Source organism: Onychostruthus taczanowskii, unplaced genomic scaffold (genome assembly GCF_017590055.1).
Source record: "Onychostruthus taczanowskii isolate IOZ18803 unplaced genomic scaffold, ASM1759005v1 scaffold12, whole genome shotgun sequence".
Lineage (NCBI taxonomy): Eukaryota > Metazoa > Chordata > Aves > Passeriformes > Passeridae > Onychostruthus > Onychostruthus taczanowskii.
In genome coordinates, this window is record NW_024498351.1 from 1,306,785 (window position 1) to 1,367,732 (window position 60,948).

At 37.7% G+C, this 60,948-nt stretch overlaps 1 protein-coding gene across 2 annotated transcripts; it reads left to right on the forward strand.

Annotated features, from left to right (window-relative positions):
• The first annotated feature begins 7,043 nt into the window (after positions 1 to 7,043).
• SEC24B (SEC24 homolog B, COPII coat complex component) lies at positions 7,044 to 51,974 on the forward strand. 2 transcript variants are annotated; one of them, XM_041427921.1, is made up of 24 exons: positions 7,044 to 7,298; positions 12,593 to 13,297; positions 20,922 to 21,107; positions 25,874 to 25,978; positions 28,923 to 29,003; positions 30,698 to 30,879; positions 32,431 to 32,615; positions 33,748 to 33,850; positions 34,736 to 34,862; positions 35,483 to 35,592; positions 36,494 to 36,606; positions 38,007 to 38,125; positions 38,529 to 38,584; positions 38,907 to 39,113; positions 39,477 to 39,600; positions 40,225 to 40,383; positions 40,797 to 40,970; positions 41,615 to 41,725; positions 42,928 to 43,103; positions 44,672 to 44,809; positions 47,000 to 47,104; positions 48,165 to 48,257; positions 49,845 to 49,948; positions 51,146 to 51,974. In XM_041427921.1, exons 1-24 carry the CDS (start codon positions 7,175 to 7,177, stop codon positions 51,258 to 51,260), a joined length of 3,702 nt encoding a protein of 1,233 aa, XP_041283855.1. In that variant the 5' UTR covers positions 7,044 to 7,174; the 3' UTR covers positions 51,261 to 51,974. The 2 variants fall into 2 exon arrangements, with proteins under 2 accessions (XP_041283855.1, XP_041283856.1); XM_041427922.1 differs by lacking the exon at positions 25,874 to 25,978.
• Positions 51,975 to 60,948: the final 8,974 nt, after the last annotated feature.

Genomic DNA, 60,948 nt, shown 5'->3' on the forward strand with positions numbered 1-60,948 from the left:
ACTAAGAAGCAGCAATGTCATGCTGTCCCAAGTCCTAGCAACCATCCACAGAAATACAGTTTGCCTTACAAAATAATGCACAAAAATTGTGCTACTTGTTCTTTTGTAAACAAAATGGTTCCCACAGGTGTGATTTGAATCTACACTATTTCTAGTACAAAGTGAAACCACACAGCACCAGCTGCTCTAAAAAGATAAGGTAGCAGAGACCTACTTTCACTTCTTTTTAAAGCAAAATCATCACATCAAAAGTAAGCTGATCTTTGTGCATGAAAATGTACATTCTATGTTAGAAAAAATATTTAGGTGTAGGTACTTTATAACTGAAAGCAAGTCACTGAATTTTATTGGTACTTTTATAATTTCACATTGTGGGGTCAAAAATGTTGCAGTCTTAGTAAAAGATGTGCTAAACAGAAGTGCTCACCCCACTTCCCCCTGTTTCAGAGAATTTGAAATTAGAATGCCAACACTTATTTCAATGGAAGTCATTTCACAAAGATAAAATGAGAATTTCACCCACTATGAAAAATAAAATTAAATTAGGAGGCAACAGCTGGGAACAAGCTACAAACAGTAAAAAGCCAGCATTCAAAAAAGCTCAAAGTAAGATTGAGTGCTAAGGCAGTCAGAGCAGCTATAAGCCCAGAAGCATTTTTTCAGATGAATAGTTTACATGTCTGAAAAGTTTACAGGTAAACATATCCTTCTCCATGAATGCTATTACTTAGTTTGTGCTTGAAAATTAATTTAATCATCGCTGTTTAATTTTTTTTCATGCTTATAATGCTATATGGTTCAATCTGTAAGTTTTTCATTAATTATATTTATTTATTCTTCTGCACATTGAAAATCACTCTCCGGGTTCCCTTGGCTGAAAACAATGCACTGCTACTCATGAAAATCATCTGACCTTAAATAAGTGGTACTTGATGGGGTACTGCTCTAGAGGGAAAATACATCACTTCATGTGATGCCTTTGAGCAATATTTTTTCTACTAGCACAGAGCTTCATGTGCCTCCTCCAGCTGATCTCATGAGAGGGCAAAGGCAGTCAGTGCAGCGTCTGGCCTTGGTCGGCCTCTGTCCGTGATATTTAATTGGCATGATGAGCTTCCCAAATACTGCCAAATATTGTGAGAGGAATTTTTCAATTTGTTTCAGAGGACAGCAGTCTCTTCAGATAAAGACAGACACAATTCCAGCTTTTTACGTTGTTTCAAATGTACACAAAACCCCAGAGTTTAAAAAGTGTTACTGCAAAGTCCTTGAGGTTTACAGCATTAAGCTGCTAATCCACAGCATGGGACTTTTAATTGTGCTTAAATCATTTAATTATCTTCTATTTTAGTTTTGGATGGTTTGATCCACAGTTCACATGAGTCTATCTTGTTGCCATCGTTCATGTGAGAAATCCTTTGAAGCCAAGGGTGCTACCATGTGACTGAGCTCCTCAGGACCCGTGATGCACATAAACAGTGAAGCCTGTGCAGTCAGATAATGCAGAGGAGGAACTAAGTCTTCTGGTTGGGTCTGCTGGTTTCTTACTGATTGTTAAAAATACCCAGCACATTGGGGATAAGTGACGCACACATCCAGGAAAACTATTTTTGGACACAAGTTCCCAGATGTAGAGCATGTTTCTCTCTTAGAAGTAAAGGCAAGATTTGCTTTGGGTGCAAGTGTTACATCTGGAGGCACAGGAAGAAGAAGGCAGCTCTAGTGGTTTAGATGAGTCATTGCTCCCTCTTAATGGAAAACTATAAAATATGAAACTGCCAGAGAATAAAATCTTTCAGGGGTTTATTAGTTTTACAGGCCTTGTAAAGATTACTGGAAAATCATAAAACTTTGATAGCTGAAAACTGAAAGGGTTTCGTGAGCTTAAATTCAGCCCCTTTGGATCACAGCATCACTATGCCTGCACAGCTGGGATGTGGCTCATCAGCTGCAGAAATTTCCCAGACTGTCTTGCTTTTCTTTAGCTGTGCCCCAAGGTCACACAAAAGCTTGTGGCTAGAGTTTCCCTTTGAACATAATTTCCTGAAAGTATTTGGATCTCAGGATAGAGCTGAGGCTCTTCCTTAGTGGTAGCTTGCCTGGTGATTTCTAAGTATTGTTGCCATAGACTGAAGTTTGCAGCTGATGAAACCACCCAGGAATATTACAATCGTAGATACAGACATATGTGTTTATTTACACTCTGTACTCAAGAGGCTTACCAGGCATAATTACCAATCAGGAGTACCAATTTAAGTGAGAACTTATGTCATATATCCAGATATTAAGAGGTATCATGGAAATTATGGACCAGAGTATGAGCAGAGACAACACCCGCCACCAGCAACTATCAGCTGCAGCAGTTAGCAGAGCTCATTGCCTTGGTCCAGCAAAGAGCTAAATAATTATTTTACATCATCTACAGCCACACCAGGTTGATGACAATTAGACTGTTGTTGATGCCAATGTAGTCAAAGGTAGCTGGGTCACGACCATTTATTTTATAATTTATATAGTGATTGGGAAACATGATGTCCAAAGAGAGTGTGCATGTGTAAGGTTTTCCTTAGAGCTGGTGAAACCACAGCCAGGTAGATCCTGCTGGTTTTTGAGCCTTTTGCATTACAGGTATAAATACCCCAGGGAAAAAAAAAAAAGGGGGGGGGAAGGCAAAAAAACCAAAAAACCCCTCACAATAATTAAGCACAGTTCAGTCTCATGTACCCAGCCAGAATGCATGCCAAGTGCTTCAGGCAGACAAACATTCTCACTGCTGAGACACAAAACTCCTCTGGAGCTATCTGGATAATTAATAAAATAAACTACATGGAAATTAAATCTGTACATGTGTAAGAAAACTGAGCAGTATCACAACTGATATCTTGTTCTCTGGCATGTTTTAGAAGTTTGAAAGATTTTTATTTTAAGTGAAGCATGACTACCCTGGGGCCTCTTCTGCTAATTAGCCAGCTGCAAATGAAGTATAGCATAGCTCCCACCCAGAGGATGCAGGGATTTATCCATCAGCCAGATGCTGAGGTCACCCAAGCAGAGGCACACTTCACAGTGACATCAAGAGTCTTGATTTGCCATTCTCATTCTGGAAAGCAATCACACTGCAGTGACTGGAGGCAACCTACACAAACACAGTGATGTTAACACAATTGGAGACTCTTCTTGTGGAAATGTGAAGCCTTATTACTTTGCACTGAAGTGGCCCAGTTCCTGTTAGAAATACAGGACAATAATTAAAAATGTATTAGTAAGACAGAGTGACCCACAGCTATATTTTGTTGATGGAAGTTACAAAAGCACCTAATTTTCTTTTTTCAGAAGGAGTTGTTCTCCTTCTGAAGGGTGTGACAAAGCATGTGACAAAGCGGAAGAAACTTGTCTTAGTTATGCTAAAGTTCAAAATTATTTCTCACCCAGTTTATAATGATTTGTTCCTAGGTTTTCCTCCACATAAAAATTACCTTTTTTTCTTAGGTTTGGAAATTTAATGCCTCACTTACCAGGTTAGGGGCAACAAGATGCACTTTCACATTTGTTCTGCAAACCCAAATGGCAGAGGGACTTTTTTTGTGTCCAACAAAGGTCAAAATATCTCTGCTAGTAATTAAGTCTCATCAACTGGCCAAAGAATTTATTACTCCTATAATAAGCTTGTTGCTAGACTAGGTGGAAGCAATGGCCTAGGTGACACAGCTCCTGTGCTATTTGCTGCATGGTAGCATAAAAAGCAGACATGAATACTCATTTCTGGCTAATGCTTTCAGATTCATTATAAATGAGGAAAACAAAATTAATGGGTTTGAGTTTATGGTGAATTTCCATTAGAGGATTGTGCTCTAGCTGCCAACTCATCTGGATTTCCTAGGAAATAATGGTTTGACCACAGTGTCATTGTTGTTTGTAGAAAATAATCGATCAAGCTGTATAAAAGGTTTCATAAAAGCATTCAAAAAATGGGAAAATTCCCAGTTGCTTCCTCTTGCTTTTAGCACAATGATCTCTAACTACTTCTGCTTGATCCTAAATTGATGTACAATTTCCAAAGACTGTGATATAGGATATATTTATGGTTTCACACTCCCAGGAGCTAGAGAAATGAGACTTTGGAAAGGAAAAACCTTTGTCAAAACACAGATTCATATGTGCTGCATGCTGTGACAAAATATAGTTCTAATACAAGGAAGCAGTTACACACCCTCTCAAAGAGCATTGAGAATGAAAAGACAAATCAACTGCTTGTCCAGATATCTGAATGATTTTGCTGTCATGGAATCATTTCTCAAAAGTACTTTGTGTAGGACAGAGTATGGGTTACAAAGAAAGGAAAACATGGGTTACAACAAGGGAAGAACAACTTCAACCACAGAATTTGTTAACCCTGTCAGAACAATACAGCCCTGAAGGGACTTCAGGAGATCACTTGCTGGTTGACAGTCCGATTCTCAAAAAGTTTGTGTAACCCCTGCTAAGACTCCTTCAATTACAGCTATGTCACACCATTCCCATGCCACTTACTCCTTTAGTAGCCTAATAATGTTTATTTCTTTATAGCTTACCTAAAAGTTGCTGTATTTTGAGCCCATAATTTCTTGTCCTAGCTATTAGGTCATGGAGAAGAAACTATTTCTTTCAGATATGGATCTACAATCCAAGGACTAATAGAGGCCTACACAAGACACCTCTACATAGTCAGATAGGGTGTGAAGACTGAGAAACATTCCCATATAGTCAGCTCCTGCAGTATTAAAAGATGCCCTGCGTGCTTTGTAATAATTGTGACAGTCAGAGCTGGGCCATATGCTAAGCATACAGGCAAAGTTATTTAGAAAGTACTTAAGGACAGACATGCATAATAACCAGTAGGAAGAACAGCAAACACACAGGGAAGGGACTGGTCAAATGTATGCAAAAAGTAAAGGTGACTCAGTGTCGCTGGACTTAGTGTTGACAATATAAATCACCAGTATATTATAGTGCTTTTGACTTTTTGCATAATTAATTAAATAACCTGAGCAATTAACCCAGTCTTGAGTAGTGTCTGAGTGAATTATAGGTGACAGACAGGTGATAGAGACAGACAAACAGTCAAAATTAATATGGTTTAGTGTGTGGTTTAGACTGTGGAAGGTGCTAAACTGAACAGAAATCCTTCGTCAATGGCAGCAAAGGGGGAAGGATGTGCTGGTTTTGGCAGGGGATGGAGTTCATTTTTTTCACAGCAGCTGGTGTTTGGACTATGTTTTAGCTTTTTGCTGCAAACAGTCTTCATAAAACAGAGATGTTTTCATTACTGCTGAGCAGTGCTTATACAGTGTCAAGGTCTTTTCTGCCTCTCACACCACCCCACCAGCGAGGGAGCTGGGCAAGCACAAGCTGAGAGGGGACACAACTGGGGCAGCTGATCCCAGCTCACCCAAGGGATATTCCATACCATGTGGTGGTGTGCTCAGCATATAGAGCCGGGCGAGGGAGAAGAAGGGAGGGAGGCATATTCAGAGTAACAGTGTTTGTCTTCCAAATAACCATTACAGGTGATGGAGCCACCTGCCTGACCACAGCAAGTGGTGAAGGAATTCCTTGTTTTGCTTTGCTTGTGTGCACAGCTTTTGCTTTAACTATTTAACAGACTTTATCTCAGCCCATGAGTTTTCTCACTTTTACAATTACAATTCTCTTCCCCTTTGCAGCTGGATTGGGGGTGGGGGAAGGGGCTGTGTGGTGCTCAGTTGCTGGATGAGGTTAAACCATGGCAGAGGCTCTCCAACACTTTCCTTCCTGTTTAGAGAATATGAAGTATATATTCAGCACAGAGACTGAGAAGTCTTGCCTTATCTCACCGTGCCATTTCTTGTGAAGGCCTGTCTCTATAGATAGCATTTATCCACATTTGGAGACAGACAGAATGCAGTGAGCACTCCTAGCACTGAAAGAAAAGCCTTGCCTCAGCTCACCCCATCGCACTAAGGCTTTTCTGTCTGTACAAGAATAATTACAGAGGGACAGCTTTCACCTCACCTCACCTTGTGAGGCCTTTTCCCCTGTGCAGTACACATCACCTCTCTGTGTGTTCCAGGATACATTTATACCCAAAATAGCATATATTAGCTATACAGACAAAAATGTCTCAGGCAAAATAAGGACAGGTGTATGTATTGCATATGTACATGTCTGTGTCCTGAGGCAGGGACACGGAGCAGCCTCAAATCAGTCAGACTGAAAGGGACCACAGTGGCTCGCTCATCTGGTCCAACCTCCCTGCTCAAGCAGGGTCACCCTAGAGCACATGGCATAGGATTGCGTCCAGATGGTTCTTGAGCATCTCTTGATAGTCAAGTGAGAGAGAACCCCACAACCTCTCTGAGCAATCTGCTCCAGTGCACAGTCACTACAAAGGTCTTCCTCATGTTCAGGTGGAAATTCTGTGCATCAGTTTCTGCCTATTGCCTTGTGTCCTATTGTTTGGCATCACAGAGAAGAGCCTGGCTCCATCCTCTTGGCACCCCCACTTTAGGTATTTATACACTATATTGATATATATTTAGATATATATCAATGAAATCCTCTCTCAGTTGTCTCTTCTACAGGTTTAACAAGCCTAGCCTCCCTCAGCCATTCCTGATGCTCCAGTCCCTCAATCATCTTTGTTGCCCTCCACAGGTCCCGCTCCCGGAGCTCTGCGCCTCTCTTGTGCCGAGGAGCCCAGAACTGAACACCACACTCCAGATGTGCCTCGCTCCGGCCGAGCAGAGGGGCAGGATCACATCCCTCCAGCCTCTCCTCACCGCGCCCCGGCCTGCCCACGGAGTCACAGCTAAGGCACAGAGCCCCGCCACACGCAGACTAAGCGGGCCGGGCGGCTTCTCCCCGCCACACGGGCCGTTCCGGCCGGGACCGGGTGAGGTGACTGCCCGGCGGGATGCGAGGCCCGGCCTGCCCTCCCTGCTCGGCCCCCCCTCCGCGGCCCGGGCAGCGCCGGGCGGGGCGCGGCCTCACGGCGGAGCCGCCACCGGGGGGCGCTGTAGGCGGCGGCGCTCGGGCCCTCCCGCGGTTCCCGGCCTCGCTCGGCGCCCGGCTGTGGATCGGGGCGGCGGAGGACAAGGAGGGGGAAGGAGAGGAGCGGGCGGGAGCGGGACGCGGTGAAGAAGCGCTGCGAGGAGCCATGTCCGCGCCCGCCGGGCTGCCGCCGCGGCCCGCAGCCGCCGCCGCCGCGTTTTCTCCGGGCGGGCCCGGCAGCTCCCTGGAGGCCGCGGCCCCTGCGAGCGGCGCGCCGCGCTGCCAGAACGGTGAGGGAGCTGCGCGGGGCCCGGGCGGGCGGGGAAGGGCCGCCCGAGGGGCCCCGGGACGAGCCGCGCCGCTCCCGGTGGGGTGAGGCCCCCGTGGGCCCGGGGGCCTGCGCGCTCTGCCTTCCTCCCGGGGGGCGGGCGTGGGCCCGTGGATCCGGCGCGCAGCGGAGCGCTTTGGCTGAAAGGCAGCGGGAGCCGCCGAGCCGCTCGGGGAAGGTGCGGGCCCCGCGGCTGCGTGCGGAAAGAACTTGAGAAGGGGCAGCCTCTCTGCTTTGCTGAAGGGCCGAGGGAAGGGGTATCCGCACCTTCATCTCCTCGCGGATGTGGATCTGCCCGGTGCTGTGGCGCCTGTTTTGTGGCGTTTCAGGAAGGCTCTGGAGGCCGAGGCACCTGCAGGCCTCGATGCTGGCTGCCGTGCGTGAGAGTGGGCAGAAAATCGCGTATTAGGGGCGAAAGTAGTCACTTTGTAGTTATGTATGAACTTAAAAGTAGTGGGTGGGTAGGCGTTCGCACAGCTGGATCTTGGGATTTGAGCTGGACCAGTGAAATGTGGGTCACTGAAAAACAAAGGCAGAATAGTTTGAAGTCACAGAATCTTGACGCCCATTTCAGGTAGAGAAGTAGTGAGACTGGCTGCAGTATGAATGAAAGTAATGAGTGTACACTTCCGCATTTTTAAATTGGTGCGCTATAAAATCACCTCTTTATTGACACAGCACATTAACTCTTCAAAACCCCTACATAATAATTTTCTTCGTGTAATATTGGTTTGGTATCTAAATTTGGCCTCTTATTTGCATCGAGTTTTAGCTCATACTGCTAAATCTTTTGTAGTCATGCTATTTTCTGCACAGGTGTGTTTTCTGTGCAGGGTAGGGACCTACAGAATTTTTCCGTGAGGATTGTGAGCTTTTCTTGTGTCCAAAGGGGGTAGTTAAGGGCTAAGCACTTAAATGCCTGTACAGTAGATGCTGAGGCAGTCACTGAAGAAAATGAAAGTGATTAAATGCTAGGTTTTAAGGAGATACTGGTGCCTCAGTTGTATCCAAACCGGTATTGTGATGCTGGGGTTTGTAAAATTTGTTCAGAAAATGCCAGTTTACATGGCTTTTAGTCAGAAAACATGTCACTATCAGGATACAACTGCTACAGCCTGAGTAACCTGGAAGTGTTTTACAGAAACAAATAGAAGCTGTCATCCTATCTTCTCTTTGTGTTCTTAGCTTAATAATTTTAAAGAGCCATTGTTACTGTTTGTCGTTTTAATTAATTAACTCCATGTTGCTGCTAATATTGGTAGAAACACCTTGTGTAAAACCAGGGTACAGACCATTTATTTTCTGCAAAACTCTCTTTAATTCTGAGAAATGTAGCAGTCTTAAATCATTATTGCATAACTTTGGGTTTTGTGTTCCTTCAGATGCCTTTGATGGCTTTAGTCAATAACCCTGAATTTTTCATGTTGTGACATCTAGCAATGGCATTGCAAAAATTTTTGATTTGGTCTGTCTGTTGTCTTAGTATTAATCTCCTGAAGTTACAACACAGGATTTAGGTTTTGGGGGTTTTTTTTGATGGAAACAGGAAAGGAATTAGAGGGGAATAGCAATAGAAAAAGACTAGTGGAGAGTTCAAAATGCAAGATCCTGATGTGAATTGAGCTGTTACTGTATTGGCTGAAAGAAAACACAGGTGTATGTTTTCCTTTAGAGTGCTCTGTGTTTTAATTTGATAAAATGTGAATTTTTTAGGTAAAACTATGTAGTTGCTGCCATCTAATGAAATAGAGTGCTATTTCCAGAAAATGAGGAGCCTGTTGTACATGGAATGATATTAAAAAGGATGTTTAGGTTTGTTATTAGTAAATTTTGCCCGATTCAATGACCGAGTCCATTTGAAATCCTTGGAGACTTCAGTTTTTGTTAAATTTAGGCGTGATTGTTTTGTTGAGTTTTTAAAAGTAACTTCTTGAGTGTATGGTATTGTTTTCTTCCTTCTCTCTTACAAGTTTGGGAAGCTTTTTTGTAGTCTTAAAAGTGGCTTTGTATCTAAGTGGAAAATGACCTATTTCCTAATTTCAGCATAACAAAACGGTTCTTGTTAAATCACTACTGAAGGATGAGGTATTTCTTCGGTAGCGATGGAGGACTTCAGCACTAACAATTTAATGTATTGAAATGCAGCACTGAGAGGATAATTGTATTGAATTCCCATGACTCTTTAGAAGAGTTTTGTCTGGTGCTGTCTACAGCTGGTTTGTAAGGCTGCCATTGGTGTTTCTACTGGCATTTTGGAAGCAAATATTTCATTATGTTGTTTAGCCTTGTTTTTCATCCCTCCTCAGACTGGGGACAGTTTTAGTCAATTTAACAAAGAGAACAGAGATGTGAAATATGGAAACCTCTGAATATTTTGTGAACATGGGAAGCTGTGTGAATCCTCCTGAAGGAGACACCAGCTCTGTGGCTGAGCTGCAGTGAGAGCTCAGCACTGCCTTCATCTGCTGGTTTGTTTGCCAGCTGTAAGTAAGGGGCAGTGGTGCTGGCCCCTGCCCAGGGGGTAAAGGACGTGTGAGGAGGCTGTGGGGTCTTCTCTGGAGGTGGGTAAGGTTTTGGAAAGCTCACAGATGGATTTGGATAGAAAGGCATTTTGGTGGTGTAGCATCCATAGACTCCATGTAGGTAGGGTATATGGCTGAATTATACTCCTGAGGGAATGTGTGGACATGAAAACCAAACGTGTCATTAGCAAGTAAAACTTACTAATTCATCTGGTAGTATAGCCATAGCATTGCTCCTTTTATTTTTTTCTGGGAGTTTGGAGGCTTTTGCATTGTAGCTCCCCCCTCCCTTAAAAAGAATTAGGATATTTTGGGGTTCACCTGTTAATGACTGTGCACATTGTAACTTTATATAATTGCATACTTTATATAATAAGTATTAATTTGTTCGTAGAAGGAGAGGTGCACTGCTTTTTTTCAAGAGATGACGTTTTAGAGATAAACCTGCTGTGTGCAGCTGAGGTTTTCAGCTCCCTTATGGAATTTTTTGAGATGTTTGTTAGATGTTTTGGAAGGATGGAATACGTGAGACATCGGGACTGATTGTGCAATTAACCAGATTTTGAAATGACACTGAAGATATATTCTGATTTTCAGTGTTAAGAACTGTCCAGTTATCTAGTCAGCATTAGTAGCTTCAGCTACTAGTTGCAGTACAAAAATTACGTTCTGCTCACATTCTTTGTAGTCAAATGGACAAAAGACTCATTTTAGATAATGAGAATAATCTGTAATTGTATAACTTACTTTCAAAGGACCTGCAGCTTGAAATCAATATAATTTTTCAAATGTCTGTCTCAGTGAGGTTCTCATGTGTTTATTTATAGATGTTTCTGCTTAAAAATGTGAATAAAAAGGACTCTGCATTCTAACATGTAGAGACTGATATCTTGTAATGGTAATTTAATCTCTGTTTGTGGTCTGTATTTTAAAACAAGAGCTAAATACTAGAAGACTTTGCAGTAGATTATTTGATATGCAACCTTTTATTTAGGAGTCAGTTGCTCCTAAACCAGTTTCTAAGTTACACCTGCTCAGTTAGTTAAATCTGCACATATCAGTAGAACAGATACACATTTTATTTTCAAATAAAATATGTTTTCTTGCCACCTTAGGTGGCATAGCTGCTTAAAGTCATAAATCTTGACACATGTAAATTATTGCTGTATTTTTGGGTTTGCTTATTCAGACTTTAAAAAGCAGGTCAAAAGTCTGGCAAAGTTCATATGGCTGTTAATGGCTTGCTGACTCAAAATAATTTTCCTTTAAAGGAGAAAAAACTATGCAGCTCTGTAAAGCAGCTCCCACTTTTTGAAGAAGAAGGTGAATCAGAAGCATAGTTCATACATGCTCTCTTCAAAACTTGAGATAAATTTTTTTAAGCTCTTTATGCTTTTCTCCCAAATGCCTGTCTGTCTTTTGATCCAGCAGTCCAAGTTACTGTTCTGCAATTTTTTAGCCCCTTTCTCTTCTGCTCAACTTCCTGTCAGTTGTGAAAGGGCACTTTTAATTTTACCAGAAAGCAATTTTGGGCAGTGGGTTCCTTGCTTTAGGGATCTGTTAACAAATCCATTATTAAAATTGCCTTGCAAGTTAATCATAGGACATCTGGAGGCTCCTTGGAGAACAGTGATTTTTCAGAATTTCAAGACAAGAGAAGTAATGCTTAAGTTTTGTAATCATTGTAAATATAAGCAGGGGAATCAATTATTCATAATTACCTCAGCTGCCATTTAATTTGTGGGTGGGCCAGTGCTGTGTTTATGTTTTTATTGGCCAGGGAGTGGGAAATAACACCGTAATCATTCTGTGTGATGTAAGCAATAGGGTGTGGGAATTTTAAGAAAGCAAGTTATCCACTCAAAAGCATCTGTGGTTCACTAAAAATAAAAACAGGGTTAAGGAATGGGGCTTGAGGAGGAACTTTGAGATTTCCCATTGAGCAGTTGGCTGAGAAAATCAGTTTGGACATAGTTAACATTTGGCCTGTAACAGGCAAGTCCTTGTTTGACCCTTGCTAGGCCAGTGTGTAATTAACCTCTGCTATTGCAGAGCCAATTGCAGTGATACCAGAGGTCAGTTTCTCTGATACCAACATCTCTTACACCTGATGTGAGTATCACAGAGTAAATGAAAATGACGTGCTCGTCAAATACTCTGTAGTTTCATAAAAACATCCGTTTTCCTGAAAGCATAATACATACCAACAAATACAACTGTCCTGCAACTCTTTGTCTTGGTCGCTGTTGAAGACTTGCAAAGAAGAATACCTATGTTGTTATGTATTGACATACTGGATTGACTGCAGCTTTTCAGTTTCCATATTCAGGCAGTTTCTGTAAGGCAAACTCTTGTGTTCAAACACTTACAAATACCAGTTTGGTACTTATGGTTGCTCACTATTTTTTTAAATATTAACCTCTTATAAACTCTTAAAAATATTCAAAATACGAACAAGAGGCAAACAATCTTGGCATGGAAGCCTCTTTCAAGAATGGAAGCAATCCATTTTTCTTCTACTTCTTTGTGTATTTGCAAATTACTTGAAATACTTTTCTGCTACTTCTTTGGGTATTTGCATGCATTATACTTGGTTTATTCTCTCTCTGCTGATGAGAATCAAACTCAGAAATAGAAAAGAAGAAAACAATTGTTTGTTAGTTCAAGTGCAGAGTCCATTGGCACTACTAGCAGATGCCCCTTTAATACATGTGATGTTTTCTCTTCATTTCAGGTCCTATGCAGAGTCAGATGCAGTTCCCCTCTGGCTATGGCTCACATCTTCCAAATTACAGTGCGCCTTCAGGACACTATTCCCAAGTGCCCAATAAAGCTGCTGCTTCACATCTGGATAATCAGTACAGAGCCAGTTACTACCCTGGGTACTATTCAGCACCAGCACAAAATGTTATGACATCTGTGGGTAGCAGCGTGTTGAACGCACAGGAGTCACACCAATTGTACAACAACACTCCTCCCCGTTCAGGGGGCTCCAGTGACAGACCTGTTCAAGGAGCAGTATCGTCTGCATCCTACTTGCATGTGAGTGCTCAGCAGTCATATTCAGCATTTGATAATCACTACAGCACTTCTGTCAGCTCTTCAGTTGCATCTCAGGGATTTCCCCTTAATTCTGATCACTACGCTATGCCCGTGGTTTCTGGTGCCATGTATCCTAATGTTTCCTATCCTCCCGTGGCTGCTGGAGGTGTGTATGGGCAGACATTTACCTCTCAGAGTCTACCTGCTGTTGGACAGTTCAAAGAGACAAATGCATTTTCTAGCCAGAGTACATCAGTACCTCATTCCCTTCAACAGCACGTTCCTGTGGGATATAACACAACATTATCAACTGTTTCATCTGCTCAGGCTGTGCAAGACAACCTCAGCAGGAATCTCACCGGATCGGTTCCAAAAGTAAACAACCAAATAAATACAGGTATGGTATTACTTGAAAGATAGTGAACTGCCAGATTTGTCTGGGAACGTATGTAATTGTGTGCTCTTGTTGGCTTGTTTGTGTTCGCTGGGTGGAATTCTGTAATGTAATTTTGAGTTCTGTCACTCATTCTTGTAGCTTTTCTAATTTGGTTACCACAGTTCTCACAATAGCAGCTATTTGGTTCTGTTGAGAGATACAGAAAAATACACTGTTTAGGGGATGGTTTTAGATTATTTGTGTGGTTTTCATGTGAATGGCCACAGAAGGAAACTTTTTCATGCAGTTCTGAAGGAATATGTGATTTCTGAAATATGTCTGTTATTCACAAAGATACTTTTTTCTTTTCTGGCTAGAGAATTTCTCTAAGTCATGGTTGTTGTTTCTTTAAATTTTGCCTTAGTGACACTGTGAGAGACTGAAATGTTAGTGGTAATAACTCAAAACAATCAGCCATTTGTGGAGGCAGCAGGGTGCTTTGCTGAGGCCAGGTTTGCACACTTTTCCCCTGGAGAAGGAGGAGAGTTTATGGGGGTGTGGTGTGTGATGGGAAATCAGTCCACACGAGACAGGGAGGGTGAACACCCACCACCAGTGGCTCCAAGCTGGATCTTGAGCCAGGTAAGAAGCAGGCCCTGTGAAGGCAGGCTGGTACTTTTTATCATTTCGATTGTCCTTTCTTACACAATTGTCACACATAAGCCTGAGAGTGTTCATCCCTTCTGATGGGGCATAACTGACTCAAGTGCGCTGATGTGAGAGGCAGCTTCGTGCCTTAGAAGGGGCCAAAACCATCAAAGACCCCCAAAACGCCCCCAGACTCAATTTCCAAAGGAGTGGGCAAGATCCACAGTGTTGTAAAAAACAGTGTGAAGCTCCCCTGCCTGCATCCAAGGGCAAGTGCTTGGAATTCCCATGGACACCTGAACATAATTAACCCACTGAGCTCTGTTGTGTGGGACCCCCACCACCAGGAAGACCAGAAGAATCCCCAGACTAATCCCCTGCCTGAATCCCCAGATGGTGATATCCTGCTATTTATCCAACACATATAATTTGTACAGATTGCTTTTCCATGTTAAGTTTAGGTGGCCTGTCCACCTCAGTGAAAATCAGTAAAATTTAGTCCCGTTTGAATGGTATGAGACACCTCATGATACAAATCTATTGTCATCCCCATGTGCTGTCCACACCTGGTGTCAGGTGGCTTGTATTCACTGAAACTTCATTGGTGCTAAGGTGATAGAACAGCACATGCTTTACCCACAGACACACACACAGTATCTGTGGAAGTGTGGAGCGCTCTGAGGCCGGGGCCTGGGCTGTCTTCTGCCTTGACTTGGAGTGACCCAGGGCCCTCAGAGGTTTCTCTGGTACCATTTCCCCTGCACTCGGCATGGAACACTCACAAATACGATGTCTGCCACAGTTGTGAGTTCCTGGATGTGATGATGTTGGTGTTTGTTCACTTTTTCTACAGTGGCCTCTTCTAAGGATGTGTCAATACACTTTTGTCACACAGTCACATCCACCACGGATGCTTGAGTTTCTTTCAAAACATTGTCTGGCTTGTATAACTCATTGCTGTCATCTCTTGTATGCGCTTCCTGAAATACTGTCCAATCTTGCTTTTTTGCTTCCTTTGATAATATTTCACATATGTAATTGTGCCTTTTAATTCTTGTATCCTGCACAACTGGGCAGTTCCCAATGGTGTGGGAGCATGTTTCGTTCTCAGCCTGGCAGTGCCTGCAGGATTTGGGGTATTTTTCTTGTCTAGCCCTTGTCTCTTGATGGGTCTTAATCTGTCACTTGTCACTCCTTTTCTCTCTTCTCTTTCTATTTTATTCTCTCTCTTCTTCACATTTACTGTTAGATAAAATTCATACTATTGACTTTCACATACAAACTTACTTACACCATAATTCAGGAAGAGGTATCTCTGTAATAATAGGATCTTAATAAACACGTGCATTTTCCCACAAAGTTCAGGAAAAAAGTGGGTCCCTACGTGGATTTCGAGTCATTTGGGGCTTTTTAATTAATGTTTTTGATAAGCATTTTAAAGAGTTAGGAAGTTGGAACTGATTTTTGCAAGCAACAACTTGATGATTTTAGTATGGATATAGCTATAAGGTTGTGAAGGTGCCAGGTGAGGGCAAGTACACTCAGTCCTCGTTAGTTCTTTCAGCTTCTGTTTCATAGGAAAACTGAGTACCAGTTCATGGGGTAGTACTTAGTAGGAAGCATGGAAGAGAGTGGAGATGTGGGAGTACCTTCACAAAGGAATATCTTGCTCTGCAGAGGAGAGAGCAATAGTCTGTGCAGGGTTTGATCTGGTTTTCTTTCTAAATTGGGAATTTTCTGACTTCACGCACTTTTGACTTGTAAGTAGTGCCAGACTACAGCTTGCTTTCTCTGCTGAAGACAGATATTACATAACTGTAGGTTTCTTTTTTAATGCTAGGTATTTCAGATCATAGTGTAACATTGAAACTGTGTTAGGAGTCCTAGTAGCTGAGATATTTTCAGACCAAGGACTTAAGAAAGAATATGGGTTTGGTAAAGCTTTTTATTTGGGAAAAGCAGTTAAGCTTAAATGAAGCTCATTCAATCCACAGTTTGAATTTAGTTTCAATATTAGTTTCCTCCCCCCTCCCAAGATTAGGATGTAGAGTGTCATTTAATATTACTAGATTTGAATTCTGTACTGATGAATGCTCTGTGTAATTTTCTCCAGTATTTTCAAACCATGAAACAAAATATCATTTAAAAAAAGAACTGTAGGGAGCTCCTTGAAAAGCTCCTGAAGTTACCAGCATTTCATGGTTGTGCCTAAAAATGGATTCTTTCAAGGATTGGCCATAAAAGTTGACTCTGTTCAGTGCAGAATGTGCAGCTGGACTTGACAGAATGCAGGTGTCTTTTCAGAATAGCACAATATGCAGTAGGCATATGAAAACAACTTTTTTTTTCAAACTGTTACTGTTTTATTTACGTTTTTAATTCCAAGTCTTGTTAATTTTATTTCCTGTAGAGGTGTCTTGAAGTGATTTGTTCATAGTAAATTTTTTTGCAGTGAGCAGCTGTTTTAAAGATGGAACAGTGGAGCTGACCAGACAGTGAAGAGCAACAGGAGCAGTGGTTTTATTTTTGATCCATTCAACACTGCTCTTAAGGGGATGATTGAGTTAGTATATGGCCTCAAGGAAAAGTAGTGGTATTACACTTGGATTTCAAAGAACTAATGGTAGGCTTGGCTGTGATAATGCTTTTCCATGTTAAGTTATAATGCTGTGTCATGGATGCTCACTTTGCAATGACCCACTGTTTGTGTTGTAGTTGGGTAGTGCTGCAGTCCTTGGCTGGTTTGCTGCACTGTAGGCCTCAGTAGTTACACCACATGCAGACTCTTCCTGGGCCTGTAAAGCTGCTGATAGAAGCATGTCCTGTGCTACAGTGCACAGGTTTCTGGAAGTGATTTATCTGCAAAATAATTTTGTTCTCTTTCCCCTGAATCCTGGTTCATCTTCAGAACAGAAGTGATTCCATATTTCCTGACTAAGAAAAGCAGATAAACATAACAGCTGACAGCAATGCTGAAGGAAGAGCTGGTTTTAGTAGTAAAACCTTGAACACTTTATACCATTTTTGATGTCTGGGGCTAAACAAACTGCCTCTAATGATATCTGATTTCTTTTAATCTAGAATTCAACATCTTTGGCTAAAAATCTAATTGCTACAACCCCCCGATAACAGAATATGTACATAAATAATTACAAATAAATGCATAATAATAAAATTCTAAAGTAATTATAGTAATCATTTGATCCTGGCATAATTGGTTTGGTTTTGAGATGCTTTCTAAATTTCCCAGTGCAGTCTTAGCATTCTCAGATGGAGTCATTTTATATATAGTATTCTATTTGTTTCAGCCTTTAAGAAAAGGAGTTGGATTTTGAAAATTATTTGCCAATTTCTGTACATCCTTGGATGTGTCTGAATACAGTACACAAGGAGCATAAGGAAATAATGAATGATCTGTTGGAAGGAAACTTTCTGAATATTGCATCCTCCCTGCTTTCTTCAGGAAAAAGCAATGATGGGAAACAGTTGCCATCTGTTCTGTGTATAGTTTTTTGCTAAACTACTTGGAAAAAAAAAAAAGATGTACTGAAATTCATAAGTGGGCTTTCTATGACTGTGTAAAGAAACTTGGATACAGTGTCCTGTAAGAGTTTGCTGTCATTGCCCCTGTGCTGTGAAAGATTCCCTTACAATCTTTAAATTATAAATAAGCACATTTCAGACAGTCAGTCAAGATGCTACAGTTTTAGTATATTTTTCCAAAGCAGTTTTGTACAGTCAGCACTGAAAGCTCTCTGTGATGAAAATGAAACCTTTATGTAGAAGAATGATGTGTTAATAAAATCTGTGTGTTCTAACAGGACTTACTCAGGAAACTTAGGCTGGTGAGAGTTTTTCAGAAGTTGTTTGATTTCTAAATTGTTTTTTTCTTGAATCAAAAAAGTTGTCACCACTGAACTGAAATTGGTTTCTTTAAACATCCAATTTTATGAATAGCCTTGCAAAGCCTCTAGCATGTTGAATTTACTAAGATCAAACCTCTGAACTTCTGTATGTCGTGTACTAAGGAGATAGATCTGCAAGAAAGTCTTTTCCTAAAACTTTAGCAACCCCTTTCTGAAACAGCTGAAGTATTTTCAGCAAGCTTGCTAAGAATTCACTAGAAGAAACCAAATTTATTTTAAGAGGATTTTTGGTTTTTGCTGGTCGTTGACTGCTCTTGGTGAATAATAGCCAGTGAGAATAATTGTCTTTGCTTTAGGAAGTATAAATAAGGTAGAGTATAAATATCTCTAATTCAAGATTTTTCTCCTTGGAGGTTTAACTAGTTTAACTCTGCAAGATGACCCTTTTCTGTCTTTAAAATCTGTATTTTGGCAGAACAGTCTTGGTAAAAATCTGTTCAGGAATGTTAATGCTATATAAATTACATACTTTGTATTATTTTGGGGTTTTTGTCTTTTTTTGTCAGTAGCTTTCTTAAATGTTTTTCCAGTTCATTTCAGCTGAAATCTGAGCACTGTCGTTATCCTTGATGCGTTTCAAGTTAGCATGGATGTCAGCCAGGATGGCGGAATTTTACTGGACTCCTCCGTGAGGAGAGGGAGCTGGGGAGCTCCTGTGGGTATGTGGCATGGGTTTCTTTGCATCCTGGTATGGACAGTCTGCTTGAGCAGGGGACACTCTAATTCCATTATCTCACGCGCATACTTCCCCTTATGTCAGATCAGGATGTAAAGTCCTTGCTGCCCCAGTTCCATAGGAATGTAGGCTGTAATCCTGTAAATCTGCTAATATAGGTGTGGTTGAAAAAGGGGAAGGACTGCAGCCAGTACTGAAAGTCAGGGCGGAGGATGCTGTTGGAAAACAGGCTGCAGGGAGGCTGCATCTCTCTCCTTTCTCTCCTTAGAAATTGTGTTTTGTTGGGTGCAGGGGGCACGTGGGGTTGTGAGGGCAGGAAATCAAAACCACAGCTGAAGAAACTCAAGAAGGGTAATTCTCACGTCTTCTGAAATTCTGAGGAGATGCTGTGGTGATCTTTTAAACTATGACCTCTAGGTCTCCAGTGAGAAATTAAATTACAACTTTGTAATGATGTATAAGGAAAAATGATAAATTGCAACACTAATTTGCCCAGTTCTGCAGGTTCTTTCTGTAACGTGCCTTTTAGCTGTAGATCATTATGCTTGATTAGTGTTAGTGCAAGAGTTGTTCATGGTTGAGAGGCATGGAAGGAAAACTTCAATACACATTGAAGGTGAGGAAATGTGGTTTTAAATGTTAATTTTGTTCAAGCGTTTCCTTTGATCTTGGTTGTTACAGCTTTTAAAACCTTTATGGAGTCACCAAATAAAGTTTAGCATTTAATTTTGCAGGTTGGATTTTTGTACAAAGAAAAGATACATTCTATTTCTCAGTGTTTAGAAACTTTTTTTTTTTACAATGTATTTAAAGGATTCACATAATTTTGAAGGTAATTGGATAACCTTTGCTTGAGAGGAGATATTGATACTCGTCAGGAAGGTATTACATCTTCAGCTAATCCACGTGTAAATTGGTTTTGGCTTTGAGCACGTGACACTGACATTACAGCATTTAACACTCTCTTCAGCAGTGCTTGTTGCTGCCAGCATGGCTATGTTGACTTGTATGGAAAATACCATCACCCTACAAACAACTCTACAGAACCTGGGTGAGCACATGGATGTGGCAGAGAACTTCCCTTGTCATCTTGCATATCTTGCCTGAGGAAGCTACTGTATTAAGAGCATTCCTGCTGACAGGTTCTGAAGCTCCATGGGGAATCTGCAGGACACTGTGTAGTAGCAGAGGTTATAGCAAGTCCATTGCAATAAAAAAATGCATGTTCATTGGAAAAAGACATAATTTCAATTTTAGACTTTCAAGATAAGACTTGCAAAAAGCCGTGTGTATGCTCAACATCAGATTTTAAAATTGAAACGTATATAAAAGATAATGAAGAATGTCCTGTAAATTTTGTCTGTAAACGATAAAAACAGAAGGATCATTTTAAGCTGCCTCTTCTTCTTCACCCTCTAAAGGAAATCTCAACTTGCCCGTGAAGTTCTTTGAGATATCACGTTCATTATTCAAGGAAAAGTCTGGGACTGTAAGAACTGCACAGCTATATGTGCAGAAGATGCAAAGTTAATATTAGCTATGCATCCTCTAGCAAATTTGGTAACTTGAGCAAGTACTCTGCAAATAGAGAGTTTTGCTCTTGCTTAATTTCTGTGTTTGTTTACTGAGTACTTTTGGTAAAACCATTTCCTTTCTCTTCTTTTTAACAGCTTGGTCAGTCAGGGTTTTTTAGAAAGAATCATAATACAGATTTTCTCAATTTATAAGCAAAGACCAACCCTTAGTTGAGAGCTAACTTAATTGAAATTATGTTGTCCTTGTCTGATTGGAGTTTCAGCTGGACTATGTCAAATCTCTCAAAGCATTAATCTGACTTTTTTTTAAAGCAGATTATATCTAGTCCAGATGTCTAAAACACATCAGAAGGTTTGTGGAATACTCAGGGTTGATTGAAACAGATTGCTTGGAATATGAGTCTCATAACTGAGTATCCATATTGCAAAGCACCAGCACTGCAAGGGAGGCACAGTACTGTCTACTGCACAAGGTTTCCTTCCATGGGAAGAATGTTGAAGGGTGTATTTCAGGTGGACTACATTCCACTTATCTGGGAACAGTAACTTATAAAAGTTGTGGGGATGTGTCAAAAAGAAGCTATAGCTTAATCTTGCTCATACTGCGTTGTGCTTTTTTTTTTATTTTTTTTTTTGCTGTTGTCAGAGCAATTTGTTCATTATAATGGAGTTTTAGCACTGCAGGTATTGAATTTTTTTCAGCAACTGATCTTTCCATAGATACTTGTTTGAAGGCATCTCTCTTTGAAGAACTGTAGTGTTCTTTGTAGTTACTGTGGAATCAAATGTGATTGCTTGTGCTGTGTAATTGTCTATGCAATTACATACAAAGGGTTCCTGCTTTCTGTTGTTGTTTTCAGGTGGCATTGATTCTTCACAGCCCGTGCACTCAGTGAGCCAGAATGTTCCATTTACCAAGCCTGGAGTTGGAACATCTGCTTCCTCTGCTGTGATGTCGTCAGTAAGGTCACCTGCTCCAAGCCTGTCTTCAAAGCCACCATCTTCACCATCTGTTACACAGTCACCAGAGCTGGCCCTTCAGGAAGGTATTAAAGGGGAATGGGAAGTCACACTACAGGCTTTTGCTGTATTCCACATGAACACATGAATGCTGGAAGTTTTATTGGTGCTTTTCTGTGTTTGACTGGAGCACATCTGTGGCGTCTCATCAGGCTCCCTGAGCGGTGGTGTTTTATGTCACCTTGGTTTTAGATTCTTAGTGCTTGTGTTTGATTTCCTTTGTCCATGTGTTGCCTTTAGCTTGTTTGTCTTGTTGGCAGTCTTACATGTCTCTTGCTCAAAAACACCTTCTTTTAGTTCCCTTATTCTAAAAAAACTGCTCACTACTTTAATTTCTTAGAGGAAGGTCTTAAAATTAGCTTGTAATTAGTCTGTATTGGAAAATGAATGTAAACTAGAAATCTCCTCGTTTGTGGAAACAGTGAGTTTGAGGATTAAGTTCAAACTGGTAGAATTGTTTTCTTGCTGCCTAGCTGTGAGTGCCCATGGAAAACTGCTGCAAGAATTCTTGTAGGAAAACCTGAATAAGCTCCTTCCTATTCTGATGTTGGCAGCATCTTGACAAAGAATCAATTGGCTCTTGAGCCTTCTTCAGTTTACTTAAACGTTACACTGATGTTTTAACTTGCCTCTTGATTATTACATGTTTCTGTATCTAGTATTCAAGTCTAATTGACTGCATGGTTTTTTATATTTATTTTGACCATGTTTTCTCTTAGCAACTCCGGAATTTTAAATTCTTATGGATAGAGAACTCTGCCTGAGGGGTGGAAGTAGGCATTAATTTTGTCAGAACAATATGGTATATCTAGTGTTCAGAATAATTGGCAACCGCATGGTGTGTGGTTGTCACAGTGTATTTTTTCATTCTTAAATTACAGATTCCTCTGACGTAAATAACTAAATTACCCCTTTTCCTCCTTTTTCTGGTAGAATGCAGATGGCAGGTTTTTTGTCAATCATTTCTATATATATTAGAGGAAAAAAAATTAATTGCTGTAAAGTCCTATGTACAGCGTATCATTTTAAAGAAAGTATGTAAGTTTTTGGAACTGTGGCTCTTGCACAGTTTTGTAGTTGATTTTGGTGCTAGATAGACTTTGTGTTGTAGGTGTGCTTGCTAGAAAAAAACTGTTGCTTCTTTTCCCAAAGAAATTGCAAACCATGTTTTTAATGAGAAAAAGGATTTTAGCTCTTTAACTGAGATTGCCTTGATCTCCATGTGTGTGTTCTGGAAGTGATTCCTGTGAAATGTGTGAATACCTGGTACAGCAGGTAGAGATCAGTGCAGTGCCTGCTGAACTTCTCTAAATTCAAATGCTTCCACTAGGTGAAGGTGAATGCAGTAAGTAGCTGAATGAGCACATTTTAAAAACAGCAATATGTTGGCAGTATAAAGTTAAGTTGTCAGGAGTTTTTGTTGATCTAATTTTATCTATTTACATGTCATCACACAATAAGTTTCTATGTTCAGATGGTGGTTATATGAGCATTGGAAGACTTCAAACTCTTCACTAGTTTTGTTTGAGGAGTCTGAAATAAATAATGTGTTCTTGTTTTTTTATCAACAACTTTTTTATCAAAAATTAAATGTGGTAACTGTTTGTGGAAGTGAACCTACTGAAAAACCAGAACACATGTGCTAAATATTTGTCTGGGTTAGAATTCCAAGTATGTTTCAGCTGCAGTAATCAGATGGACTTGATTTTTTAAAGTATGTTTTTAAATTAAAGAATACCATTGTCTTCATGAAAGCATTCTGAAAAAACCCAGTTTGAATTAATGTTTAAAAAGGATTTCATTGTTTTAGGCTCCTCTTGGGGCATTCCTATAAAAACTAAAAAATTCTAATTGTTTACTTGACTATCTTCGAACAGGACAAAAACCTTAAAATGTATTGATGCCTATTTAATCTTACATAACTATCTGTACAAATTTAATGTGCACTTTATGTTTGAAAAGCTTTTATGGTGTGGGTGATTGAACTTAAAATACCTAAATAGTAGGTTTATTTCACAGACAAATATGTTGTTATCCCAACTTATCTTCTGTGTCCTGCCACCTACATTTCTAGATGTCTGTAAATTAGAGTGGGATAAAGCCTTTGAGTGCAGTATTATTATATGGCAGGTACACTGCTTGCAGGGTTTAGAAATTTCCAGTCTAAGAAATCTGTGATGATTTAAATTATGTGGTTGCGTTTTAGGCCAGATTTATGGAATAACGTGACTCAAAATAAATAATGATTTCAAAATTGTTTTTTGCAGTTTTAAAAGTGGGAGATTTTAGCACCATTATCAAATCTGTAAAAGATACTAAGCAGAACTGAGTTGTCACAACAGAAAACATGATTAGACACATGATGGCACTTGGAATTGCAGACTGCAGCCACCCATTTCTGCCCTCAATTGCTTTCTCCCCTGTGTTGGCCTATTATTGGCATTGCTGGGCAGTGAACTAGAATGGGAGACTTTCCCACCTGACAATGACTTTTTAAACGATGTTATTTTTTAGCCAGATCTATTCTCCAGAGGGTTTTTTTTGGCTGAACAGTTGTACTAGCACAGCGCAGTCTCAAAGGCAGAAATCTGTAGTACTGTTGGCAATGAAAATAAATATATGCAAACTCATAAGGCTGCTGAGAATCAAACCAGCCTGGTCTTCACAGCATTCATAGTGACATAATTCATGATTCCTAAACTTCTATGTTGCTAGCATATTTTTTCACTCTCTTTTCTTCTGTATTCTTTCTGAACATTTGCATCCTTAATGCATGTGACCAGTAATGAGTAATCCAGTCCTTTTCTCTCATCTGTGCATGCTTGGAATTTTTGCATTGGCATGCACTTTCCAGGTAGATACCCTTTCTTTCTTCTTCTTATCCTTGTACATGATGTCTTTACACTCTCACACTGGGCACATCTACTTTTACTTTGGTTCTTGCTGTTACAGTGCAGCCCTTCTTGGCATCCTGACTTTTTTCCCCTTGAATGTTAATTATTTTATGGTAGTTTTTTTTTTTTTTCTCTCTTCCCAATAATGCAGTTGTTCTGTTTTATTCCTCAGTAGTTCTCCCAGGCCTGAGAAAAGTAATTTTCTTTTAGTCTGTTAGCTCTAGTCTGTTCTTGCACAAATGATTTTCTTGTATTCTCCTTCCCAAGTGCATCCAGTAAATTTATAAAAGATGGGACTAGAAATTACTCAAATTAGCCTTGTGTATGGAGTACACAGTATGGAAAACTGTGTTTCCAGTATGGAAAAACTGAAGCACGGAATATACTCAGTGGCACTTGATATTTTTCATTCATTGTTGTGATTATTTGAATTACAGAGGAATTTGATTGAAACTGTACAACTGTATTAATGCACTAGATAAAGGAATATGATGCCCATCTTTTCTTGTACCAGTCTCTCTATGAAAGTTCACCTTCTCAAGAATATTGGTATATAGTTTTGCTTTGTTTTCTTTTTGCTTCCAGTATTTGAGTAGATACTCTTCACCTTGATTCTCCTAGGGTTTTTAAAGTAAAATTAAAATGCTCCTCTTGGGTTTGGTGACCCTTTTGAAAGAGCCATGAAACTAACAGCATTTATAGACCATATTTTAAATAGAATAAAGGTTGATACAGTTGATTGAAGTAAGGGATGGGCATATCATTAATTACCATGATGGTTTCAAATTATACATAACACTTCTGTAACGCTTTATAGTATTAAAATAAAGAATGCTATTCATTGGTGCCACAGTACTTCTGCAGAGGGATGGAAACCCAAATTCCCAAATATTTGAAGAGTTTTGAATATTTATGATATTTTCTTACCATAGCAATCCATTAGATTGAAAAGAGAGAAACGGGGATTAATTGCATTTATTTAGGATGTCACTGCCTGACTAAAAGCATATTTAAAATCCTTGCTAACCCTGGCTCGTCACAAGAGAAATGTAAGATTTCTTGAAGATACTGAAAATGCATCAATAGCAAGTAATGTAGGAAATCAATTATAAGCCATTGCTGCATGCTTTACTCTGTTTTGAAATGGTATGTTTGTGTTGCTTTCATGTATTGCTCACATATGTTTAGAGTAGATATTGTAAAAGGAAACAAAAAAACCCCAAAAACCCTAATAGGTTGTGCTGTGGAGGTGACAGCAGTAACAGTTGCTGCACGGTCACCAGACACTAGATGTGCATGGTGTAATCACGTGCTTATGGGCCCGAATTTAGGCACTCATGTAAACATAAGACAACCCAAATGTTCAGGTTTACCTAGCTTTAATTTCCCTGTTCGTGTTGTGCTCTCTGTATGTGTGTTTGTACTCCTGCGTGTGGCAACAGCAGTATATTTCATTCATTTCTGACAGAATTCCAACATGAATCATTCTTGTCTTAAAAGGGACAGGTGTGCCAAGCAAAAGTTAATTCTAAACGTTTTCATAACATAATTTGAATTTATGTGGAAATAACTCCTTTATTTCTGTGTATTAATTTATGAAAGTACTCTGCTGGATAAACTGGTATTAAAAAGATAGGTAGGAAGTCTGTGCGTTTAATTTCCTGATACACATGCACATTCACATATATAAAATTATCTGCTAACTTCCATGTGCTACTAATATTTTACTGAACTAGTCCACTAAAAACTGCTTCTAGGGTTGTAGATTTAACTTGCTGCATGCTGGGATTTTCTCTGGAACAGCTGATTTCTCTCACTTTTAATGCAATGATTTGTGACTTCCGTTTCTCGTCTTTCCTGTCTGTCTGACTCTGATGTTTGTGCTTTCCAATTCACAGGCATGCAGTATGGTGGATATGTTAATAATCAAGCTAGCTCTGCACCAGCTCCCTTGTCATCAAGTTCAGATGATGAGGAAGAGGATGAGGAGGATGAGGAAGCAGGTTGGCTTTAGCTTTACACCAGTATCTTGTTCTCTTCCTACTCAAGGTTTTCCCCATATTTACATCCCCTGAAACTTTTTCTTCCTTTAAGACAAAGCATCACCCTGACTCTTCAGCTTGAGAATTCCCAGCTGTTACTAGTATAGTAAACAAAAAGGACTTCAGTAGTGACCAACAAATAGGTCCTTTTTTTGTCATGTTAATATCAGATGTTTCATTAATCTAAAAAATATTTACAACTTGCAAGACTCCCATATTTTTAGTATTTTGATTTGCAGTGAGTTTTAACTGAAGGTAACTAGCAGTAGAACTTGCACTGATAATTGGTCAGGTTAAGCTACCAGACGCCACTTGTATCACTACATTAAACGGTGTTTACCTTCTCATTTTATGCATAAGGAACTCGTACAATTGAGGTAGTAAACATTGAGAGGTTGTGCTTTTTAGGACAGTAAATTAATCTGTGCTGATTTTTTTCTCCTTCTAAAGTGTATGTCTCAATGGTCAGGCTCATAGGTTCAGTTTTAATGTGCTTGCTTTGTAGAAAACTTTAAAAGTTTGTTGATTTGGTTTTTTTTTAAGAAGCAATTTGTCCTGATTGGTTGAAGTGTTACATACCTGGTTGCATTTTGCCTGTTTTGTCAGAGTGACCCAGTTTTGTGAGTTTAATGTTTCTCACCGGTTTACTCTCTTCAATTTTGGTAAACTTTCCTTTTGGAACTTGAAGAAGTCTTTACTGGCTGCATGAGTGGTAACAGTATAAAAAGCTTTTTTGAGATAAACATGAGACTACTGCCCTTGTTGATAGATGGAAGTATCAGCACATACCTTGTACTGCTGGCTTTTAGTATTGATTGGAAATAGGAAACTATTGTAGCTTTTTCTTTCGTTTTATGGTACATGTTGTCAGGAAAAAAAAAACAGTGCTAGTTATATTAAAATAATGAAATCATCACCTAGAGTGCTGTGAAAATACTGTAGTGTACACGTAATAATTCTGTGAAGAATGAAACAGACCAGTGATGATATCCAAGTCATAATTAAGAACAGTGTGTTGGGTTTGCATGCCAAGGTTTCTGTCCAAATTATGTTGATTGGGTTTTTTATCAATTGTAACCTTATTGTCCTTACTTTGTTCCCTAAACAAATTTTCATACTCCCTATCATCATTCTCTCTCAAGTCACTAAAATCTGTAGCCTTGGAGGGATCATTGCATTTAAATTCATGTTATGGAAAAGAGTGAAAGGGCACCCAGGTTCCATACGGTGGCTGTCTAATTAACAAGCAGCATCCTGTTTTATGCCCTGTCAGTAGTAGCTAATGCAAATCCTAAACAGATTTTAGTAGAGAAATTTCTGGCTCAGACTGTCACAGTGGTTTTATGAAGAATAAGTACTGGCAATCTGGTTGCTTGTGTTTGTGTAACTGCTCAACTGTTTTGTCGACCTAACAAAAGTATATTTTGACTTTTCTGTAGTAAGACATAGCAAAGCTTTAAAAGGCCTAATCCCAGTCAGGGTAAAAAAAGTCATGAATCTTGATTCCTTCAGCTTCTAGAACAGAAAAGAAAATCTTGCAATTATGTTATTTAGTAACCTCCAGGATTTAAAAAAAAAAGAAACTTACAGTGAAAATCTGAAAACTAAGATTGTGTGACTGTCACAGAATTAAATTTTTGTTTAAATAATACGTTATTGTTAGTCTTATGGATTTTTAAAATAGCTTTTCTATTTCGTAGTTGAATGCTTTAAATGCAAAATGCTCAAGAATTATCTATACTGTCAGGATGGTGCCATGGTATTTCTGTGTCCCAAATGCCAGTGACGTTATGTTTTCATATGCAAAGTGTTTTCACTTGGAAGTCTCAAATACTCCACCATTGAAGTTGTCCCTTGAAATACTTTCAGCTTTGCAGTGGGATGTGTGGTCTTGGTTGATCCTTCTGAGTAGAACAGTATCAGTGAATCTTTTCAGTCTTTTCTGCCACAAAAATTATATATACAATTTTCTTTTTTTTTTTCTCAATTCTTAAATATACACTTTTTTTTTCTATCTACACTTCATGGCTTGGTGTGTTTTAAAGAGAAGATACCTTTAATCTCCTTGGCCCTTTTTTCATTGGAAATAAATGGATGTGAAATCACGTTGGAAGAGATGTTTTAAAATAATTCTTTGTTTGCCAGATGTTTTACAATAAGATATTCAAGATCTGTGCATAGGTTGAACTAAAAATTAAGCAGTCAAGTCTCTTCAGTCCTAACAGCTATGTATCTGCTCATTGTGATTTTTTATATCTGCCTAGTTAACTTCTGGTACTTAATTTTACATAGTTACTTTTTACTTAGCTACTTTAGGCTGAGCCAAGAGTAATTGTTTATACCAACTGAAGTTCAGAATCTTGTCAATGATAATGAAAAATAGAATCTTTAGACTGAGGAAAGCTAGCTGTGAGTTAGAATGGTGCAGTAAGGAGGGAAGAATTACATCCTTGCTAGTTTGGCTTAAAGGTGGTTAATCACTCTGAAAATTATGGGAATCTTCTGTTGTTTGCAGTTGTGAAGAAGGCCGTTAATGGACTGTTTTTAAAATGTGCATGGCCTCAGTTGGTATAGTCTAGAAAGAACTCTTGGTATAATATAAAATTATTTTTTATTTCAAGAAACAACTTTTTTTCATTGTTTTTGTCTTTTTGCCATTGATCTCTCTTGCTGTTTGTTGGGCATGTGCTTGTTTGTTTCTAGTATCTTGCTGATTATATTTTCTCCCTCTCCTCTTTACAGTGGTAATAATTTTCAAGTCTTAGGGCTGAAGTAGTGGGGTTTTTCCCAGGATCTTTCTTGACAGTTTCTTATCAAAGGTTTTAGAAAAAATATCTCAGTCTTTTATTTATCAAAAGTTTGCTATTTCTGATATCCCTAAAGTTAAACTATTTTCCTCCCCCAGCACTTGATAGTTCCTCTACTACAAGCAGTGCCTCTCCTGTTCTGAACAATTATGATGCTCTGGAAGAAGGTGGCTATCCAGGTAAGCAGTTTGTTTTGAATTATTTATTCAAGTACATAAATGTGGTTTTTTGATTGCTTCTGGTGTTGTTTATTGTTAATTAACAAGTAGATTAAAGGTCGTGCCTATGAAAGGAACAGGGGAAGTCATCAGAGGAAACATACTTGTCTTTTTAAATAATTTCTCACAGTTTTACCACTGAAGTTCATATAACCATTTAATAAAAGTTCCCTGAATCATATGTCGTACTTTCCATTGTAGTTTTGAGGGTAGTGCTGAAAATATGCTAAGTGTGAAAGCAGCATCTTTTTTCTAGATTATGCTGTGTGCTTGATTGTGTTGTTGACATTAGGAGCTGATTAGTTGCTGACACATCACAGAAGTTTTGGGAGACCAACAATATCAGCATGCAGAGATGCTTGGATCAGTTTATTGTCTTTTACTTTTCTTTATTTAAAGAAAATGGCTGCTGTTTTGCTTACTCTTAGCTCTAAAAATATCAGGACTGTCAGGTTAGTTCTAAATGAACCTACTGGCTCACTACCTTGGTCTTGAAATCTGTAGAGCTGTCATATTGAGAGCAAGAGGAAAAGATGCTATTCAAAGTATTTTAGCCACTATTTTAAATGAATAATTGGATTAACTTGGAGGGCCTACACCCTCCTGGCTCCTTTACTTTGTTCTGGCCCCTGGGAGTGTCATAGTAGTTTGCCGTGGTTTGATGGGTTCCTGATTAAAATGAGATCTCAGTTAGAAAGCTGGTATTGTTATCCATATAGAGTCTAGCAGGACTACAAATCCTGTACCCTCTGGCCTAATAACTAGCCATTTTGGTTCTGCTGAAAACATTCTAAAAATAACTTGTTCCTTTTTTTTTCTAACAGAGTCAACATTAGGTTTTTTTAATATGTTGCTCTTTTTTTGTATTTATTGTTTTATTGTGTTTTTATCCCTCATGGAGTGTTCATGACAAACATAGTTTCTTGGCAGTTGGTTTCTCGAGTGCTTTGTTCCTTTGCTTGCACTTTTCCCAGGTGACTTCACCAAACTTAAATTCTTTTGAAACTTAGCTCACATCTGTAGACATTTTGAAAGAATACTTTGATCTCTTTACAGCTGTTAAGTTCACTGTGGATTACTTTCAGTTTGACCTTGAAAAATAGCAGAACTAAGCTGTGCTGCAGGCATATACAAGAGAAACTTGTATCAGGTTAAAACTTCAAAAGAGACCATGCTTTATTTCTCCTCTGCCATTTATGAATACTGTCCAAACATAAGGTTGAGCCAATGGAAATATTCTCTAACTCTAGGTATGGCTTTTCATGAAATAATCGTAGAATCAGAGTGATTCTAGTTTTCAGAAGTGGTGGGGAGACTAAACATGAATTGTCTCATTTGTCATTCATATCAAATGCATATATTGGAATAAAATGTGGTTCTATTTTTTTTCAATTCAAATGACTTTTTTTCAAGTTGCCTCTTTTTGTAAAGTAACATTTTCTTTGTAGTGACACAAGTCCCTGGTCATCTTCCATACACACTGTCGTTGTCAAAATTCTTGAAGTAATCTTTCTTTTTAATTACTTTTTTTCAGTGCAGAAAAATAACTTGATGGATAATGAAAAAATAGCAATGTTGTTTTGAAGCATGTAGGAGTTTACATTTAAATTAAGAAGGAAATAATAATATTCAGTACCTTTCTTTTGTCTTTCCAGAGACACATTCTGTGACTAGCAGCCCAGTTCCCTCTCCGTCAGTCCTCCAAACATCAAAAGCTTCTAAGCCCTTTGGTTATGGATATCCAGCACTGCAGCCAGGCTACCAAAATGCAGCACCACCTACTCCTGTGCAGCCCAGTAATCCAGGACACCATTCTGGTTTTCAGCACTATGCACAGGCTTGTATTTTTTATTTAAAAATTACCTCATGAAGTAAATTTCTGGGAAAACCCTCTTCTGTGTGATGTATTTCCCCTTTATTATCATATGTCATATTTTTATAGTTTCTGAGACAATAAACATTAGGTATAATATTGATGTCATAGCTCTGGTTCTAGACTTACTGGAAGGCTTTTGGATGAAAGTTTTAAGTATACCTCCAACTAGTCAGGCTTAACAAGTCTGCTTCACCAGTTATTAGCAAACTCCTCACTGTTGAGGTTTGATGTTTGAAAGAGCTGAACTTTGTTGGTAGGAAGAAGCATAAGGAAGTACTTGATCAGCATTTATCAGGGCATTGCTATAGGCTGTGATCTCAAGCATTAAATGACCTTAGGAGCAAGGCATGGCATAGGGTCCAGATAAAAGAGCTCTCTAGAGCTTGTGCTGGCTGTGTGTTGTGGAGCAGGCTGCCTGCTTCTGCTCTGTTTTCCTTATAAAGCTAGCTCCAAATACCCAAGAAATTGTGTACAATCACCTGATTCCTGTTGTACATGTGAATCCCCCAAGAACAGTGGCAAAAAAAGAACCAAGTCCTGAGGCAAGACACAAATGCTGAAGAAGTGCAGAGGAATGTATGTGTGAAGGGGTCTAGAAAAAGAAATGTACTGACAAACAAGTCCTGGTCTCTGAAGTAAGGGCTAACTGGCAAAGACAATGAAACTGCTGTGGTAGGTGACCAAAATTCCTTTCTGGATATAATATCCAGTAAGGCTCTCACTGTCACAAGCATAACGTAAAATGTGACTTGGAAGAAATGTTTCATTAATTTTTTTTTTAATTTAAAGGGTTGGCTTCATTTTTACTGTAATGTGAGATGAAATTAGGCTCTTTCAGGAGTACACAGTACAAGAACAGCAGTTGCTTCAAGTGAATTCAGGTTGGACATATGAGGAGAACCTATAAGGGAGTGGGGAAGCACTGGAAGGGATTGTGCTGTGAAATTGTCAGTCCTTAGATATTTTGAAAACTTAGCTGGATGAATCTGTATGAGCAACCTAAAGTAACTTTTAATTTAGCCTTGCTTGAGCAAGGGGTTAGACTACCAGACCTCAAAGGTGGCTTGCAACCTAACCTTTTCTCCTCTTCTATGGTGTTTTAATTTAAAAATAAATATTTAAAGTCTGTGTCTGTATCTTGGAAAAGTTGATTTTAACAAAAGTTAAATTGCAGAGCAGAGTGGGAGAGAAATTGTGTCAGCCTTTTTAGTAACTTGTTTTCTTACTTCAGGAGAGATTGAAGGATTATGTGTAACTTCTGGTGTCAATTTGTGTAATGAATTTGAATTTTGTCCCATGATACACATTTGGAAGGTGTGTCACATTTGTTGTAGCATTTTTAAATTTCCGCAGTACAGCACTCCTTTTGATTGTTTGGGTTTGTTACTAATTGTTGCTGTATCTTTTTTTTTTTAATACATGTCTGGATGGGAGGGCACTACCAGAAGATTGAAGGTTGTTATTTAAACGTGTTTGTGTGTTTACCTGTTTGTCATGCTCTTAACTTTACAGCAATATCCAGGTGTGAACCAGCTGTCCTCTTCCTTAGGAGGATTAAGTCTACAGCATTCTCAGCAGCCAGAGAGCTTAAGACCAGTAAACCTTACACATGATAGAAATATTTTACCCGTGTCTTCAGTTCCAGCACCTGTGCCTAACTTGAATTCTGATCTTAGGAAATTAAACTGCAGTCCAGAGTAAGTTTACTGTGTCTAGGACAGTGTCTTGTATTCTTTTAGTGGGTAATAATTATTTAAAATTTCAAAAAGTGTTTCAGCTGACTCCTGATTTGAATCTTAGGGATGAACTAATAAAATCCCTTTTAACTGAAAATAAGTTTATCCTCTGAATCATTGCACAAATATTGGAACTGTCCTGCCATCAGAATATATTATATGCAGTGAGTGTAGCTAGTTTCTTAGTATTTTAATAATTTTTCCATATCTTCACCTTTTTATGCATTTAGAAAAAGGTATTTTAATAAACTCCTTAATGTTACACAATATGTTTCTTAGAACACTTTGTAGTATTGCATAGGATTTTTTTCACAAAAGTATTATGATTATGCTTGAATACACTTAATAATTTATGAGTATATTTTACTATGATAATTCTGCAATCAGGTATCCTTTTACCTCTAATTAACATTGAGTAGTATTATCAACTATCCCAAGTCAAGTGCAGTGGAAAGTGCTTTCCCCAAAGATTTTATTTGTAATTCCAAAATAAGTATTCTTCATTGCCTCAAAGTGACTCAGCATCCTTATTCCTGTAGTGACAGTGCATGGTCCCACCAGACAACAGAAATCAGAAAACTGAAGGCCTGGAAATCATTCTTACATGAGGAACACTTTTGACAGCACTATCTGTGCATTGGGCTTTTTTAGTGTCCCTTCATGTTACACAGAACTAAAGGTTTTGACTCTCTCAGTATCTGGGATTTTTTTTCTACTGTTTTCTTATATAAATGTGACATTCTGAGTACTAGTTAAATACTCTCTTAGTTCACTGGGGTAATCTTTATAATGAACAGAAAAATACATGGTTTTCATTGAGTGTTGTATCTGAAACAGTTCTGTCTCTTAATTGCAAGTTGGTTTTGGTATACTTGCATTGCTGAACTACTAAACTGGAGCAGGGGCGTATTTTTTTTGTTTGTTTCTTTACAAAGCCTTTTAACAAATATTTTTTCATGTTTTTAAATGAAATCATCTTTGTAAAACATAAGATTTCTTAAATTTCTAAGTTCTTTAAAATCAAGTGTTGACACAATATTTTCAACATCTTTCAAAATTTCGTTTTTAACATGATGTTTCTATTTCCTTTCAGCTCATTTCGATGTACATTGACAAATATTCCACAGACACAGGCTTTGTTAAACAAAGCTAAACTTCCTTTGGGTTTGTTGCTGCATCCCTTCAGGGACCTGACGGTAAAGTACCTTACTTTTTTTGTGTGTGTGTTTTTTTTATATATGCATGTGTTCTATTTTCATTCAAACAATAAAATACAATGAACTCTAAGTTAAGTCCTAAGTTTATCAGAAGTACAAAAAATTGTCTGTGACTTAGGGAGGAGGAGGAGAGCAAAAAAAGCCTTGAAATTGCTACTTCATTGGAATGCATAAGGGAGAAGCCCTTCAAGTTTATTTTTTTGTTGTTGGAAGTCTTTGCTTGCCTGTGGTTCTCCAGAGAATTGGCACTCTGGGTGTTGGGCTCACAACTGTCAGATAGATCCTGAAAAGGTGTTTACAGAGCTCTCCTGAAGAGAGGTGTTTGGTTTGAATGCGTGACTGGCCTGATACTTGCTATCAGTAGAACATAAACACAATATAAGACTGAAGCTATATTCATAAGCTTCATTCATTCATGTTAAGCAACTCCTCTCAATGTAATTTATTAGCTTTTATGTAAAAATGTGAATAACTGTCTGGTATAACTTCTTTTTATTAATTGTGTGTGCTTTGTGTAAGATTTGCTGTCCATCGTATTTCTTATAGAGTCACTCAAAAGTTGTCCTTTCATAATTCATTTTGCCATAGTAGCTGTAATTTAAAGTAGTTTAATTTAAGATCTTACTGCATCTTTGATTTTGAGACCATTTTAAGACATTAATTAAGTGTTAATTTTTTTAGTTTTAGGGGGAGATTGTTTTTAATAGACATCATAATTACTCTGTGAAATTGAACTAAACAGCTAAAAGGAAAGATGATAGAAAGTGAAGTCTCACAAAGCTTTTATCAACTGTACTGCACAGAGATGATTTCCATAAAGTATATTGCATACCTTTGTGACAGCTTTTCATTGTTCCTTTTTAGCAATTGCCGGTAATAACATCAAGCACAATAGTGAGATGCAGATCCTGCAGGACTTACATCAACCCTTTTGTTTCTTTCATCGATCAAAGACGGTGGAAATGCAACCTGTGCTATAGAGTTAATGATGGTAAGTGACTGTAGCAGGAGATGCTTGCATTTATAGACTCTCTTTCAAGTATTTACATAGTATCTGTCCATGGGATATTTTAGATTAAAAGGTAAACTACAGTGACAATGTCCTTATGATCCAGAGATTTTGAAAAACATCTTAAGGCAGATGTGTTGTGCTTCTTCTTGAAGCAAAAGATTGTTTTGCAATCTTTGTGGACATGAAGAAAATGTATTCATAATATGCTGATTCTTTGTCTAATGAAATCAGCTAATCCCACTGACTGCTGTTGCAATATGCAGATGGAAGCATGATGACAGCTACAATCCAGGCCAGAGGTTATGAGAAACAGTACAGATTGCTGCTTTGTTGTGAAGTACTCTACTTGCATTGCTGTTTTGTAGTTGGGGATCTGTTGTTGTTTAAAATATATAAATTTCCTTTCCAGTTACTGAACTTTGGTGTTAAAGATGTGCTTGAGTTATTTGAAATGTTCCTTTTTTATGTCTCCTTAATGTAAATTCTTTGCTATTGCAATAATTGAAGTATGCCCACATTACTTTGCATTTAGCTGCAATGGTTTTTATTTTCTGACAAAAATATAATTGTATTTGGGGGCGATTTTTTTTTTTTAATAGTTCCTGAAGAATTTATGTATAATCCTCTGACACGGTCTTATGGCGAGCCTCACAAACGGCCAGAGGTGCAAAATTCTACAGTGGAATTCATTGCTTCTTCAGACTATATGGTAAGAAAAAGTTTTCATAGTAACTTTAACAGCAATTGCATAATGTAATAGTGCTTGAAAGTAATGTTTCATATTGATCCAGTGGTGTGTAATAATTCTTCTGTGAAACTCGTCTTAACACCAAGGAATAGTTAAATTCATATTTTTAGTTTTGGCTGATGTAAACAGGAGCTTTTGAGTTGAAAGTAATTCAATGGGTGTTGTCATGCAGTCTAGTTTAATGTGGCACAGTCAGATTTTAATTTGATGCAGTGTGATTTCTGCCTTTCTCCCTCATTTTGAGGACGTTTTGAAAGACCAGTAATAGAATAATGAGAAAATTAATTCAGCCTCAAATTTCTAGTTAGTAATTGTGAGGAAATGGCTCTTATTAGGAGTCAGCTTACAGTTGCTGGGATGATGGTCTTGTCTGCCTGGGAAAAAGCCTACTTCATAATGACATTATTAGCAGCAGCAAAAAGAAATTGTTCTCTTGTCTTTGAATTGAAACATTGTGGCAGACATTTTTGGTACATAACTGGGGGAGGGGTGTAGGTAGAATGCTGTAACCCTGTTTCATGGATCACATTGTCCATGTACTGAAAGAACAATGGAATTTAAAAGTTGGAAGTCGGTATCTTTTGTCATGTTTGAATTGACTGTTGGGAGGAGGGACTAAAATATCCTTTTTTTTCCCCTGAAGTATAACATTTTGTGTTTATTACAAATGACAGTTATTAACTACTGGGGGTTTTGCTTAGATCTGTCTGCATATTGCTTAGTAAATTACCTTTATTGCATAATGTGTACCTTGCATTTTTCTAAGTATTCCCTTTTCTTACTTCCCTTTCTAGTGACTAATCACTTTTAACATTTTTTTGAATATGATTTTTGAGTGTTTTTATTTTTTTTTACTTTGTAGCTTCGTCCTCCTCAGCCTGCGGTATATTTATTTGTTTTAGATGTGTCTCATAATGCAGTGGAGGCTGGATATTTGACAATACTCTGCCAGTCATTGCTGGAAAACCTAGACAAGTAAGAGTATAAATAACCTTTTCAAATCAGCTAACATGTTGTTATGAAAAATTATAACTGAAAATTTTGAAGGAAATTTCAAAGTGCCTAAACATTCTGTCTGTAAAGGGCAGAAATTCCATTGCCTGGAATTCCTTCCGTGCATATAATATGTCTGTATGTATCTGCATATAATTTAATTGCTTATCTGCAAGGAATATTTAGGTGTAATTTCTAACAACATATTGATTGTACAAAGATTTTAAAATTGCATTTAAAAATGAAATTTCATTTTGGTCTTGGTAAGGTTCTTCCCCCTTGCCAAGACCAACAAAACTCATAAATTGCAGCAGTTAAATTATCTGGTTCTTGTGCTGAATGTTCTGAGGTGCTGCAAACTGGAACATTGTAACCACAAGAGTAAAACTGCCTGGGTGAATTGTGTTCTCAGTTTGGTTTTTTTGGGTCACAGTTACCCTCTGCCAATTTCTGTATTTTTATTTTTGCACTGGGACAGCATATATGGAATTGTTCCTGGTGCATTTTGAGTGAGAGTTAATGAGCTTGACTGTGTTCATGCCTTTGACAACTAATCCTCTGGAGGTATTGCCTTGAAAATTCCTTTCTACAAGTTTTTCTTGGTGAACTTGGTTTTCTCATGAAGAAGCCAACATATACATTAAAAATCTTGGCTTCCATTTTTTGTCTTTCTTTGTTCAGTTTTTTATGGCTATTTTGTGAACAGAATCTCAGAAACATGCTTCATTATTTTAGGAAAATTCATAAATTCCCATGCTAAGTCCACAGGAAAACCAGCTCATTTATATACCCAGATGGTAACAACAATATTTGCCTCTATTGTTCTTGGTCACTGTCACAGTTTTCAGCACTTCATGATGTTTTTTATATTTTACTTGAGAAATCTCCTGTAGTCTTTAGTTTTGTATTATGCCATACACTGAAATATGGTCCACATAAGAAATAAAAATGTGGCATTGTAGACATTGGATTTTGGTTTAGAGCTATGAGTACTCTGTAACTACATTAGTAAATGGGGATTCTGAATTAGGAAAGGGCAGAATATACTGTTTTCTGTTAAGAACTGAGAAGGCTGCCTTCTTTCATGTGTCAGTCTAGTGTTTAAATGAACTTATTAAGCACTCTTGTGGAACAAAGCATCGATATGTTAGTGAGTGCTTATCTGTAACACTTGGTCTTATAAACTGTATCATTACTCCAGCTTTTCAGAAAATGTTGAGGAAGTATTGATTGTATTAGTGTTTCAGATCTCCCTTCTTATGTTCTCCCTTCACTTCTTTATACATGAACTGAGTTTCTTCTAACATCAGCAGGAGCCCTGAGTATCTATGTGTCTTGAGAGAGAGATTTAGGGCTTAATAGTTTATTTTTTAATGCTTCAGGCTGCCTGGAGATTCAAGAACAAGAATAGGGTTCATAACGTTTGACAGCACTGTTCAGTTTTACAACTTGCAAGAAGGTTTATCACAGCCTCAGATGCTGATTGTCTCAGATATTGATGGTAAGTAAAAAGAAAATGGAAGCTGCGTTTTTGAGAACCTATTATTTTTTTTTTTCCCAGAACAAAGGTTAGAATCTCTCAGCTATTTGGTATTAGGTCAATGTTATTGAATATTTTTTTGAAAAATAGTCTTGCACTAACTACAGAGTAGGTGATGTTTAAAATGTGAAATTCAGTAGTTAATTTTGCTTTGAATCAGACAAGCTTTGTATGAACTGTATTACTCTAACACACATTTATCTATATATAATTTACTTATCTGCAAGACATATTTAGTTGTAGCACACACATTAGAAAAATAGACTGTTTCGTGGTGTTTATAGCAGTGGGCAATGAAATGTTTTGTTCTATTTTAGTGTTATTTTTTCTTTAATAAAGCTTTTTTTTTCTATTCTCTCCACAGATATTTTCTTACCTACACCAGATAGTTTACTTGTAAATCTCCATGAAAGCAAAGAGGTACGATGGCTCAAAATACATCATTAAATTTAAGGTGTTAAATATTCAAAACAGATGTTCCTGTTAAACTTTGAATTCAAACTTAATCTTCATAATATGTAGTTCCAATGCTCATTTTTCATTATGGAAGTATTACGTGTTGTTTCATTGGTACATCATAGCTTTTAAAATCGCAACTTTGTTTTGCTTAGTGTGTTAAAACAGAACCGAAATATTTGGTACTGATTCTGCCACTTCAGTTGTGGCAGTACAGCTTTTTGGAAACAATAGAAAATCTCAAGCTTGCAGAATCTCATAAAACATCTTTCAATCTGTTCTGCAGCTGATAAAAGATCTGTTGAATGCATTACCAAATATGTTCACCAATACAAGAGAGACACACAGTGCATTGGGCCCTGCTCTTCAGGCTGCATTTAAACTGATGTCTCCAACGGGTGGTCGGATCTCTGTGTTTCAAACTCAGTTACCGTCTTTGGGAGCGGGGCTTTTGCATTCCAGAGAGGATCCCAATCAAAGGTCAAGCACAAAGGTAAAAAACTTCCCTTACTATTAATTTCAAAAGACTAAGGACTGGCCATGTCTTTCTGACTTGCATAGTTCTGCAGATCAGTTGCTTTGTCTTCGTTTGTAGCAATTAACTAAATTTTAATTATGTCTATGTTTCTGCATTTAAGGTCACTACTTTATGCATGTATGTGTGGTGTTACTTGTTTTGAAGTGCATGAGCTGTCTTTGGCCTTTGGTCCATAATTTTCCTTGGCAAGGAAAAGAAACTGCAAATATTTGTGACTCAGTTATTCAGATGCTGCTGAATAGTATGTATTTTGGTCCATAAAGCCTAAAAAGCATGATTGTTTTCATAACTCCTCCCTGTGTGGTTTATTTACTAAAGGTGGTCCAGCATCTTGGTCCAGCAACAGACTTTTATAAGAAGTTGGCACTGGACTGCTCCGGCCAGCAGACTGCTGTGGATTTATTTCTCTTAAGTTCACAATATTCTGATCTAGCTTCTCTTGGTAAGGAGTACTGATTCCCTCTTTCTACACTGTTGTCTCTCTTCAGAAGCACAGACTACCTCAGTAATTCTTAAGTCATGTAAATATTTTAGCACTTCTGTTATTGCACCTCATGCTGCAAAGGAATTGTCCTTAAGGTTGATGGAAGTAAAGAATAGGAGTATTATATTGGTGGTATCAGACAATTCATTCTAAGATTTCAAAGTTTTAAATGAGAAGTGTTCTCCTGTTCAAGAAAAGGAAACAAAAACTTGGCAAGGAATAAATGAAGTTTGATTATAGGGGTAGAAGAGAGTTTTCATCTTTTGATAATTATCCAAGATTTGTCTCTGTACATACATTTAATTTTACCTCTATACCACTAGATACTTCTGCAAGCACTTCAATCTTAGCTGCCAAATGTAGGCTGTTTATTGAGCTTGGTGTATAATTAGGTCATTATATGTTGGGGTGATTCATTTCTATCTTCACTCACCTGGGAGGGACAGTTCTCATTGTCTTACTGATGTGGGTGATATTGAGAAGATGAACATAGATGTGACTTGTGGAAGTCTGAACACAATTTTTATTCCTGATTTCACGTTACTGTTTTACTTCTTAACTGTATCTTTCCTTCTTTCACAGCTTGTATGTCCAAGTATTCCGCTGGATGCATCTATTACTATCCATCTTTCCATCGTAGCCATAATCCTGCTCAGGCTGAAAAGTTGCAAAAAGACCTCAAAAGATACCTTACAAGAAAGATTGGATTTGAAGCAGTTATGCGCATAAGATGTACAAAAGGTGTGTCTTAAATACTGATTCCTATGGAACCGTTGGTGTAAATGTGTTAGCAATCTTTTTGGATGTGCTTAGTCTTTAGCAACATTAAATTGAATGTTATTTTTCTTTCTTTGAAGAGTGAAAGAGTTACCTTCTTTATGTTAAGTTAGCTTTTGGCGTTTGATTTTTTGATAGTACCATCTCTCTGTAAGTTGGTATGTGTAGTGTAGGGCATCATTCACTTTGGAGTGTCCAGAATTGAACATGAACTCTACAGGATCATGCTGAAATATCTAATGATTCGTGTAATTGGTTTACATGATAGAATTTTTACTGTTTTCTTCAACTGTAGCTTGAGGGCTGGGGTTTTAGTTATTGGTGGGAGTTTTCCATGCTGTTTTAACCTCACTCTGAATTATTTAATCTGATTCTAGGTCTTTCAATACACACTTTCCATGGGAATTTTTTTGTACGATCTACTGATTTACTGTCCCTTGCCAATGTCAATCCTGATGCTGGATATGCAGTACAAATGTCCATAGAGGAAAGTCTGACTGACACATCTTTGGTTTGTTTTCAAACAGCTCTTTTGTATACTTCCAGTAAAGGTAAATAAATTCAAATTAATTGGTCACTGGGCTTTTTGTTTCTTTTCATGGTGTAATGTTTGTAAAGTTAGTTCCACAGCCTTTTTTTGTGTTCTATACCCTAAAAGAATGTTGTTAGAGCTAGTAAAGCCTACTTGGCAGCTAATCACATAATGGAAATCCTTAAAAACACTGTTTTAATGTGAAAATTTCATCTGCATTTGACATAGTGCTGATCCAGCAAGACTTTTTTACTTAAAAGTCTGGCCATTGTTACAAGCAGTAACATGTTTGTCAGGCACTTTGTCCAAACACACAGACCTGTGATGGATTGGATCAAGCTGTAATTACTACACTGAGTGAGCATAAGAATAGCAGCTAATTTCTATGGTAGGAGATGCCACAAAATTTTGGGATGGATGTCAGTGTACTTCATTTGTAGGATCAAAGACACTTACTGTTGCTAGTTTGTGTTATCAATTTGTGCTGCTTTAGAGTAGAATTTTAACAGGTTGAAACAGGGAGACAATGTTGCAGCAGTTTCTTAACTGGTATGTTTTCTAGCATGGGTGCATGTTAGATGGGAGGAGATGCTGTACTGACTGAATTTGTTAATTCTACCAGGAAAATGCATACACATTATGGTTTCCTCTCATTTCTCTTAGGTGAGCGTCGAATTCGAGTGCACACACTTTGCTTGCCTGTAGTGAGTTCCGTGTCTGATGTGTATGCAGGAGCAGATGTACAAGCAGTTGTGTGCCTCTTAGCAAACATGGGTGAGTACAGGCCAGGAAGATTCACATGTTTTTTGGCATGTTCTTAATTTCGCCAGCCATTTAAATTAAGTAGTGAACAGAGCCTGGGTACTATTAAAAAAGGTTGGAATGCAACACACTGGAGCCTGTGTGTACAGAAGATGACAAAGCCAAATTCATACTGAAACTGTGAACTGAAATACTCCTTGTTCTGAATACTTAGTTGACTTTAGTCTTTTAAAAGGAGCCATTTGACTTTGTTTTCTGATGGTTAGTAAAGGACGAAGAATCATAACACACTTGGATCAAAACTCTCATTTCTGTATAATCTTTATTGTTGTTCACTCAAACTTTAGCATTCTAGGATTGCTTAAGAAGCAGTGATTCAGTTCAGTGAGTTGCTGGAGACTAAAAGGGAATTTCTGAGAGCAGTGTATCTGAAGTATTGGTTTTCCATCCTTCTATTGTTGCAGGGTTGAGGATTCTTACTTATCCCTTAATTGTGGATCATAAGTAGCTGTTTCATAGACTGATCTCTCCTGTTAAATGACTCTGTGCAGCATTTTAGCACATGCTATATTATATATTAATATTGAAATCACTTAAAAGAAGTAAACTGTAATTCTGTGTCTTTTGGGATTGGAACTAGATGATCTTTAAGGTCCCTTCCAACCCAAGCCATTCTGTGATCTCCCCTTAAATGCACTTTCAGTCCAGCAGGTGGCTTCCTCCAGCCAAAGGATTTGCATCCCTTGCTCAGCAGAGAAAGGTGAAGCTGCATTTACAGTAATGAGTATTATGCCACTGAAGTAATAGAAGAAATTTCTTGTGAGGGGGAAAAAAAAAATCAAAATTAATTGCTGTAGATCTTCTCTTTGAGGTTGGGCAACAGCATTTCAGCAATAGCTAAGTTGTTTGTATAAGGTTTAAATTTATATTTAGACTTCACTATGTATGATTGCTTTAAAATTTTCTTTTCATTCTCCAAGACTACAAACCAGGAAGCCAAAATTTGCTGCACTATATCTTTGAGCATTATGAAAGTGAGTTTCTGTAAGGACAGTCATCTAATTTACTCCTAAAAGCAATTAGGACTGCAGATGTAGTTTGGGGAATTTTTTTACTCTTAAAACATAACCTGGAAGCACAACTCAAATTTTCAAAGTTCAAGGGAAGGAGTGAGGCCCTGTCTGGTAACTTCTTCCCTCCTTCTAACCCCCCAGCTGTGGATCGCTCAGTTTCATCCAGCCTTGCAGATGCAAGAGATGCCTTAGTCAATGCCGTGGTGGACTCCTTGGCAGCATACATGTCAACTGCCTCAAATCTGCAGCAGTCCATGCTGATAGCACCAAATTCCCTCAAGCTTTTCCCACTCTATATTTTGGCTCTTCTCAAACAGGTGTGTATGACCTAGTCGATTCATGTTGGTTCCGTTTGAGGAATTCTTCAGTTCTCGGTCAAGCAATGTCTGCACTTCTCTAAAATCATGGAAATTGGATTACCATCTTTATGCTGACTGGACTTTATTGTAGAAGATTACTATAGTAGTTTATTTTAAATTGTTAATGTCTGAACCTTTTATTAGTTTATTTGATTTTTAATTTCTTATGTTCTGTCTTATATTACTTTACAATTAAATATATAGTTTACAATCAGCATTTCTTATATTTTGGCAGCTCATCAGTGTAGCCCATAAAGGTTGTTGGAAACTGCTTATTAGTACTTCTTCATTTTTATTTTACGAAGGAAGAAACAAGTATTTTCCAATACATATTTTTTGTTCTTTACATTTCCAAGAAGAAAAATGAGTTCCCATGGAAATACTGTAAAACTTATTATAGAAGCTCAAGTGATATAGTTGAAAGTTCACATAAAAGTAGTTATTGCTTTTTTATTATTATTTTTGAGTGATATCTTTGTTTCGATTACTGAACATCATACTTAAAAGGAGAGAGCTTCCTGCAGGGTTTTGTTATGAATAAATCTCACTACTTAAAGTTTTTCATGTCTGACAGTTCTTGGTTCTGTTATGATGAATAAACCTTTATATAAGTCTTGTAAGAGAGCTAAGCATAATAATATATTTTCTTTGGCTTAGTGATTACTTCAGTCTCTAATATACTGATTGTGACTTTTTTGATACTTGCATGACAAATGCAGTTAATGGCGAGGAAAAGGCAGACCATTTATTATCCAGAGCTGTGTAAAAGACAGAAATAAGAGTGGCTGGGAAAGGTTGTTTAGGTTTGGATTTTTATTGTCTTTATTAGCAATAATAAAATATGGGATATAGAGAAACCAAAATCAAAATGCTTGTTGCAGCCAAGAAGGAATGATGTCCTTAGCTTTGTGTAGAAAAGAATATGAACTTTGATTATAGGAATGTTCTCCATTGAGTTAGAATATGATGTTTACTTCATTGTGTGGCTTTGCACAGCAATTGTATACCACTTGCTCCTAAAGGAGATCTGAAAAATTCAGTAGGAGAGTTAAAAAAAATTTTCTCCTGTGAGAGTCTAGTTTCTCCTATACAACGTGAAAGTATGTTTCCTTTCCAAAACTTTTCCTTAACATTGAATTCTTACTACTATAAGTTCAGAGTTAATCTTGTGCATGTATGTCCCTTGCCTGAACTCTGTTTTGTGTCATATCTTTCCTGTGCCAACTTGCACTGGTGAGTTTCACAGGCCAGTGTCATTTGCCAAGAATAAAAATGAGAAATGCTGGTCAGTTGCATGCAAATTTCAGACAAACCGAGGGGGAAATTTATTCTCCTTCATCAATAAGGAGGGGCTGGATTATGTTTTAAACATCATGCTCAAAGTCTGTGATTAAGATTCTGCCAATGAGATACATTCCTTTACAAAAGCTTTGCTACCTTTGCTTGACACTTGGAAAAGTCTGAAATGCACTCCTACATGAGACATGAAGTACAGGATTTGTTTGAGTAGTGATATTCTCTTGCAGAAAGCCTTCAGAACAGGCACAAGTACACGCTTGGATGATCGTGTCTATGCAATGTGCCAGATGAAGAGCCAGCCTCTTGTTCATTTGATGAAGATGATACATCCCAACTTGTACAGAATAGACAAGTTGACTGATGAGGTAATGTATGGAGCCTGGTTATAGTATAGCTCCTAGTTTTAATGGCCCATTAAATTTGGTGTTGTGCTGCAGTAATTTTGTGTTGCTATTGTAAAACAAATGGAGCATTTCCCCTAAGTCATAAAAAAATAAAAACATTGTTTTCAAGTTTTGAGTTGCAAGTACCGTAGTGTGGTATGTGCAGAGCTGTGGTTTTACTTCATCTTGTTTCAGCAACCACACTAATGCCATAATTTTTATTGTGCAAAGAAAAGAAAGAAATTGTATGTATTGGAGATATTTTCAGTGTTTTTATTATTTTAGTGTTTTTATTATTTAGAACTGTCTGTGGTAAATGAGCGTAGTAGATCAGATGGATGATTCAAGGTTTTATATACAGAAATCAGATACAGTTGCCCGCAATAACAACCTTCAGTGGTTTCTCAGGTTCAAGTGGATAAAACAGAATTTTACTTCTAGACTGAGAAAGTACTTCATGTACAAAACCAGGTTTTATTATTTCATCTTTTACAAATGTAGCCTAGGAAATGGATGTATTTTTTTAATAGTAAGAAGCGAGATGGGATTTTATTTAAGGTCAAAGTTAGTTATAATGGCAAAAATAAGGGGTTTTATAAGATTTTAGGAGTTTTTTAGTCCCTAGTTTTGGAAAAGTATATGTAGGAGTTTGTTTCTAAATGATACAAGATTATATGGAAAACTGAGTAGTTTCACTGGCAGTAGTATTGTATTGTTCAGCACAACCTCTGAGCTATTTGTAATCATAAAGTTTCTTTTAAGGTATTTCATGAACTCAAATAGGTGAGTCTAAGCTCAGTGTTCTTCAGTGGAGTTATTCTTTTTATATTCCACTCCTACCAGCCTTTGAGATGCCAGCTTCCTCTGGCCTTTTGTGAAGTTCTTTTTGTGGCACTTAAATTGAAACACTGTGTGCTTGCACTGTAAAGAATCTGCAGTGTCTTCAGGAGATCCAGTTTTATTAGCAAAGGCTTTCAGATCAGTTATTTGGAGTACAATAATGCAAAAATAGGGCTTATTTTACCTACTGAAATTAATTGACAAGCCAGATTTTAAATCACAACAGAATGCTAATCTGCCATTTAGTACTACTTCAGTTTAAAGTATTTGTGACAACGGCTGCTCTTCAGTGTCTTGTTTCTTTAAAAAATCTGTAAAATTTTAATTTTAAAAAAAGTTTAAAAACTAAATTTAAAATTTTAATTTAAATTTTAAAAAATATTACAGAATTCCTTTTAAATGTTTTTTTACTAGTTTTATTTTCTCCTAACACTTGATTCTTGAGAGTATTGAGTAAAGCCTGGAACTTCCCCAAGTAGAATTTAGTAGCTTGATTTTCATAACTGTGTCTAAATCTCCAAAAGCTGCTAATCTATGGCATTATCATATGAAATTTTTTAAATAGTGATTTTTTTAAAATAATCTTACATTACATGGGCATGTGCTTAGTCAGTAGAGTATTTTTCCCCTATATTATTTGCAGAATGCTTCAGAGGTTATTGAGATACCTGGCCTGTTTTTGTGTTGGAGGAGGAAGCAACTTTAATATTAAAATACTGGGGTTGTGTCCCTGGGTTTTTTTTTTTTTTTTTTTTTTTTTAATTGTTGTTTTTGTTTGTTTTATTGCTGGGGAGAAAGGCAGGGTATTTTTTAATAATGTTAGTCCAAACAGCCAGATTCTTTAATCAGATTGGTCATAGGGCCCTGTGGACAAATCCAAAGATGACTTCATGCAGGATCTTAAATCAGGGACTTGCTGTTAATTGAATGCAATAATGTATGGAACCCTTCCTTACAGGGAGAGAATTTCATGGTTTTCTGCTCTTGCAACATTTCTATGACATTGAATGCAATGGAAAAAAAACAGAGGTTGTTTGTAGAAAACTTAAGTTAACAGTAGTAATTATTTTTAAATTTTGACATCTGTAGCATCAAAAATGTTACATAAGCAACTTAAATTAACTGCATTATTATGTTTTAGGTATTAAAGTAGCCTTTAGAATAAGTAACATTCTAGAACTGTTTGATGTACATAATCATTTTAGACTTAACATAGTATTTTGTTCTATGAGAATCCTCAGAATCTTACTGGAGATTATCAGTGGTTTTCCTGTTTTGTTTTACCTTTAAGGTTAAATTCTAGTGTTACTGAATATTTGGTTTTTGTTACAGAGTACAATACATGTAAATGACAGAGTTGTTCCTCAGCCACCCCTTCAGAAGTTGTCTGCAGAGAAGTTGACAAGAGAAGGAGCTTTCCTTATGGATTGTGGTTCAGTAAGTTGAAATTTTACACATTCCTTTTTAAAAACATTTTCTAAGAAGAAAAAGAAAACCAAAAAGTAGTGCCTGCTGTGTTATTAAAACCAGTTAGCTCTCAGCAATAAGAGTGTTGTAAATCAGCATTCCAGGCACCCAGATAGTAATCTGTGTTCCAGTGAAAAGCTTTCATATTTTGATCTGAGGCTATATTTATCTTTGAGGCTATAGACGTTAATTTTTTTCCATATAATACTGGTCAAAATATACCAAGAGTTCACATCAAGATGTTTTTATGGAATTAATGTATTTCTATTTTCCAGATTTTTTTTTTAATGGCTAATAAATTGCACATACTAGAGGATTTAACAAAACACCTGATGCAGGAACGTTCTCAGATACACACAAAGAGTGGGTTTATGATTTGTGGCGTGTGTTATGTAAGAGTTGCAAGTGAGAGGGAATTGGAGACTGAACAAAATGTGTAGATACAGTTTAAGTTATTTGTAGAAATTGCACTAAATGACACTCGATTGAATAAAGCATTATCCTACTCCAATGGCAGTCTAGAAGGTGCTTTTAACCTTGAATCACTTCAGGGCTGAGTGTGAATGTAAAACCAGCTTTTGTCTCCAGACCTCTGGAATAATTATTCCAATAAGCTTTGATAATTGGTGCTTTGCTACAGCTTATTTAGATTGGGAAGCCAGTGTCAGTAACCAACAGGATGGTGTGACTTGAGATAATTTGAGGGGTTTCATTTAAGGAGATAACATGGGAAGTTACTGCATTAACTGTTCCATTATAAATGTGTCCTGCAACCTCATTCTTTCAGTATTTGAATTCTAGCTATATATTTTTTTTATATTTAATGACATTACTCTAAGCGTCACCAATATACTGATTATTTACACACTTATGAATATAGACCTGTATGTATGAATTGCAACTGGAACACTCAAGTGATTAATTTGCCTGGAAGTTACTATTCTGGGATTATTCCTATTGCATCACCACTTGCCTGTTTCTCTAAAAGGTATGCAGGGCCTTTTCTAAAACTGATTCTGACATCTTACAGATTTTTTACCTTTGGATTGGAAAAAACTGTGATAACAACTTCATAAAAGATGTCCTTGGATACCCGAATTATGCATCAGTGCCACAGAAAATGGTAGGTATTTTAATGAGCTGAGCTGTAAACTGGTTAAACTTGGAATGTGCATTGAATCTATTTATTTCTGCATTTTCAGTTTTTAATTATGTAACTATGAGTTAGGTTGGGTTTTTTCCTAATTAGGTACCTTCTAACCTCTTGTCAGCTTCATAGGAGCCAGATAGACGTTGTCAGATGTTTTCAAAGAAAGAATGTAAACATCTAAATTTCATCATCCATGAAATGCCAAACATTTGCTCGATATCATAACATGTGCATTCACAAGAATAGGAAGTAATTTCACAGGATGAATACAAAAATTATCTATTCAGATGTGTTAATGATTAAGATTAGAGTTACTTCATTGATAACATAGTTTTTAGAAGCCTTATGTTCTCTGAACCTGGTATAAGATACCAAATCTGTGGTATGACACAACAGACCTGTAAGTAACTGTAAGAGTTAAGTTTTACTCAGCTTCCAAGCCTTGACTCAGTGTTAAAAAGAGAAACTTTCAACTGCTAGAACATCAGAGACCCTTGGATGTGTGTTTTGGTGTAGGGGTTTTTATGTTATAACTGGTACCTATAGTCTAGTGTGTGAAACAGAGCAGCAATTAAAGAGAAGTCTCCTCTTCAGTAAGTAGTGATTCCATAATATCAACAAGGATGGACCCTTTTAAGACAGTCTAGGAAAGTTCAGAATCAAATGGTTATATCTAAATAGTACCAAAAATGGTAGCATAGAAACACATAGGTAGATATTTTCTGCTTAGAGTTGCATATTATCAAGAAGGAAAGTGACAAGAACAGGTTAAGAGTGGTAAGCTGTAAGACTACTATAAAACTGGACTGCTTGTTCAGAGTTTTGTATTTTGCATATATTAGCAATTTAGAACTGTTCCTGTGACCAGTTGGTGGTCCAGGAAGAACTTAGATAAAGGAAGGATGATCATTTTTTTAATGGTTATACAGCACCTATTATAATGAAAATGAGACAAAAAGTTGCATAAAATTATCTTTGCTTTTAAATTATGCCTTCATTCTACAAAGGTAGCAGTGGAGCTGCTGTAACTGAAATAAATTCCTTCAGGTCGTGTTAATTGTCTTTAAGTGTCGTATTGGCTGAAGATGCAATACATTTAGCTCAGTGAATTGCTCAACCCTTTTAAATCTGTTTTTTTCAGCTTATTCCCTAGCCAAATAGTTCAGTAGCATCTTTCCATTGATATTTACATAAAATTCAGATTTTACTTCTTGTTTCTTCAGTGATGCAAAGTGCAGTATGTAGAAACTTGATTGACAGAAGAAGATACAGGCAAGAAGATTCAAAAGCAGCATTTTGGAAAGATGACTTTGCTGTCTAAAATCTTTTGCGCTTAAAACAGAATTTTAAAGATGTACTCCTTCCTAGATAGCAATGCACCACAGATATTGTGAAGTATTGTCATTTAAGCTGAAGAAAAATATCTGTGTATGTAAATCCACAGTTAGTATTTCTTAATGGAGATTGTGGCTTGAGTTATGTTACAGCTTTCAGGATCTGTTTTTTTTAAATACTTTCAATAATAAAAGATGATGGTTTCTTTCAATTACCTTCAACCAGACACAGCTTCCTGAGGTGGATGCACCTTCTTCAGAAAGGACACGATCTTTTATATCTTGGCTTAGAGATAGTAGACCTTTAAGTCCAGTTCTTCAAGTAATAAAGTAAGTATTTCTTAGTAAGTAACTAAGTAAGTTATGCACTGAGTTGTTACTAGCGACTTGTATTTACAATTTCTAATTCAGACTGATGAAAAGTGAGTATATCTGTGTTGGAAGAAACTGAATAACATCACCTTCCCAGCTGATAAAATGCTGTTTATAAAACTGTCTAGTGACAAAGGTTTTCTTTGAATCTAGTGCAAATTCAGTTGGTCATAGTTTTTTGGGTAGGAATTAGTTGCATATATTTATTAGGAATGTACTAAACCTCAGTGGATGTCCTTATGATCAGTGATGTTAACCAGGTTAGTTTCTGGTATAGCTTTTATAATTTCATTACATGTGTATAAAAAAGATTCAAGTAAAGTTAGTAGTCTGTAGATGGTTTAATAATTGTATGTATTTCTTACTGAGATCTGCAGGACAGCAGCTGATAGATCAGCCAAGTTCTGAAACCTTTTCAAGCTATGACTTGCTTAAGGAGGTTTAAATTCTGTAAAGTGTTTATACTAGAGATTACATTTCACTTGTAGAGTACTTGTTTTACTGAGCTGGGCAAGAGATCACTTTTTAGAGAGTATGATGACTTGCTCAGAGAAATTATACTGAAATATAGGACAGAAGTTCTTGAGCTGTTGGCATTGTGGCTGCTGCTGGATTTGCAGGAATTTCTGAGAGACCACAATAAGTAGGAGAGGTTTGCTGCATGCTGCACAACACTGGACCAGAGGACTGTGTCCCAGCAAATTTTTATGGGGGCAGTAATTTTGGATACTAGGTTTTTATCATGTTACCTTTCCTATTCTGTTGCCAAGTAAGAAAGTCTGGGAGGGGATTGACATTACATGTAAACAGATGTAGGTTTTGCATTTTTTTCATTGCCAGCAGCATATTAGCTTCAAAAACAAAATAATTTTTACATTTCCTTTTTTGTGTTTCTACAAGACGTTGTAAGTGCTACAAGATATTCTAAGTTCACTTGCTTTTCTACCATTTTATATACTTTAAAAGATGCTGTTGCTTGATAGTGTATTGCAAACTTCAAGTTTTTTTCTAGACTTTGGATTATTTGCAATTGTAATCTCTTTGGACTGAATTTATATTCCAAATGGCAGTAAGCAATTTACTAGAACTCATCCCTCTGAATGTGCAGTGGATTTTTTTGCTCAAAGTTTGATTTTGTTCAATATCTTCTTTCAGAGATGAGAACCCTGCCAAAACAGATTTTTTTCAGCATTTAATTGAGGATCGGACAGAAGCAGCTTTCTCGTATTATGAATTCCTACTTAATATTCAACAGCAGATTTGTAAGTGACCAAGGAAGAGGTAGAGGAAAAAGTCTGACTTCAGACAGAAGCATGAGCCAAGAGAACCATATGGGAAGTTACAGCAGTGGATGCTTCTTGTTCACAATACACAGTGACCAGCACTGTTTTGGAAGCTTTACAGCTAAAGGAGTATACATTTCCAAAAGAATTTTGCAGATTTCCTTCAGTCTAAAAGTGCTACGAGTGATGAAAGCTGTTTCACTAGTAAACTTTAAAATTGGTTTGTACACGTTTCCAGTTGTGCAGCGGTATGGTGCTCTGTTTATTGCAAGCTGGTGAATTTATGTAGCTATGTGGGATGATATTTCTTAACAAAATGTACAATTAGGTAAAGCCTTTTTTCTTACATTTGTTATAGTAGCCCTTCCAGATCCAAATCCTTAACAGAGATGTCAAAGGGCAGTGATGTATGTTGGTTGTTTATATGAATTTCTTTTTAAAAGGAATGGTTCATACTTGCTAAAGACTTCAGCAAATTCCCTGTGAAAGTTGTAGAGTTTCAGTAAAGTAAATCAATTGTAGAAATAAAATATATAATGTACATAGGTATTACATTTGTAAAGAAAATGTAAAAAATGTAACTAAAAAAAGACCTAGCTCATTGTGCAGAATTGTTGAGTGCTCGGTGATGATGAATTGTTTTGTCCCAGGCTAGACAATGAAGTTGACCATTAAAACATGATAAAAGTATCAATGTAGAAGGAACATAGCTGCTGCTTCTGTTAATTTTAGGTGAACTTATTTATGATTGGCTTACTAATTAAAATATTTTGCTTTATCATGTGGTTTTATATTTATGCAACTATAATCATTTTCCAGCTGAACACTTACCGAACTGAACATTGAAGAAAACATGTTTACCACCTTATTTCACAGACCTGTGGAAGGGAGGAGAAAACACCACATAATCTGAAATGAGTTTTGATACAGAGTTCCTGAACCCCTTCTTATGTATTATCCTAAAGAAGGCATATTTTTTAACCTTATTTTTAATTTTATAACTACTGTAGTCTTGGTCCAGGTTTCTGTAACTTGTGTTGTCTGCCATTTAGAGTAAGTGTGGGTAATCACTCACACTTGAAGATTTGAATTCTTCTGTGATCTAAAGAAAAACAAGAAGAGATATAAAAATTAATTACATTACATCAGTGAAAGTAAAGTAAATAACAAAATTCAAAATGTAATCACACTTGCATATTTCAAAAACTTTATTCTTGCTAATGTTTTGGTAACTCAAGGGTTTGGGCTTTTTGATAGATTAATGACAGATTTTTTCAGTTTGGTTAATTTGGGATGGTTTTCTTTGGCCGTTTTTTTAGAGACACATTAGAATTAATTCATAAAGCACAATCAGTCAAAATTAGTCTCCTGAACTTTATCTGTTTGGTTTAATGAAATGTGACTACAATGGAATAATTAGGTACAAAAAAGTAAATTGTTATTAGTATGATTACATTTTAATTTAATGTAGCCTTGAAAATGCTAACATTGTATTTTAACTGCTATAGCCCCTGAATCAAATATTCAAGGAGAAAATGTACTAGCTATGGTTTGCAAATGCTTTAAAAGCTACAACAGTTAAATTGCGCCAGTAGTGTTACTCTGCATGTTAGCACAAACTCATTGTTTGGAGAAGATACCTTATATTTGTGTGTTGTCCTTAACTAAATGTGTTTAAGTTACCCAAAGAGTTACATAAGAGAAACTTTCCATTTAGTAAATTAATTTATCATGTAATAAACATCTGAGGCAATGCTGAATGTTGTCCCGAAATCAGACCTTCAGGATTTCAGTGCTTGTTTGTAAAGTAATGTGCATTGGGTGAAAGGTAAGAGCTGCTGAAGAGTGGGGCATCTTAAAAATTGTTTGTATTTGCGAAGATGAGAAGAGCATGTTAACATTTCAGATGCTCCATGAACATGCTTCTGATTTGTGAGTTTGGTGTTGGTATCTGGGAACATGTTATGCCATGATTAATTGCAACATATTCTGTAAAATCATTTCTTAAAGCTTTATTCTTCTAGTATAGTTTTTGTATATAAAAATTCTGAAAAGTACATCTTTAGAGCGATTTGTTCAGTAAAATTATTACACAGCACAGAGAATATAGTTATTTTTTTATTAATTATAGAGCACATCTCCATTCTGACTAATTTTTGCTTTAGATTTTAACAAGACAGTCTCATGGAAATATCTTGAATTTGAAACATCTCAGGATTCAGGGTACTGATTTTAGTCTTTTGATCAATAGAGTATCTGTAGGCATGGCAAGAGTATCTCTGAGAAGGACCTGGGGGTCCTGTTGGAGAGCAAGCCTTCCATGAGCCAGCAGTGCCCTTGTGGCCAAGAAGGCCAATGGCATCCTGGGGAGCATTGGGAAGAGCATTGCCAGCTGGTCAAGGGATGTGATCCTGCCCCTCTGCTCAGCCCTGGTGAGGCACATCTGGAGTGCTGTGTCCAGTTCTGGGCTCCTCAGCACAAGAGGGACACGGAGCTCCTGGGGTGGGTCCAGCAGAGGCCACAAGGGCAATGAGGGGAGTGGAGCATCTCTCAGAAGTAAAGGCTGAGGGAGCTGGGTCTGTTCAGCCTCAAGAAGAGATAACAAAGAAGGGACCTCAGTGTTTATAAACATCTGAAGGGAGGGTGTCGAGGGGATGGAGCCAGGCTCTGCTCAGTGATGCCAGCAACAGGACAGGAGGCAACAGGCCGAAACTGATGTGCAGAAAGTTCAACCTGAGCATGAGGAAGAACTTGTTTACTGTGCGGGTGACTGAGCACTGGAACAGATTGCCCAGAGCAGGTGTGGAGTCTCCCTCACTGAAGATAATTCAAAAGCCATCTGGATGCAGTCCTGCGCCATGTGACTTGGGATCAGCCTGCTTGAGAAGGGGTGTCAGACAAGATAAGCACTGGTCCCTTCCAACTCAGCATTGTGTGTTCTAAAAGACAGTTTCTCTTGCAATGGCTTGGATCACGCCACTGTAGCAGAAGATACAGATTGAAGATTAATCCCGCCCAGGATGTGAAGTTCAACAAGCTTGTTGCCTACATAAGTAAGGCTTGGGAGAAGAGATAAAAGACGCACTTTCGTATCTGCTTAAATAATGTGCTGAACTGTCCGAAGTAGCTCTCTAGCCATTCTAGGAATTGAACTTTTCCCTAAGTGTCTTCCACACTGCATAATATAAAGCATGTCTGTTTCATTAGAAATTTAGGATTTCCCAGGAAGGATGTTTCCCAGCCCCAGCGAAGTAAGTCTTTAGGTGATCAGTTCAAATGTTCAGTATTTTAAATACTGATAGTGGGGATCCCTTTCATGTCTTTGTTCTACATGCAAAATCTTGTATGTCTTTTACCAAGGAAGAAGTATGGAAGTTCTTGTGGGAGAAATTAGAGCCCGTGAAGCTCTTACAATGGTAGGATGTGATGTGCAAACATGTGATGCAGCTCCCTGAGAAGCATGATTGAACTCAATTCTTTATTTTGTTCTTAAGCTTATTAGAAATAAACCTATTTATTAATCTTGGTGTGGAGCTTCTTATGGCAGTGAAGGAAAAATGACTGGGGCAGGTAATTTTGTTTTGCCTTGGCTTTCTGTAAATTGTGTCAGATACTGAAAAGATAGTTTTGTCATGGCTGGTGTTTGTAAAAAGCCAAAATTGGTTGTTAGTAATCCTGAGAGTAAGAGCTCTTCAATAATATTAAATGTGGAGTCAAGTTTTTTCACACCAGGTAGATTTTAAGAATTTTATGATGAAGTTTCAAGGTATGGGGCACAAGTGGATAAATGAGGAACTAATTAAAACCTCAGTCACTGATTTCTGCAGTTGGAATTTTGGAGTGTATTTGTCTCTGCAGGTAGGATGTAACCCTGCAGAAATTGAGTAGCCAGTGTGGGGACGGGGAGGTCTGAGGCTTAGGAGACCTCTCCTCATGAATTTATGCAATACCCCAAATATGTGTCTGTTACTATGTTAAAATTACTTAAATGATGTTTTGTTTAAAAGCAGTTTTTCATATTTTAATACATGTTAAATTTTTATATAGTAGATTCTCGTAGTTTATTCAGTTCTAAAAAAGTGTGGGAGGGTTTTACATGCTTTATTGCACCTCAGATTTTCATAAAGGAGGCAGAATATAATTAGAATCAGAGATACTTCTGGTTTTTAGCATACCAAGATCTTTGGTAGACTTGTGTTGGGAATTTTAAAGGAAATGGGCAAATTGTAATGATTTATTGTTGCAATATCTTTACCTCTCAGACTCTAGAATTAAAAAAAAAAAAAAGAAAACCATTTCTAGCAGTCTTGCATGTCTTTACTTAAACTGATGTTATGTTATATTCAAATTCAGGAATCCAGAAAAGTGTGGTTACAACTTTTGCAAATAACTGGGATTGAAGTCTCTTTTGAGAACATTTTGTTTTTCCTCACAAGATATTGATGATTCCTGTCCATGGAAAAATCCAAAGGTATTTCTACTCTTGGAGCATATCAAGAGAATTCTCAATTATTAGCATCATGTAAAATATTATTACAACAATGACAATTCAAATAACTACATAATAGATCTTTCTTCATTTTATGCTTCAATCCACTTGCAGGTCCTTTGATATTTTTTCCTTTACAGTTTTGATAACTAGGAAAAAGTAAATATTACACAAAGTTTCTTTTTGCTTTTCTTTGGCAGACCTTAGTAAAAGGAGCTGCCTAATTAGGAGTAGCAGTCATGCACAGGATTTTAGTCTGTGCATGCTTCTACAGAAGGTAAATAGGGGAGGTGGCAGAACTCCTGGGAGTATTTCACAACCTATTAAATATTTTTTTTAAAAGGACAAAGGATTAAAATTTCATTTTCTTTCACCTTTTTATGATTTTCTGGTTTATATTTACTTAAAGCTACATTTGAGGCTTTTTTTTTTAATTTTTTTCAGATGTTAACACTGCCCTAGAGGCATCATCAAATACAGATCTCCAACTAGACCCTTAATCATGCTACCATTAAAAGAAAAGTGTCAATTTTATAAAGGTCAAGAGTGTTGGAAGGAAGTACTGTTTGGTTAGCAAGCAGTATTTTTTTTTTTTCATCTTATGTTAGTAGAGAGTTTCCACTTGTAAGACACTGAGGCCTTGTGGGATTCTTGAGTTAAGTGTTTATTGGCATAAGAATCCTCAAGTATGAAAAGAGTCGGTGATAATTAGCCATCTTGGTAATCTGCTAACCATAGGAAATGTTATTCTCATATTGTTTGAAAATATGTTTTAAAAATTAACAAATTATTTCATGTTAGATCATCATTTGGGTGGAGAAAGTAATATTTAGGAAAATACTTTCTTCTATTAATAACTTCTGTAGATATAATGCTTTCAAAACGTTCTGCAGGCTTTAAGTCTCAGCTTCTATGAATACAAAATACTACTAAAAAATTACCTAATTACCTAATGCTGAAGAGGAAAAAAAAAAAGAAATAAAATATTTAGAAGTCATCTGTAGCTAAGGAATTCTTTCTGCTCTTTTCTTTTTGGCAGCAGAATACAATGCCTTCATTATCTGAAGCAGAGCTTAGGAGAGGCCAGAAGTAAAACTGGAATCACTGGTGTATGTGCTGGGTGTCCTCATCCAGCTTACTGAGCACATTTAGAGCTTCTGAAAGATTGGTGCTTCCCTATCCAGACAATGACGTTTAGGTATTTCTTGCAATCTGATTTTATTTCACAGTGCCTTATATGTTCATTCAAAATGAAAAGCCATTTACGTTTGCAAGTTTTCCCTTTTCCCTCATCCAGGCTATTACTTCAAATTACCAAAACTGTGTACCTGAAAGTGTAATTTATTCTTGAAGAGCAAGCATGAAATCTTTCAGCCTTCCAAACACGTTTTCAAACTTTCTAAATTCCTGGAAGAAGAGTGGAAACTGCCTGTGCAACGCAGACTCTGGCATCTCCAGCAGTGCGGCGGGGTCGGTTCTGCAGGAGGAACGCAGCCCTGGGAAAAGCAGCGCGTGAGGCTCTGGCAGCTGCCCCAGCATCCTGTCTCCTTTAAGAGTGACTGGTATCTGATGGTCGGGGTGAAACATGAGAAATCCCTCCTGTGTAAGCTGTCCTACCCTGAGGTGCATCTCTACCTGACGCACTTAGAGATCAGCTGCTATGTAAAACCCTGTCAGCATTTTTGCTTATCGGAGTAACCAAGTATTGTTGACCTTAGACTGAGTAATTTCTTCTGATGGGTGGTTTTGCAATATAATTACCTGTGGAGAAAATGATAATTTTTCCTTCTTTCTGAAAGATTCCATATGTTCTGTAGCTTCCTGAACTGGGGACAACAGGAGGTAGCAAGCTGCTCTATACTTTTATTTCTTTAGAACCCTCTTAGGTCTTCTGCTTAATATACCTTCTGTGGCTTTCTGTTTCTCAGTGTGTTTAAATTTCTGATGGCATGTTCATTTGTCTTTCCACACCACCTCTTAGGATTATACTTGACATAAGTGCCTGGTACTGTGCAAGCCATCACAAATGGTGTTGCATGAGCTGACTTACATGAAGGTGGGTATCACCAGCCTTTTCCCTTTTCTACTCTCTTTCATCCTGAGTTCTTGCTACCATGAACTTGGTTAACCAGTAATTCCCATGTCTTTAAATAAGCGAGTGTGCTTGTGTTATAAAAAATAAGTTAAATTCTGTGTTAGCTTCATGGAGAAATTTAAAACAAAAAAAAACAAAAAACAAACAAAAAAAACAAAAAAAAAAACCAACCAGACATAAAAACCCAAACCAAAACAAACAAAAACAAACAAAAACCCAACCAAAAAAAAACCCAACCAAGAAATCCCCCAAAATAGAAACCTGTGAACTCAGCCCTCCTCAGTGACAGTTTACTAAAACTGGAGAAAGATTTTTCAACTCCTTCAAAATTTAGCACTTTCCTTAAAAACTGAAGTTACTGAAATCTTGTAGGTATGTGTAGAAACTGCAGGTTGCAGAAAAGGAAAAGGTCCAGGCATGACTACAAGACCTCTTGAAGGAGGAGTTAGAACTTCTAGGAATGTCCTTCAGCTTCATCTTGTGAATTTTATGTGAATCAAATGTAAAATATCTTAGGAGTCAGCCATCTCTCAAACACATTGCTGAGCTTCTGGCAGCCCTTCTTCCTCAGCCTAAACTATAACAGGGCAGACAACATGACACCATCTTGAAGGGAGGGAGGACTGTTGCCCAAACAAGAATATTACTACAAAAACCCTTGAAACACACAAATACGCACTGCAGAACAAGCAGATGGGAGTACAATGTCCTGGAAAGGAATGGGGCTTGGAGTGGGTACTCAGATCCCTGAGTATTTGCATAAAACAGGATGTCAGACTTTTTAGACTGAATATGGTTCTGACTCACGGAGTTTGTGCTCAGCTCTGGTGGTCATTTGCAATGACTAGTGTGAAAAGACTTAATGCAGACTAACAAAAAGACCATGCTGCTGTGGGTGTGCATTACTTTCTCTGATATAATGGATGTTTACTTTGAGGAGTCTGTTGTCACTACTGCTATTTGCAGGTTACTTGCACTGTGAAGTGTTTCTTTCAGTGCCTCTCTTTCCCCTTACTTCCACGTTCTGTGTATTTGAGTGATGTGTGTCAAACTGTGCATAGCCATTACCACTCTCAGTTACTAGCATGGAATGATTAGGCAGACTTTTCACTGAGGAGCCCCCACCACAAGAGTTGTGCTCTGTTCTGAACAGTTGTTGTTTCCTATCCAGTGCCAATGACATTAAATTCACGTGTTTAAGCCATCAGTCTCTCAGGTGCAGTGTAGGTCATTAAGGCTGCCTGAGTGGGGAAAACCACTTTCTATGATCTCTTTAATACTGTAGGTGTCCAGCTAAAGGCTTGAGCTCTCTCTCTGTGGCAGAGTGGTGCAGAAGGAATAGAGCCTGGAAGCAGCCAAAGCTCTACTTTGTGGTTTAGCCAGGGAAAAGGAAACAGCTGAACTTTTCCATCATGCTGCTGCTGTCTGATGACAGATGCCTTGAGCACAAGCTGGGCCTGGAATGGCTCCAGAACTGAAACTCAGAAAGGGAGATCTCCACCCATATCTTTCTGGCATGTGTGTTGTGTGTTTCTTCCTGGAGCTGTGGCTCCCAAGGCAGATTAGGCTGATTTCTCTGTGCAGTGGCAGCCAGAGGGGACATTCTGCCCTGTCTCCCCACTATCCTACCAGCTCCCTCCATCCACAGTCATGCAGCCACTTCAAAGATATATTTACAAGCCAGAGGAAGCATATCAGAAAGTCTAAATAAAAGGGGACACACAGTAAAAAGACTCAGAAGAGGGAGGAAAAAGCAATGACTGCAAATGATGCTGTGTCCCTTTAATTGTGTCTCAGGTCTCTGCTGTACTGAATTAATACTCCAATATGATTTAGACAGCCTGGCAACTCTGTAATAAGAGTGTATTTATGAGCCTCCATCTCTAAGCACTTCTGCCTTGAGTAAGAATTTCTCTCTGTAATTGGAGTCCAGGTATTTTCCCATGTGATATCATGCCTTCCAGCAGTTTACTTAGGAAATCTTACTGGCATGATCCCCTGCTCTATAAAAAATACAGACCTTTTGTTTGTGTTCTGTGCCGGGTGGTGATAGGTCTCTTCTCACTCTTTCTTTACTAGAGCAGGAGGACTAGTATATTAGTACTGGCAGAGGTAATATTTTGCAGTGAGCTCTTCTTTTATACCTTGAAGAGAGATTTTTTGCTCTGTACCATGGGAGAGAACATAATTTTTCCCTGGTGAAAAAGTCTTGTCTTTACACTGAAATTGCTGGTACCATGTCCAGAGGTGCTTCATGAAAATATAGGAGTTTGGGTTTCAGTCTTGAGACTTTTGGGAAAATTCAGGCTGTCAACTAATGACTTGTAAAGACCTCCCTGGAGTTCTGCAAGCAAGGCTTGAGATCTTACCTCATATTTGCTGCTGAAGAGGAGAGATTTTGCAGCAGCTTTTCATCACCAGATGCAAGATAAATCTGAGTATAGATATGTTTTTTGGGAGGTATCTCAGAATTTTATTCTATGTCATTACATTTTCTGTTTTGAACTGTAGTGTGCAAAAGTTAAAAGAAAAACCTGTAGCTGTTGGTTTTCAAGTAAGAGGCATTGGAAAATTTTGTCTCAGGAGTTTGCTGAATCCTGCTCACTGAAGGAGAATAGAATAGAACAGAACAGACCAGCCTTAGAGGGACAACTTCAGACTTTCTGCTGTGGGTTTGGTATTGTTGGGGGACTTTTAAGTCTTGTCATCAGATTTTTTTTCTGCTCTCTCTTCATTACCCAGCTGGTCTGGAAAGGTACCTGTGAACAAAAAAGGAAGCATTCAAAGAACTGTGATGAACGAAACAAGTCAGAGGATAAGGAAAAGGGCTCTGGCTTCCCTGTAATCATGGCTGAAGTTACATCTGATCATATTTGTTTCCTTGAGTGGTGGGAAGATCATCCTATAATTGGGGTCCTGATCAAATTTGTCACTGGACTTCTATAGCTGGCTAATGAAGGTGATCACCCTGTAATTAGTCTGTGTGCCTTTCCTTTCTGTACATATTTGAAATATAATGCACATCACCTTCAGTCACATTCCTCCCTGTGGAGGGTGGAGATCTCTGCTCTTGCAGGCATGTATTTCTGAC

Bases quoted from the DNA above. Each gene is read 5' to 3' on its own strand.
- SEC24B (XM_041427921.1), top strand. From the start codon at position 7,175: ATGTCCGCGCCCGCCGGGCTGCCGCCGCGGCCCGCAGCCGCCGCCGCC. The intron at 36,607-38,006 runs GTAAGAGTATAA...TTAATGCTTCAG, and splicing joins TTGCTGGAAAACCTAGACAA to GCTGCCTGGAGATTCAAGAA. The intron at 39,114-39,476 runs GTAAAAAACTTC...TATTTACTAAAG, and splicing joins ATCAAAGGTCAAGCACAAAG to GTGGTCCAGCATCTTGGTCC.